Source organism: Quercus lobata, chromosome 2 (assembly GCF_001633185.2).
Source record: "Quercus lobata isolate SW786 chromosome 2, ValleyOak3.0 Primary Assembly, whole genome shotgun sequence".
NCBI classification, from domain to species: domain Eukaryota; kingdom Viridiplantae; phylum Streptophyta; class Magnoliopsida; order Fagales; family Fagaceae; genus Quercus; species Quercus lobata.
Genome location: NC_044905.1, coordinates 14,458,376 through 14,530,464, shown reverse-complemented (window position 1 = coordinate 14,530,464; position 72,089 = coordinate 14,458,376). Strand labels below are relative to the sequence as shown.

Genomic DNA, 72,089 nt, shown 5'->3' with positions numbered 1-72,089 from the left:
ATTGTGTGAGGCACATGAAGTTAAAAGTTAAAACATAAAAAAAGAAAGAAGGTAGACTTAGCACGCAACACGAGAAAGATGAAAGAAGAAGGGTGTAAAAGCCATCTCCTTCGCATTAAATACAAGACAACCACTTCCCTAGTTGCATTAATGAGGAAATGACTGTGAACAGTGATGGCACAGCTAAAATTGCAGAGTAAAAACTTACTAGTATGTTTCGGATGAGACAGAAGTCCTAGGAATGCGATCTCAGCCCTTCAAGTATAAGATTAAGATGATTTGTGTTTAGATATAAAAGGAAAAGGAAGATCCATATGTGGGAGATGACCAAAAAAAAAAAAAAAAAAGAGGAAGAGAGAGAACTTTGTAATCAAGAATTGAAACATCTGTATAAGTGAGAAAGACATACATAGATAAAAATAGGCTTTCCTCGGGCTTGATCGAGAAGTATTTTTCCTTTTAAACTTGTTGCCCTAGTTATTTCATTTGCTTCCTATCTCATTGTAATTAACTTTTAACTAATTGAGCGTTCAATATATAACTCACTTTATAACAAATCTATTGTAGTGAGCTTATTGGGCCATTATCCAAGTCATTTTTGGGCCCTGGATCAAATTGTGCCCTTACAATTCTATTTCAAAATTTAGGGGTTAATTACTTAATAAATTTTCTTTCTTTTGTATTTGTTTGTTTGTTTGTTTGTTTTGTTTTGTTTTTTTTTTTTTAAATTTGATCTCTGACCCAAATAATAATATTAATAATAATCTCCAAGTCCAAAGTCCAAACGTTTTGAGGCAAGGTGCCTGCGCCTGTCGCTGTTGCAAGGGTAAACATTGCTCCATATTTGTTTTCTTTGATTTATACACATGGGAAATTAAGATTTGGCCGGCAGAGTAATATCTGGTTGGGAATTTAGGATGTCATTTTATTTATTGTCTGAAACGTGAATTACAAGCTAAAGAAATTAATTAGGAACCATGAGCTGACTCTTTTCTGAGAATTTCTCTGCACTATTTGGTATATCTCACTATCACATATGCATGACTACTAATTAACAGTGCATAACAACCTTGGTCTATATAGATTATAGATATCTACATCGTTTACTGCTGTTTTGGTTGCTCTTAAACTTTTGTAGGTCAAATGAGATTTTCCGATTCTTCTTATAGTGTGAACTTGAGTTCGAAACTTCCCTATCCTGCTTATTGTAAGAACAAATATATATGGGTCTAGTAAATGAGTGCTCTCAAAACATTTGTTTATGGATCATTTAAAAAAATATTTGATACCACTTTTATGAAAAATAGAAAAAAACTGGTAAAAAAATCAGTTTTTTTCCCCTTTTTGCATAAAAATATTTCTAAGATGGTTCATTAATAGATATTCTTAGAACATCCATTAACAAAATCCAATATATATTACAATGCAAATGACTCTATAATTAGTTGTGCGTGCATGTAGCTTGCCTTGCAATCTTACTCTAATTAATATTTAAGTATCCTGATAGACCAATAATGTATTGACCTCTTGTGATGAATTAATCAATTAATTTAGCCCAGTTAATAAATTAATCTAATTAACATGCAATATGCGTGGTAGCATAAACAAATCACCAACTAAGTTAATATGCAGCGGAAAATAAAGTTGACACGATGATATATTTATGAATGGGGAAAACCTCCAAGGCAAAAATCCCACTGGATGATTTTAAGGTCACTACTCCCGAGAATCCACTATTATCATAACAAGCGGTTACAAGTAAAAGAATTCTAGTACCTTATACCAACCTACAGTTGAACCTTTACCCCAATACCCAATTGGACTTGTTCTGTAATGACAATCTCTCCTTTTAATGCACGGCTTCCAGTACATGACTAATCAATCGATGCACGGATCCAAGTATATGACTAACCACCAACTTGAGAAGGATGTTGATTGTAAAGTTTTTCAGTTCATTAACATGATAAAAATCACGAAACTCCTTGGTTATAAAACCCTACGGTGTACAAACGCAACAACTTCTTGAAGAGGAAGATGAACTAGGGCATATGTCTCTGGTCATAATATGCTTATGAAAAACTTTTGCATTCAGTTGCATTAGCTGTGATGACTCTTAAAATAATCCTTATATATGTTTAGGGTTATGAGAAAAAAAGGCCTAAACAAATATACACGAATTAGAGTGAAATTAAAACTGAAAATTTGATTTTTGTAAATCTCGATAAATAGCTTATCTATCAAGCAGTTATCGAGCATCGAGTTTACACGGCCTTTTAAACCTCGATAGATTCTGACGGGACTGACGAACTCCCCTTCCCGGACGACTTTACCAAATATACTCTTCTATCTTGGCACGACACGGACAAACACAAGCGAATCATTAATAAGAGCATTCAATGCCTTGGGCAATTACCAATCAAGTGGCAGATCATTGGAGCCTCATCAAAACTCATATTCATGAGCCCTGAGGCGTTTCAAAAAAGGGTACTAAAGTTACAATTAAGGCCCCAACGGCTAGAAACCATGAAGCTGTATATATACATACTGACCAGAGACAAACTAGGTAGAGAGAGAGATTCATCCAAAAATACTCTTATAATCAGAACATTCTTATTATTCTCTAAAAACTCCCATATATACTAACTTTGGCATCGGAGACATTGTGTCATGCACCACACTGGTGACCACCTTAAGAGAGCCATTGTTCTACATTTGTAGAGTTGGTGAGACAGATTCAGCTCCATTTGGACGAACCTACAAGACTGATAATTTGCACATCATCAGATTCTATCTGTCGAGCTAGCTGTTGACCTTTAAAATCTAACACTTCTTCACTTGATTCTTGGACAGATTTGCATGGTTTTAACACTTGGATTTGAAACCTTGTTCCTTGAAGTATTAAATACATCATAGATCTACCCAATTACAAGTAAAGTGCGTTTTGTCAAAGGATTACCCAATTATAAATAACATATGTTCCTAACATGATTCACATATGTTCTAACATATCCCAAGCCCAACATAATGGAGAGTTGGAGACCATTATTAATTGTAAGCAAACTAAAATTAGCAATCATCTTCTATACCTGTGAAGTTAAAAGAGAAGATTATCATTACCACACTGTATAACCTCATATAAGTGTCGATTAATTTTCGATTGAGGTCAATGGAGACATGATCATGTACTCATGTATATTACCTAGCTTTGCTACTTGCTAGCTTTAATCACGTTCAATGGCTCTTTTATCCAAGTAGTTTTTAAGGAAACTAGATGAGACCCATTAAACATATCATAAACTATCTTATTTTTACAAGGTAACTTAGGTATTTAAGAACCTACATTTAATTGTCATAAAAAATAAGGAACTATCTTCCTTATTTATTAAGAGGAATGAGTGTTGATTAAGTCCTAGTTTTTGTTTTTTAAAGAAAGAAAAGAGTACTATATATGATTAAATGACGATCTTACAGCTGTGAGCCTCAATATTCTTAAGAGTTAAGAACATCAAGCAATGACTTTGAATTCCCTATTCCCTATTCCTTGGTTATAAGATTTCATTTTCATTTCTTTAATTTCTCGAGGCCACTTGAATCTCATTTTCTTGAACTTAAACACCGTTGCATTTCTGTGTATGAAAAGGTCACAAATGACATTGACTTCCTGTCCAATTAGGTATCTCTGTGTGTATGAATGTCACATGAAAAAGTCATGTTGACTTGCCTTTCAGACTTCGTCAATAACCTACAGATGCACAGAATGGGAGAGATGAAATGAAAGGGAAGTATTATCTCAAAATAAATAAAATAAATAAGTTCTGTCTGAGTATTTGGCCTAAGAGAAATTCAGAATGTTCTTGAATAGGGTTGCACTTATTCTATTTTATTTTTCTGATAATAGTCAAAACCCCATACTTCAATTTTATTGGTGAAGGTTCTTTTTTTTTTTTTTTTTTTTTTTTCCAAAGCTCTGTTAAGGTGAAGGTTCTTAAATACGAATGCACCTACTTCGCTTATATTTTATTGACCACAGTCAAAAGCATCAAAACCATATATTTAAAGGGTTATGCTACTTAGTGCCCTAAGGGCACTCCTTAATAATTTATTTTAGGAAAATTTTGCTATCATTTTTATTAAAAATAAAAAAATTATCAAAATATTAATTACTTTTTTTTTTTTCATTTCTCATAAAAATTTTCTTTAAATAGATTATTAATGAGTGTCCTAAGAACACTCGTTAACATTCTTCATATTTAAATTATAGAAAGATCACGCTTCAAATATTGATTAATTTTTAAATTTATGCTTCTTTTTCAGCTTAGATTTTTGAGAAACGTGGCTAACGTTAGGAGCGCGTTTAGATTCCAAGGAATCCTGCGTCCACGTTTTAGTGTTGCGTTTTCCTTCTTTTTTCTTTTTTTTTTTTTTTTCTTTTGCCCGCATTTGTTGACTTTGGAAGACAAAATACACTGTTATGAACAGTATATGTACTGTTTATATACTGTACATACACTATTTATATATTAAAAATATTAAAAATAGGTCTCATGGTACTATTTACACATTTAAAAATTATTTTGTTACAGTATTTTCAGTTTTCAGTTTCAGTAATAATAAATTCAATCCAAACGAACCTTAGGAAAGATAATTTTTGTTGTTCCCTTTTCATTCTCACAAGCCACAATTACACGCTACGGATTAGAAATAATAATAATAATAATGATAATTACACAACGTATTAATCTGGTCAGTATATCCTATCAGAGGTAAAGTAATGCAACTAAAAAGGTTATTTCGTTTTCCACGCCCTGACATTGTACTAATGCTGTTTCTTAGTCTTCTATCTAATAAATACTAAGAAAGATTAGTTTCTTAGTCTTTGATTCACTTCCTTTAGCAAAAACATTTGACTGGAGTGCATCAAATATTGATTAATTTTTAAATTTATGCTTCTTTTTCAGCTTAGATTTTTGAGAAACGTCGCTAACATTAGGAAAGATAATTTTTGTTGTTTCCTTTTTCATTCTCACTAGCCACAATTACACACTACGGATTAGAAATAATAATAATGATAATTACACAACGTATTAATCTGGTCAGTATATCCTATCAGAGGTAAAGTAATGCAACTAAAAAGGTTGTTTCGTTTTCCACGCTCTGAGATTGTACTTTTTTTTTTTTTGAAAGGCCCTGACATTGTACTAATGTTGTTTCTTAGTCTTCTATCTAATAAATACTAAGAAAGAAAGATTTCTCTCAAAAAAAAAAAAAAAAAATACTAAGAAAGATTAGTTTCTTAGTCTTTGATTCACTTCATTTAGCAAAAACATTTGACTGGAGTGCATCAATTTCCAAGTCTAGGATAAGGTGTTTCATGTTTGCACAATTTAAAACCATTTTTCATCACTTTATAGATGTTTTCTTACATTGCCATAATTTTTTATTTTTTATTTTTATTTTTTAAGATCATTGTCATAAAAATAAGGCCCCATCTAGAGGGACCCACACAGGCACAGCCAGTAGAAATTCGCTTAACTTTATTTCGTAAGAATTGACTCAAAGTTTTAAGATTCAATGATTCAAAGAGTACCTAAAAATAAAAAATAAAACTCCCAAAAAAGTAAAATTTTATTAAATTTATAAATGTGCACATTTTAAATATATTTTTTTAATCTTGCAAAGACTTTTTTTTTTTTTTTTTTTTATTTTTTGATAAACGAGAGTCATAACTCTTTAAGTATTAGACTATTCTTTCAGATATATGCACTGTCTCACATACATCAAGTTATTACTTGGAGGAATTCTTTGTGAGTGGCCTTAAGAGATTATATTTATACTTAACTTTAAATAAGGTGGCACTATATATTTTTATATTCTAAGAAATCTTTAACTTCTATCATAAAATAATTTTTTTTCATTTTTTAAAATAAAAATATATATAATGACAGAATTTTAAATTTATGATGTTCTTTCCATGAACATTGTTCTTTATTAGTATTAAGACACCAATAAGTGTCAGTTAAATTATAAAACTCATGATTGAGACTAAAATCCAGTATTCAATTATCAAAAATACTTGGTGGAAGCATAGTGAAGACCTTGACTTTCCTCCTCTTCCGTCATTCGTGGTTTTAGATGTGTTCACATCTGCTTCTCAAAAAAAAAAAAAATGTGTTCACATCTTGGCAAATGAGCAGAAAGGAAAATGCAGAACTGGATGTTTTTATTTTTGGGCCACAAAAAAAAAAAAAAATGCAGAACTGGATCAATAGTTATTTGAATGGGCCCAACAGCTCAAGAAATCTACGTGCGGTGATTGGTTTTCGTGACACGCCCTTGACTATTGGGAGTTTATTACATGGACCTCTCTCACCAAACCCGAGCTTTATTTCTACGTTTATGTTCTCTCTTCTCTCCCTTAATTACTTAGCACGTATTAGGGGCAAGAAAAAAAAACAAAGTATTATTATAACTTTATCAGGATAATAATAGTAATTAGAGACAAATTCAAGAAAGAGAGAGAGAGAGAAAGAGTCCAAAAAAACTCCATAGTGAAAGTCTTTATACTTTTCTCTCTTGCTTAGCTATTTCTTGGTACTTTCATTTCTCCTTCGTGGGACTTGGGTACTCTCGCACATCACGGATAAGTACATAAATAACTAACAGCATCGAAGCTTTAGATGCCTTGAAACCCAGGGAAAAAAAATAGAGCGATTGATAGATTAAGATCATCATCATGGGAAATTGTTTCGGAGCTCGTGTAAACAACCATGGCAGCCCAAGTATAACCAAACATTCAAGCCCAGGTACCTACCTATTCCTATATATATATATATATATATATATATATATCAAACCAATCAATCCCTTTTCTCCTCTTGGTTTTCTTGTTATTTCTAGTTGGTTAAATTTCCAAGAAAAATAAGATAAAATAAAGTTTATTTTAGTCATACGTTGTAGAACTATGTTTCTATGTCCCGAAATTTGTGGTCGATAATGATTATCTCAATCAACTACTAAAGTTGGGTTATTACATGTATTTCTTTTTTTTTCTGTCAGTCTGTTTTATTTTATCTGAAACCATATTCTTTGTTACTTTGGATAATATATAACTCTGATTCATATTATTGATAGTTATTTAGCTTTATTGTTTGAATGATTGACACGTAGTTTTGCTTTCATGTGTGAATAATAAGCAGAAACATCATCAGTCACTTATAGCAAACCAAGCTTGTGGTCTTCAAAAAACAGCAGCAGCAGCAATAATGCAACCACCCAAAACAGCAGCGCCGAGATCAACAACATCAACAGGGTGGAGGAAATGCCTCTTCCTCCTCCTCCTCTGATCACCGGCAAGGTCATAACACCGAACCTGAAAATGTTCACTTTGGCAGAGCTAAAGAGTGCCACAAGAAATTTCAGACCAGACACAGTGCTAGGTGAAGGTGGCTTTGGAAGAGTTTTCAAAGGCTGGATCGACGAGACCACCTATGCACCATCAAAAGTCGGTATCGGAATCGCTGTTGCAGTCAAGAAATCCAACCCTGATAGCCCTCAAGGTTTGCAAGAATGGCAGGTAATTAAAAATTTTAATTAACATTTTTTTTTTGTTTTTTTTCTTTTGTTCATGTACAAGTTTAAATTGTTTAATATACAAACCGCACGTTGACTAGGAAATTGGAGGCACAATGCATAAAAGTACAATTGTGTTTCATTGATATTTTCTAGGAGTCTAGATTAATTAGTTAGGTGCAATTCAAAAGAACTGGCGCCGTTTCTCTTTGCTTATATGGTGAATTAACGTTTATATTACATGTGATTGGTGTTTTTACTTGTAGTTTATGGTGTTTTTAGTGGTGAGAAATGAGTTTTATTGATACCAAAAGTCCTTACAACTAATAATTGGGAAGACCCACTGCGACATGTTTTGCTGTTTATCCGTGCTACTTTTTGTAGAAATACTCGTGCTTTTTATTCAATTGAACAAGTTTTCTCTAATTGTACACAACCAAATGAGCATGGGAATCTTTCTAGGAGACATTGATAATCATCACTTTGAATTACAATTTCATTTATTTTTGAAGCCGTTTTTAAAACAGTTTTTGCGCCCTAAGTGCCTATTGGCAATGATTCTATAAATCTTAAAGATGTTGTATAAACACTTGTGGTTCTACTTTGAGAAATGAATATATAAATAACTATGCTATATCAGTACATTAATTGTACCAATTTCATTTTCACAAACATGTGACTGCTAAAAGAATAATCATAACAATATGCATATTACCTTTTAGGGAATGTTTGTTTTAGCTTTAAAATCCTTGCTTATTCTCGCCTCAAGTTTATGTATGGTTTTTTAAAGGATGCATTTTTTTTTTTAAAATATATATAATAGGTATACTATACTTTTATACACCTTGTCTTTAAAAATTTATAAAATAAAATAAAAAAATCACAAAACATACCTTTAAATATTCCTATAAAAAATTTCTATTTGTTACAATGAAATCACTTTAGACCTTGAAATTTTAGAAAGTACATATATATATATATATATATATATTTTTTTTTTCCTCCCATGCAAATTTAATTATAAACAATACATTTATGAGACGAAGAGAGGACTTGTATATACCACAGAAACACAATGAAAACACAAGATTATTATAAGATAGAAGTGAATCAATTTATTGATAGTGTTGAAGTTGATTACATGTATTAATTTGTGGGTACAGTCGGAGGTAAAATTCTTGGGGAAATTCTCTCATCCCAACCTGGTTAGGCTCCTCGGCTATTGTTGGGAAGATAAAGAATACCTCCTTGTTTACGAATACATGCAAAAGGGAAGCCTGGAAAACCACCTCTTCAGAAGTAAGAAGCATATATATATATATATATATATATATATCTACAACTACAAATATATATATATATATATATAACTACGAATGATAGTTATAAAAACAAAGGATATAGATGGATTTTTCTTTGCAATTTCATTTATACTAATAAAAATGGAGAAGATTATTTTATTTAGTTCATTTGATCTAACTCTATGATGAAATAATAGGAGGTGCAGAACCACTTGCATGGGATGTGAGGCTCAAAATAGCATTAGGAGCAGCTCGAGGCCTTAGTTTTTTGCACACATCAGAAAAATCGGTGATCTACCGTGATTTTAAGTCATCCAACATATTGCTGGATGGGGTAATTAAATTAAGCTCTTTCTAACTTTTTTTTTATTTTTTATTTTTTATATATATATAAATATTTTATAATAAAGTCTGGAACAAATTTTATAAATAAATTTATTTATTTATTTATTTGAGAAGAGAACAAATTATATATCTTGTTGTGGGTTTTTGACTTTGATTGCTTGGTTTGGCTCTAAAATAAAATGTTTGTTATTCCAGAATTTCAACGCAAAGCTGTCGGACTTTGGACTCGCAAAATTGGGCCCAGTAAACGGGAACTCGCATGTGACAACCCGGGTCATGGGTACTTATGGCTACGCCGCTCCTGAATATGTTGCAACTGGTAATTACCCCATTTTCATTTACTTTATTTTTCAAGAAAATTTTAAATAATAAAAATATTAATCCTACTCAATAATATTGTTTTAATTTTTTTGATAATGATATTAGAAATTTAGAATCATAGTTATTAATTCTAGATCGGTTCAAATAGTTGGGCTGGTGATCTAGTGCCAAATTCAACCCGAATCTTTGAATAGAGATTGTTAAGCATATAACTTTAGTATTAAAAAAAAAAATTGAAAAAGAAAAAGTCAAGCATATAACTCGGTCAGCTCCAATGCACTTTTGCATTATTAACAAAAATAAAATAAAAACAAGAGAAAATGACATTATTTTATTTTACAATTATTTTCATAACGTGTGAGACTAGTAGTCACTTTACTTTTCTTTTTTTTTTTTTTTGGTTGAGAAACCTAGTAGTAGTCATTTCATTTTCCTCTTTTGGAGATGAAGTAATCACTTTCACTATTCCACATCAACCCTAATGGCTTACATCATTTTTGTTTGGTTAAACCGTTAGTACTATTTTGATAATTATATTTTAAGGTTATTGTTAATTTGATCTCTTATTTTTTATAACAATTAATTTGGTCACTGATTATTATAAAGACCAAATTGATAATGACCTCAAAATATAGAGACTAAAATAATATTTTTGTCTTTCTATTTTATGTCACTCATATCATAATTGACTTTCCAATTTAACAATTATAATAAAAAAAATTAATTACTGAAATAATAGTTATGTCACTAAACTTTCTCTAATAAAAAAATGGCACTTTTGTTGAATCCACAGGTCACTTGTACGTAAGAAGTGACGTCTACGGATTCGGCGTCGTTTTGCTCGAAATGCTAACGGGCATACGGGCCCTCGACCCCAACCGGCCCAGCGGTGAACAAAACTTGGTGGAATGGGCCAAAACATCCCTTTCTGAAAAAAAGAAACTGAAGAAAATAATGGACCCAAGGCTAAGTGAAAATTACCCAATCAAAGGTGCATTCTGTGCGGCCCAGCTAATACAGAAATGCCTAGAATCTGACCCAAAAAATCGTCCATCCATGAATGAAGTTTTGGAAGAATTGGAGAAGATCAATGCTATTAAGGAAAAAGTAGCTGAGCCGAAGCATAATCCTAAGCCCAATCCTAAGCCCAATAAACGCAAAGAAGATAGGCACCAACATCACCATAACCATCATAAGTCTCCAATTCACCAAAAGCATGGTGTTAATCGAGCTGGAGCTAGAGCTTAAATAACTAGTTTGAAGCTAGATTTTGCTCTTTCAAATGTCTCTGGTGAAGTGCATGTGACTACCATTTTATGTATAAGTAAGTATTTTTTATTAGTATGAAGTTTAAGTTATAAGTTATAGCCGATAAGAGACCTGGTCTCATGCCAAAATCAGAGGCATAGGCATTTGTGTAAAAATAATAGAATTGTATCATGTTGGTTTAAGAACTGTGTAGGCTTTTATTTTTGGTAATTAAATTGGCCTCGTTGTTTTTCATTTGTATCAGTTCTTTTGCTTTTTTATTTTTTATTATTTGTCAACAAAAACTAACTAGACAGTAAAGTTGATACGGATTAATCTGTCACATTTTACTTTTATCTCAAAGGAATGCAACCTCAACTGCTAGCTAGCTGCTAGCCTGACTTCAAGTGTTTTAGCGTTGAAAGCAGACACTGCTGAGCCATTTTGGGCAGAAGTCTTCGAGCTTCTTCTAGTATGGTTTATAGATAAAACCACCATGCTAGGCTGCTAGCTCTACCTTCTTTTCAAGCGGCATCCACATTAAGCTTTACCCAATCAATAGAATGACTTCCCCAGTTTCTGTCTCCATACTTTGTGGCACTTCCATTGCTAATAGGATTTGCATCAACACGTGCAAAAATTTATGTATATTTTTATATAAGAATCTACTTTTTCTATTATACCTAATCATTTTTCCAAAACATCAACATTAGATTATCTATTCCACATTTTATTTTATTTAAAATTTTACGTATTGAATATATAAAATTTTATACATTCTTCGAAAAATAGTGTATTTTAAATATACATAATTTTATTCATTCTTTGAAATTGTGTACATTTTTTGGAAATTTTCTACATTGATGAATATACTGAATTGTGTCAATTCTTTGTTTCATAAACATAAACAATTAAAATTATTGTATTAATCAATTGATTGAAAATGTCTCAACACCTAAAAATGCCAAATTTTCCTTGAACCTCAAAAGTACCTTTGGATTACCCAAAATGATTGAACTACCCTAAGACCTCAAAAATACTATTGAAACCTCTAAAATGACCAAAAAAAAAAAAACCATGCATCCTATAAAATGACCAAAATAATCCTGAAACATTTAAATTGATCTAAAATACCCTCGAAACTTCTAAAATGACCAAAAATATGTCAAAACCTTTGAAATGACTGGAATACTCCCAAAACTTCTTAAATGACCAATAATACCCTAAAATGGCTACAAGCACAATATAGCATAATGATTGAAAACCTTTGACAATTCTGCTTGAGATTGTGTTCAATAGAAATTACAATATGTTCATTTTGAACCATCTTTTTATTTTCTTTATAGAAGGAATAAGCTAATTAATATATGGAAAAACTAAGCATTTTCATGTGCAGCCTATCATATGGTTTTGTGACCCCCAACCCTTTTTCTTGCTTTTTTTTTTTTGAAAAAATGGTTATGTAACTTTTGTTTCTGTAAAGCGCGTCTTCCTCCCCCTCCACGTGAAACCTCAAATTCCCTCAAAAAATTATAATTAAGCCCAAACTTAATGATTAGCTCTAAGTGCCCATGCAAATATAATTAATTAAGTCCAATCTTAATAATTAAAATTTTGGTAAACGCAATTAGAAATATGATTCCACATGCTGCACGCCCCTCCTTCACTGCCCATGCTTTTAATCGGAGTGCTGTTTCTCCATAATTATTAATTTCTACTAATTAAGTTTAAACCTTAAAAAAGGTCTCTGACATATATTCCACAATAGGCTCAGGCTTATGTGGACCCCTTTGTGCCTGAGCAAATGGGCATGAATTTCAAGCGCCAGCCTTTGCTTAACTTTAATCATGATTATATAATGATTAGGTGATGGTCTTCATGAGGTTTTAGCATGGATATCCTTTTTTGGGTCTATGAAACTAGACTAGATGTATTCATGTATTGAATATAACTTAACTTCGGCTTGGTCAGTGGCTCAATCCTAAAGTGGGAAAATTGAAAATCTTATAATAGAGATTCCCCCCACTGGGTCCAAACTTTTTGGGTGCGTGATCTAATTGTTCTCACTAGGTTTAGACTCTAGATAGTTTAATGAAAAAGAAAAAATGTTCTTGGTCTTGTTTGAACTTTTTTAGCATAGCTAGCTGGTTCTTCGTTTTAATTTTTAGATAAATTTCATTATCAAAAAATATTTGTACCACAAATAAATTCATAAATTTTGTCTCAATTCTTATATATGATTGACTATAAATGATAAATTCATGTAAAGTGACAAACAATTGATTACAGTATATTATATAAAAGAGTTGTGACTAAATTTGCGGTACTATAAAATAGCTTTTTTATATAACAAATTGAATATTTTTCAGCCAATAATAATTCTCAATATCCATCCTAGTACTGGACTGTTCGAAGTTAGAACGTTTTGTTGATTTTGTGATGATTGACATAGGCCTGTGACATTTCACTGACAGAGGGAGACTCTTCGAGGCTCAAGATATACATTTACACCCAAACCTATCTAAAATTTTTCAGAAGCACAGGATCCTAGTTCAGTGGTCCTTGGATCTCTAGCAACTGCATGGCTCAGAAATGCAGACTGCATATGCAAGGAACCACTGCCAATGCACCACCAAATAGAGAATATTAAATATAAATAAATATTTGGTCTGGACCATGCCATGCAATATACAAATATTATCAGATAAAAAAAAGGGTCATGATCTGGTCCTCTGGAATGGGGCCGACTCGAAATAGGATAATGCTAATATTGTTTTGATGAAAAAAAATTTCGCATTTTTTAGAGTTTGGTAATATTAGAAAAAATGAGTTAAAAGAAAGAAAATTATTTTTTGAAAAATAACTAATTTTATAGAAACATAAATTTTTAAGGAAAATTGATCTTCGATGGTCATTCCACACACTCATATCACTTCTTTTTTTGTAATAATTTTTAGGATTTTAATTGAATTTGACTTTTATTGGTCTAATATTTTAAAGATCTTCTTGGAGGTCCTTAATGTCTTAAGCCTAGGCTGGCTTCGATCGCCCATATTTTTCCCCCCCCTTCAAATAATTGAACTAAAACTACTTTTGCATTCTCGATACCTTGAATTGATTGATATCTAGCTGTAAATTATTATTGAAAGCAATTAAGACCAAGTTAACTATTAAACATAGGGTACGGTTATACTTATTAATTGTTGTGCAGTTTTGCTTGGTTAACAATGCTCTGACGGCTAGTGAACAGTTATATCTTGGTGAGGCCTAGAATTCAACCACAATGGACCACATCCTCTACCCAAAAAAAATAATGAAGCAGAACTGATTTGGGCCCAGGACAATAAACTAATAAAGTACCTAGGAAATAAAGGGGCACTTGTCTTCATTTAGTTGATGTTAGTTGATAAGCCCGATGGAATCGTTCATCTCGAAGCAACTAAGGACGAGGAACGAGCCATAAATGCCACCATTATTAGTAGAACCGTTACGGTTCAGACAAAACAAAGCTACAGTTTAGAGGCTCCTATATTCATGTATTAAGTGTCAAGAGATTCCATCTCCCTCACATTGAATGCTAAGAACATTACCTAGGAAGAGAATTAAACCACCATTAATGGTGGTTCCAACGGTTAGGAGAAGGAAAACCTATAAACACCACGCACCACCAAAGGTAAATGATACAAACATAGAGTTATTCTTACCAGCTAAAAACATTCCAATTCTTTCTCTCACTCTAACTTTATCATCGGAGGCTTGCCGGCAACACCACACCGATGACCCATTTTGCTACCTTCTCTTGTGTTCTTGCAGATTGCACTAGGGCTATCTAGACGACTTCAACGACTGATGATTTTAGTTTCATCATTAGTCATATTTGTCACACTAATTTGGTTTTGTTAGCGGGTATACTTAAGAAAATTTTTAATACCACTTTCATGAAAATTATAAAAAAAGTCGTAAAAAAAATTTTATAACTTTTTTTTTTCATAAAATATTTTTATTTTTAAATAAATGTCTTTAAACTGTTCGTTAATTTTTCTCTATCACAAATAAAAGGAGAAATAATAGTGGACCTTTCAAAATTATTTGTCCTACATCATAGCCGTTAAGAATCCAGCAGTAGTATGGTGCCGCGGCCTTTGCTTTTGCGTGGTAACCATCAACAATCAATGTCTCCCTGTACAAAAATTAAATGCATTTCGTGAAAAACAATCCACCATGATTGCTATTTTTCAAGCTCTTCATCATATAAACACATAATGCATGCCTACGCCCATGTCGCATTAGCAAACTCTTCCCCCCAACCACCCCCCCCCCCCCTCCCCCCTTCCTCTCTTTCTTATCTAATAATTTTCAAAAGTACTCTAGTTATTTCTTTTATGGAAAATTACCATTTACCCTATTGTTGTTTGGCCTTCTCATAGTTTTTTTTTTTTTTTTTTTTTTAATAAAGAGAAATGTTATATCTACAACATTTTCACAACAAATTTTACGTGGTGAGTTGTTATTTTTTATTACTAATAAGGTAAGAAAATAATATTAGTTATGGATTTAAATTATAAACCCGTAAAAACATGACAATTAAGATTTGTTATAAAAATGTTGTAGATGTAGAACTTCTTTTATGAAAGACCTTGACATAGTTTAGTCTATTAACTTTTTCAATTGTTACATATGATCATTTAAGGGTTGGAGAACAATGCAAATTGTTAGGGTTCCATTCAAAACTAAATAGATTACATTTGAATCCAAACTTTAGGTTTAAGGTTAAAATTTAATAATTGAAAAAGTTTGTAAGACTAAATTGTTATTGGGTCAAACCACAATAGGTAAGTTGTATGTCCCATAAATATAAAATTTGTTAATTTGGAGTATTTTAATCCAAATAGGGAATCAAATATGACAATGGAAAAAATTTGTGAAGTAAATTGTGACTGGACCAAACAACAAGAGGATATATTGTAATTTACCCTTTTAGTTTTCGTTAAGCCTTTTCTTTTCTTGAGTTTCTTATTTGTTGTTTGAACTGACTGTTAAACATGTTAAAAGTTCCTTTCTTTAACAGGTTGATAATTTACCATTGTTATTTCAAGTTGCTTTCATAGTTGCATATATTAAAACACTACTCGAAAACATTCTAGATGTGAAGTACAAATTAATTTGGAAGAGAAATAACTGGGAATTTACAAAATTTACTGTAATTACAATTACAAAGTACAATAAAATTACAATAATTTTTAAAATGAAAAATATCTGGGATACAATTACAAAGTACAAACTACTTTAATACGTGCCTACCAATAATATTATTATTTTTAGTTACTAATCACAACTTGCTAGTTGAACATGTTGTGATAAGTGTAAGGGAAAATCTGTGTGCATAGTTTTACTGTCCATTTTCTTGAAGGAAAGGGAGTTTCGATAATAATCAAATAACTATAGATACCACTTAATTAATACAATTCGTTGAAGTGATAAGTCATAAGTGGTGGATAATGACTTTTAGACTAAAATACCAGAACTATTTATGAGGTTTGGATTAATATTAGTTGCTACTAAAACCTTTTAGAATATTCAAATTACTCTCTCAATACAAACATTACTTAACATTATTTGAAAATTTGAAGGAGTAAGGGAATTTCGATTTGTGTTAAGTGCCACTTGTACTTAAGGAGTAAATTATGTATTATCAAAAAAAATATATTGGTAGTACCTTTTTGGTATTAGCCCAAACTAAGGGTAATTTTTATATTTTACCTAAAATATTTACATGGATAGTTTATTTATTTATTATATTAATTATTACCCTTCACTCATATTGTGTTGCCTTAATATACGAATTGTTAAGAAAAAAAGAAAAAGAAAAAGAGGACTAAATTGCAATTCGTACCCTTAAGGGTAATTTTGATTTTGTCCTCAAGAGTTTTAAATTTGGATCCGTATCCATGACATTATATATCATTTGAAATTTAAGCCATGTTAGTTGCATATATTATTTTGACTAAACTACAATTTAGTTTGAGGTGATTTTGGTTGTCTCATAAAGTTTCAAATTTTAGATTCACAACATTATGTTGTTTTGAATCAAGATGATATTTTTCTACCAAAAAAAAAAAATCAAGGTAATATTTAACGTCATGATGCATGGACGAAAGAGCTTAAATTCATACGATTTGTAATGTTAGGAGTACAGATCTAAAATTTGAAAATTTAAGAAGATAAAATCAATATTATCCCAAATTTGAAGGGTATAAATTATAATTTAATAAAAAAATTGTTTAATTTCCTGTTGGCTTTTGTGTAAACTGTTTACATGTGGACTTTTTGAGTTCACATAATAGCTGTTCATGGCACATAGATCCGTCTTGAAGGGAAAAAGATAAATTAAGAGTACGTACAAAAACAAACAAAAATAAAAAAAACCCATCTGGCATTTACACTTTTGACTTCACATTGTGAAACCTTTGAGAGAGAGAGAGAGAGAGAGAGAGAGAGAGAGAGAGAATCTGCTTTCTAAAGGGCCATGTGTGTAATTGGCGTGTGGCAAATTTTGCATGATCGAGGCGTGGCGCCAAGGGTGATGATAACATCAGATGAGTGATAATGATGACAATGAATGGGTCTCTTCTTTTAGTCTTACAAACTCAAACCCCCAAACCAACGGAACCAAAAAGGCTTAACCCTGTGGCTGTGAAAATGTGTTGCTCTTCCATAACTGGTTTAGTACATATATGGATGAGTGTCTCTTTGGTCTTTGGCCCCCACATCTAGAATCTCTTCCCCAATGACTCCTAGCCCCCACTATCACACCTACCATCATTGCTCCCACTTCCTAATCTTCCCAACTCCTCTTTACCCTCATTTAATATGTCCCTTTAAATTCTCAATTTGCATCCAACTTTATCTATAAATATTATAATGCCCATCCTTTCAAATCATACTATAAGCTCCAAAATGATTGGTTTCTAGACTACTACTGTATTTGACCAAATTCTCCTTATTATTCAACCCCCAACTGGTTGATACTAGTACCTATCGATTTTAAAACATGGAGCGTGACTCAATAGTAGAGGTCCTTATTCCAGCACTCTCAAATGAGCGATTCGAGTGATAATCTCAATAAGGTCCATGTGGTACACGTTGTATTCCTCGTTACTATCACGCAGTGTGGGGTTGATGAGCCCACATTCAAAACCCCCCCATTTTTTTTTTATTAAAAAAAAAAAAAAAAAAAAAGATACTTATCATTTTCGTCCTTTACTCAAGTCATTTTTCAACTTCAAAAAAATAGAAAAAAGAAAGGATAAGATCTTTCCATTTTTTTTTTCCTCTCTTTCATACCTTGAATATAAGGCAAAAGACACGTGAAAGAGGAATAAAATGCTAAAATCCAATAACTGATTGCACTAATACCTACTTATCTTTACCAAATAACTATAAGGAAGCTTTATTAATATGAAAGTTTTGACATCTAGTGCTTGTTTAGAGGAAAAATTGTAGTGTTGGACTTGGGGAAAAGTTGGTTGACCCTTTCTACACACTCCTTGGTAACTAATGATCTATTAGGGAAAGATAGCAATGAGATTGCTCTTTGGATAAAAGACAACACAAACAATGATATATTTTCTCTTTGGAAAAAAGTGCAAACAAATAATAATCTGCCAGATATGGTCCATATGAAGTTAACTATGATGAATTTTTAGTTGCCGTGAGATAACGCTTATGATTTCAGTATCCAAGTTTGACTTTGCGTCATAAATATTTGAAATTGTGAAGAGTTTTTTTTTTTTTTTTTCAACGTGTATCATGAACCCAATTCGTGACCGTTTTGCCGATAAAAGCAAGGAGATATCTTTTTCTCATTGTATATCTCATTGTTTTCTGTTTTATTTTTCTTGTTTTGGTATAAGGGTGTGGAGTTACTAAATTAATACGTATTGTATGCTACTACTTGCCAAAAGTCACCTGGCTCAATGGCATGTTAGGCTCCCTCTTACGTCCAAAGTCTTCCTCGAACAAAATCCATTTCTAAATCTGGCTCCATTAAATAAGAGGAAAAAAAGAGAGAGAGGTAAATGACAAGAAATAGAATAAGATGTGTCATTTGTGAATGTGATAGCTAGGATGAGGCGGGATGGATGAGTTATATATGTATGGGCAAATAAGTTATGTGTGACAGAGTGTGTGGAGAAAATAGGCAAATACCCTTTTCAAAAAAAAAATCTAGCATTTTGCTTCATTTTCCAAACTAATTAGGGAAATACCCCTCTTTTGAAACTCGATTTTCTCAAAATCGAGTTATTAAAAAAAAAAAAAAAAATTCTGGAGCCCTATAGTGGCGTTTTAAGGAGCCTATAGTGACGTTTTAAGGACCTATAGTGGCGTTTTGTAATCCGATCTCCATGAAGTCGAGTTACATGCAATTTTTTTTTTCTTTTTTTTTTACCTATAACTCGACTTCATGGAAATCAGATTACAAAACGCCACTATAGGTCCTTAAAACTTCACTATAGGATCCTTAAAAATGTTACTATAAGGCTTAACTCGATTTTGAGAAAATCGAGTTTCAAAAGATAGATATTTCCCTAATTAATTTGGGAAAGAGGACAAAATGTTGGATTGTTTTTTTGAAAGGGCAAAAGCCAATTTTTTCCCAGAGTGTGTATAACAAACACTACACTACAAATAAAAAGGTCTATACCCGTGTTTAGCTCCTAAAAGCGTTGGCATAGGTTTATTTGAATTATAACCGCACTTTATATACCGGCGCTTTTAGGAGTTGTGGTTGCATTTTTTGATAACTCCGGAGTAGCTCACTTAAAGCGCCACAAAAACGCCGGCTTAGACCGGTTTTTTAGTAGTGCTACCTATATGTATACGAATACTACCAAAGTATTAGCACGGCATATGATTGTTACTTTGGAGTGAATGGTGCGTAAAACAAAGAGTGTAAAAGAGATTGCATCGAAGTTTATGTGGAAAAATTCTCATGCCTGAGTTATCTATTTTGCAGGATGGGCACCAGACTTGAATTATCTATTTTGTGGACCCAAGTCTCATATTCGACGATAAACATCGGTTGAGCTACTTAAAACAACTCATATTTTCATACACAAAAACTACTAACTGTTAAATTACTAGTTCTCCAAAAAAATTTAAGATGTTGAGAAACAATAAATATAATTATTTAATCAATAATTCTAGCACTAGCATAGATGAACCAAAAATCGGTCCCACACAAGATGTGTCTCATGTATGATTACAAATGCCTTCATTCACACAGCCAAAATAAAGCGCCTTGAAATTTTTTTTTTTTTTTTTTAAGTAGCTAACAAATTTACATGACTTAAATAAATTGTGCCTGATAATTTACCTAGGTAAATTTGGAACTCAATTGTAACCTATACAGTATATATACACCCCTACAACGTGATGTGTTTAATCTATAATCTAATATATATAAAACTGAAGATGTTTAACTTTTTGTTGATCTCTTAAATATTGTCACACAAACTTTTTCTGTCTTTTAATTTTACAAGTCAAAATTCTCTTTTATTTTAAATTGAATTTAAATTTTATTCTATATTTAAACTTTCATTAAAGTCTTAGCATATCATATTTTCTATCAATGTTAAGAGATAAAGTTCAACTTCAGACACAATCCTAATATATGTCTAATATTAAAATATATATATATGTCAATATACAAATATAGGCATAATAAATACTGTTATAATAATTATCAAATTTCATTTTAGATTATAAATAAATATATATATATATATATATGTACGGACTCAATTTGATCCACAGCCCAAAAGATTCGGACAATGGCCCAATAGGCCCACAACAATAGATTTGTTAGAGAGTAGGTTTGTTACTGAACATTCAATGAGTTAGATATAAGCCACAGTAGGTTAATTAGTGCTGGAAGGGCTAGAATGAACAAGTTGAAAAGAAAAAGACTCCTCGATCATGCCCGAGGATGGTATGTTCTTATAGATATTTCTCAAACTTATACAAATATTCAAGTTTTTGGTTACACAGTGGTTTTTTTTTTTTTTTTGGTTTCTGATGATCCCTTCTGTAATGGAATCCTTCCCCTGTTATACTCCTTTCCCTTCTTTCATCTTAGCCTTCCACATGTAGATCAGATTGCTAATCTCCTTGATACTTGTCCCATCAGCACATTCTTGAAGTCTTTGTGGGTAGTTGTAAGGCTAGAAGTCACTGTTTAGGTATCACTTCCACGTTAATGTGGCCAGTTAGTTAGGTGCAGAGCATTCAATGCGGTGGTAGCAGCTTTCTTCCCAGATATTTATCAATTTCTTGTTGATTCACCTCTCTCTGAATCTTATCCTCCCAAGCATGGTTGCCCACTGCCCAGTCCTTGATGGTGGTCAGACTTCAGGCTTCCACCTTGTTGGCCGAGGAAGGGTGGCTCCTCGGACAACGTCACCTGTTTATCATGTCCAGACCTCTTCCTTGGCTCAATAATCTACTTGCCTTCACTAGTACTTATCTATCCTCGGGCTCTTTGATGTCATCGGGTGCGGCCCACGGCCCAATATCCTTACCCAAGCCTTTCATCCCTACAATAGCCCCTCAAAATTCTATTATTTCTTTCCTCGGGGAAAAGTAGAGTTTCGATTTTAGGTTACTGTACCTCCCACGCTTATGACATTTTCTTACATGTAGGCGTCTTTTCACCTACAATAAGCATGCTTCAAATGCTTGGCATCTGGGACGCTACAGCATTTACTCCGCACTGCGCCTTGTCTTCCACATTCTATGGTGTGATGAAAATCTTACTGTGGAGATTTTCGATAGGGATTCGAGTGAGAACTTTCTCGCTTATTTTCCCCTCCTATATAAATTGCTCGAAGAATCCAGATGCCCTACTTTTTGAATCTTCAACTCTCAAGAACCAGTCCGAGGTGCTTTCTCCTATATTTTTGTAAGTAATCTTTAGCCCACCTACTTATCTTTAGGACATTTTCTTCCTCGGCCTCTTAATTTTCACCTTATTCTTCTAACATCCTCCACTCACGTCCGAAATGGGTAGATTTGCTAGCTTGGTTGACACCCCAGAGGGCATAAAGAGCTTTAAGGCCTGTTATAACATACCAGTTGGGGTTTCGATCTGGCATTGCCTTCAAGGAGAATGGCATGCCTTGAGATCAGAAGGAGAGGTGGTAATCCCTATGATTGCCTTTATAGAGGGAGGGATGAGGATCCCTATGGGGTGAGTGACTAGGGATTTTTTAATTGCTCATAGACTCTGCCCGACCTAATGTTCCCCAAACCTATTTAGGATACTAGGTAGTGTGGATGCCCTTAATGACAAGATGGGAGTAAATCTTACCCATCACGATGTCAATTGGGTGTATAATTGCCAACACCTAAAAAGTATGGGATATTACCTTAAAACTAGGGTTCCTGAAGTCAGGCTCATCTCGTGTCTCCCCGAATTTAATAAGGGTATGGACCAAGATTTTTTGATTATCTCGGGTGAGTGGCATGATGGTCTTCATTGTCCAACACAAAAAGGGAAGCCAAGTGTGATATTTTAGGCTTAGGCTCCCTACTTTAACATTGAGCATTCTAATTTCATAGTTTCTTATTTGTTTTGTTTGTTTGTTTTTGTGTGTATGTGTGTGTGTGTGTTTCTTTTTTTTTTAAGTTCAAAAATTTATTTCTCTTTGTTTATTGAACCCTTTCTCCAATTAGACTTTTGTTTCTTGGATTTTTGTAGACAAAAATTTCACAGCCCCTAATTTTATCTTTGTCAACGAGCCCGATCTTACCAGGATACTCCAGTCCAAGATTTTCCTCCACTCAGATGGACAGTTGCGAGCCGCCTACGTCATCCTTGGTACAAGCCAATATCAACGAGCTTTCAGTCCCCAAAGTACGTGATTAAGGCGAAAGACCCCCGATTACAACAGATTAACATTACAGTGCCCGGGTTCCTCGTCAGTCCTCCACCTGAAGGTACTCAAAAAATTGAGTTGCCCACTCAGCGTGTAACTAGGGAAGAAGCAACTTCTTCACATCACACTTTGGAAGAAGAGACATTCAGATTGATTGAGGTCATAGATTTTGAAGAAGACTTTGAGGTTCTTGATTAGTCTCCCCCTGCCAAGTCTCCATACGCTTCCTTTTCCCACCTACCCCCTACTCAAGTAAGCAGCAACCAAGAGCTATCCAACGTTCCTGAAGCCATGGTACTCTAAAGGAAGAAGAACACTAGCCTCCGCGAATTATTAGAGTCATACACTGAAGGGTCTGCTCATGAGGTGGCTATCTAAACCCATCCCCCTACCCATGCCTCCATTTCCTAACTAACAGACAAAAAGAGGAAGAGGGATAAACAAAGGAAGGATGTGCTCGAGGAAGGTGAGGTTGCTCCTTCCAAAGAGCTCGAACCTCAAAAAGGGGCAAAAATCGCCAAAGGGGCACAAAGGAAGACCTCGACTAAGGGTACAGGCATGGAGAGAATGCCCGAGCGTTGCCCTAGGGTTCCGTCTTGGAACCCACCACTTGTACTAAATGGAGCCCCACTCCCCTTGGACTCCTACATTAGGGACTTCCAGAAGGGCAAGGCTGGTTATGTGGCCAACGTACTGGAACAACCCCTACTTCTGCCTCAGGACATGGTTGACCTGAGAACTCTCAAGAAGCACGAGGTGTTCCTGACCTTAAAGAGAGACTTAGCCATTGATGCCCTTCATTTCACCTTTTATATTAAATATATACGCACCTTTCTTTCACTATCATCATTACATAAATAGATACTTTGTTTTATTTAAAGGATTCACTGTGTTGCTTTCTTCCAAGCCATCCAAGCAACAAACATCACTGAGGAATGGATGGATGATGCCCACGCTCAGTTAAAGGATGAGGAGGCAAGGCGTGTTATTGCTGTCCAAACTTTAGCTATAGTGGAGAAAAGAATAAAAGACCTTGTTACCAAGCTGGCTAGGGCAGATAAGGAGAGGAAATGTGTAGAAGTTGCACTAGCTGGTGTTGAGAAGCAGGCTGAGAACCAACGCCTGCAATTACGTAAAGTCGAGGAGCAGTTTGCGGTTGCTAAAGATCAAATAGAAGCTCAGAAAAAAGAAATGAAGAAGGTAGAGGAAGCTACAACTTGGGCCAAGCAAAATGGTTATGACATTGGGGTAAAAGAGACTAAAGACATCCTGAGGGCCCAGGTCACAAGAGTTTGCCGAGGTTACTGCCTTCAAGTATGGACCGAGGCATTGAACTTGGCCGAGGTGGGTACTTCTTCAGAGTTAAAGAGAACAGAGAATATCTTCTATCCCCCAGCCTTATGCGTAGCAGTTCAACCTAGCTCCCAGGTGGTCACTGCTCCTAAAGCACCTAAACCTGCCCAGCCTGCTTATGCTAGTACCTTTCCAGCTACTTCAGAGACCTCTAAGGAGTCTAAAAGGGTAAGCTCAAAAGGCAAGGAGAAAGAGGCAACCAAAGATACAATGCCTGAAAAAACTAATCTTCCACCAATGCCCAAAAAGGCTTCTCAGGAGAAAGAGGTAGCCCCGGGCAAAGCGCTTGAGCAAACTAAACCTCTATCAACAACCCAAGAGGCTTCCGAGGAGAAGGAGGCAGCTCAGAGCAAAGTGCCTGAACCCTCCTCCTAGTCAGGGGCTAAAGGAGACCCCCCCCCCCCAAAAATCCACTGTTAACTAGGGCACTACCATTCTGTCCTGTACCTATTCAGTTGCTTTTTTTTTTTAAAACATGTTGTTTCCAGAAAGGAAGTAATACCAAGTGTATTGTACCCTCCTTGTTTTTTCCCAAGGGAAGATTCTGTGATCCAATGAAAAGTCTCAGCTTTACTTAATGAAAAATTTTAATTACTTCAAGGCATATGCTACTATTCTAATCCCTTTTTTTTTAAAAAAAAATAAATAAATAATCATAATACACATTGTTATCAACCTTATCTCAATCATGGCTACATCTGAATGTACAAAAGTAACTTGTAAATTCCCAAAGATTATCAGTTGGCCCCAAATTATTCCAGTACATTCATCAATACCTAAGCAACAAAGCAAAAGACATATTTAAGAGAGCATTTATGTACCTGAAATTGGATCAAGCGAGCGATGTCAATGCATTCGAAGTAAGAAATTCGAGGAGCAATGCATAATGAAATTATGCTTATTACCAAAGAATATTTCATGGATATACTTTCAAATGTTTTAAGTGATGCTCAAGGAGATTTCTTCAATTAGGGTGCTGCATTTAGAGTCTTTATTATCCATTAATGGTCAAAAGTATTAATTTACTCAAGGTATGTGGTTCGAGGAACTAGGCATGATCGAGGTTCTGTTTAACACTTAGGAAAGTAAAAAACATTAATTTACCCAAGGTATGTGGTCCAAGGAACCAAGCATGACCGAAGTTCTGTTTAACACTTAGATAAATAAGATTAAAGCACATAATAGTCAAAACAAAAGATGGTGAGATTGTCTTTCATTAATAATAATACCTTTGAAGATTGTTTAGGTTCCACGAACGTGGTACAACATTTTCATCTAAATCTCCTAGAAAATAAGCTCCTATACCAACCACCGAGGTAATGTGATATGACCCCTCCCAATTGGGACCTAGTTTTCCCCAAGATGGGTTCTTTTCAATCTCCACTACTTTTCTTAACACCAAGTCACTTGGTGCCAATAGTCTAGCCCTCACACCTATATCATATCCCTACTTAAGTTTCTGTTGATAATGTGCCAGTTGTACCATGGTTGCTTCTCTTTGTTCATCGACCAAATCCAAAATCCTTTCTAGTAATTGATCATTATTGTCTGGGGTGAACAAGCTTGTCCTTAGCTTCAGAAACCCAGTCTCTAGAGGGATCACAGCCTCAGACCCATATGTCATTGAAAAGGGTGTTTCCCTAGTTGACCGACGAGGAGTTGTTCGATATGTCCAAAGAACATGTGGCAGTTTTTCAACCCATCTAACATTTGCTTCATCCAACCTCTTCTTAAGTCCATTAACTGTGACCTTATTGACTGCTTCAGCCTGTCCATTCCCTTGTAGATAGGTCGGGGTTGAATATCTGTTCCTAATGCCCAATTCACAACGATATCGCCTGAAGACTTTACTATCAAACTGAAGCCCGTTATCCGAGATGAGGGTATGAGGAATTCCAAATCGGGTTACAATATTCTTCCAAACAAACTTCGTTGCATTAATATCTCTAATGTTGGACAATGGCTTAGCTTCGACCCACTTTGCGAAGTAATCAGTTCCAACCAAAAGCCATCTTCGATTTCCCACAGCCTTAGGGAATGGTCCCACAATATCCAGGCCTCATTAAGCAATGGTCATGGGCTAGACAGAGGATTAAGTACTCCCCCAGGCTAGTGAATGTTCGAAGCAAATTTCTGGCATTGACCACACTTCTTAACATATTCTTACGCCTTTTTTTGCATGCTGGGCCACCAATACCCCTGGGTGAAAGCTCTGTGCAATAACAATATGTCCCCTGTATGACTTCCACATATCCCCTTATGTAACTCCTTCAAAAGTGGTTCCACTACCTCAGGATGGACACAAAGCAAGTATGGCCTTGAGAAAGAGCGTTTGTATAACTTTTGCTCCTCGGACAACTAGAAACGAGGAGCCCTTCTCTGTATCTTTTCTGCTTCCCCACTCTCGGGAGGTAATATGCTATCCTTCAAAAATAGAACTATGGGATCCATCCAACTAGATCCGACCCTGATCTGGTGTACCTGGACTTTCTCCATCTCCTCCTCGGCAAGCCTATTTAAATCCTCAACAAGAATAACTTGAGGAAGATCTTGTCTAGAAGAGGTTGCCAAAGTTGCCAAAGAATCAGCATGTGCATTTCTACTCCTCGGGATTTGTTGTATGGAGAAAAACTCAAAACGTGATTGTAACCTCTGAGCCTAATTCAAATATTCCTGCATTCTCAGATCCCTAGCTTCTAACTCTCCTTTTACTTGCCCGACGATTAGCCTTGAATCTGAAAAAACCTCTACAGCTTTTCCTCCTAACTTCTTAATTGTAGTTACCCCGACCAACAAAGTGTCATACTCTGCCTCATTATTTGTAACTGAGAAACCCAACCTCAAGGATTTCTCAATGGTGATTCCATTAGAGACAATATCACCATTCCAACCCCAGATCCCTTTTGATTTGCTGCACCATCAACATATAGCTTCCAGATTAAAGGCCTATGAAGAGAAACTATTGAAACTTGTTTGACCCCACACCTATGCTTCTCAGCCTCAACCTTTATTGGAGACTCAGTAAATTCTGCCACCAAATTTGCAAGAACTTGCTCTTTAACTGCGGTACGAGGCATATACTTTACATCAAATGCTCCTAAGATTGTCCCCCATTTGGCAATCCTTCTCGTATAATCAGAGTTTCGAATCAACGACTGCAAAGGGAGTTGAGTTAGAACTACAACTGTATGTACTTGGAAATAATGGGGGAGCTTCCGTGTAACGTGCACTATGGCCAAAATAGCTTTCTCCAAGGGCAAGTAACGAATCTCAGCCTCTTGCAGTGACTTGCTCACATAATAGACTGGCCTCTGTACCCCATTTTCTACCCTCACTAAAACCAAACTGACTGCATGAGAGGCTAAGGCTATGTAGGTGAAAAGGGCTTTTTCCTTTTTGGGTCTAGATAAGATGGGTGGTCGAGAAAGGTAATCCTTCAATTGCTAGAAGGCAAGGGCACACTCTTCATTCCATTAGAACCCTTTCCACTTATGCAAGAACTGGAAAAATGGTCTACATCTGTTTGCTGATCAAGAGATAAACCTATTCAAGGCTGCAGTCATTCTAGTAAACTTCTGCACCTCCTTGGGATTTTGAGGAGGTTGTAAATCATTGATCGCTTTAATCTGATCAAGATTAACTTCAATTCCACGATGGGTGACCATGTAGCCCAAAAACTTGCCCGAGCTAACACCGAAAGAGCACTTAGAAGCATTGAGACGTAACTTATGCCTCCTCATCACCTTAAATACGCTTTCAAGGTCACTCAAATGCTCGACCTCCACCTTGCTCTTTATGACCATATCATCAATATAGACTTCAATATTTTTGCCAAGTTGGGGTTTAAATATTCTAGTCATTATCCGCTGATAGATAGACCTAACATTCTTCAACTCAAAAGGCATTACTCGGTAATTCCCAGTGGGAGTCACAAAAGCAGTTTTCTCCTGGTCGGCCAAAGCCATTGGCATTTAATGGTACCCTTGAAAGGCATCCAAAAGCTTATCCAAGGATGACCAACTATTGTGTCCACCAATTGATCTATTCGAGGTATCGGGAAAGGATCCTTGAGGCAAGTTTTGTTTAAATCTGTGAAATCTAGACACACTTGCCACTTCCCATTTTTCTTTTTAACCACAACCGTGTTGGCCAACCACTTAGGATAAAAAAATTCCTTAATCACCCCTGCATGCTTAAGCTTCATCACCTCTTCCTTAACGGCCTCGACATGTTCCCTAGAAGAGCGCTGAGGTGGTTGTTTCTTTGGGATAATGGTGGGGTTGACATTCAAATAATGATAGATGAAATTCAGATCCACCCCAGGGGCTTCATAGGCACTCCAAGCAAAAACATCCACATTTTTTTCGAAGGAAAGCTAACAATTCCTCTTTCTCCTGAGGTGGCAATTGGACTCCAATTTGGAAGTATTTTTCTTGATCACTGTCTATTGTGACCTTCTCTAACTCCTCACATTTCACTCCTTCATTCTTGGTATCCTCCGAGGACATTTCCACTTCCGTTGACTGCTACAAAGCCTCTTCAATGATTCCCAAGGATTTATCCTCGGACTGGTGTCTAATAGCAGCAACCAAGTACTGCCTTGCCATGGCCTGGCTTTCGACCAGCTCTTTAACATGGTCCCTAGAGGGATACTTCACTTTTAAGTGCAAAGTCGAGGAAACAGCTCCCATAGTATGAAGCCATGGCCTTGCTAAGATGGCAGTATATGGTGAGTAAGCATCCGCCACAATAAAGTTCACATTCACCACCTCTAACCCCGCATGAACGAGCAGCTTGATCAATCCCTTTGGTATAACAGTCTTCCCATCAAATCCCACTAGAGGGGAGTCATAGCTAACTAAATCCTTAGGTTTCAAATTAAGTCCCTTGTATAGGTCAGGATACATAATCTTTGTGCACCACTACCCTGATCCACCAAGATCCTCCTTGCATCATACCCTCTTATACAAAGAGTAACTACTAAGGCATCATCATGTGGCTGAACCGTTCCCACCTTATCGTCTTTGGAAAAACTCAAGGCTGGTCAGGCTTCACTCTTCACACGCTTAAATTCAAGGACTGCGTCCTTGGCACATGGTCAGGCTATGGACATTACTCCATGTGAACATGCTTGGATCTGACCCGAGATTGCTAGAATAACACTAATGGTTCCCAGTGGCGGTCTCGAGAAAGATTCCTTTCTATATACTATCCTAGTCTGATTCCCCTGTCTTAGAGGTTGGTGCAAAAATTGTCCCAATTTCCCAACCTTAACCAGCTGCTCAAGATAGTCACGCAAAGTCTGGCAATCCTCTGTAGTGTGTCCTCGGTCCTGGTGATATTGACAATAAAGACCTTGATTCTGCCTCATGGGGTCACCCCCCATTTTGTTTGGCCACTTGAAGTATGGCTCGACCTTTATCTTCTCAAGAATTTGGTGCACAAGTTTTTTGAATATTGTGTTAACCACTTGAGCAGCAGGAAGGCCAACATGTCCAGAAAAGTTTCTCCGAGGTCGGTTGTTATTGTACCTCTCAGACCTAAAGTCTCTTCAGGCAAGGGAGATCACTTTTGCCTTCCCCTTCTTCTACTGCTAATCATCCTCGACCCGTTTGTGTTTATCAATCTGATCCATGAGCTGATGCATACTTTGCGCTGGTTTCTTTGTTAAGGACTTCCTTAATTCATGCTCAGTAGGAAGGCCGACCTTAAAGGTTCTTATATCCACATCCTCAAAGTCTCCATCTATCTCATTAAACATTTCCCAATATTTATCAGAGTAAGTCTTTAAAGTCTCACCCTCTCTCATTGTCATTGACAGCAAGGAGTCCAAAGGATGAGAAACTCTACTGCATGTAACAAATCGAGCCCCAAAGGCCTTAGTAAGCTCTCAAAAGGAGTTGATGGAGCCCTCCTCCAGTCTATCAAACCATCTCATTGCCACAGGCCCTAAACTAGAAGGGAATACTTTGCACATCAGGGCCTTATTCCTCAAATGAATAGTCATCCTCTAATTAAAATGGCTAACATGCTCTACCGGGTCTAACCTTCCATTGTATATGGTAAAAGCAGGTTGTGCGAACCGATGAGGAAGTTTGGCTCCTTCAATCCGTCGTGTAAATGGTGACTTTGAAATTTGGCGCAGAGCCTTGTTCATCGCATCATTTCTAAAGCCTCCATAGATTGGACTTCTACTCCTTTGTCTATGATATCATTCCTTCCTATAGGAAAAGGATTCACTAGGATGAGTTCTTGATTCTGGTCTATAACTATCATCATCACTAGACTCAAACCATGAGCTTGAAGGAGACTTCTTTCTTTGCTTACGACGTAACTTTCTATGTAGATGATCAATCTCCAATTGCAAGTTTCTAGTCTCTTCTCTATGTGAAACATGGCTCCTAGTTATAGAGTGACTCCTGCTAGTGTGAGTTGTGTGCACACTAACTTCATGATCCCTCCTTCATTCCAGATTAAGAAAATGGTCCTGGTGTTAAGACCCCACAGATTCTTCTTGATTTGGTCCTGAACCCACCATGACTGAACAAGCTCAAAAGTGTTCAACTTCTCATAGACGGTGTCAATTGTACGAACTCAATTTGATCCATAGCCCAAAAGATTCGGACAATGGCCCAATAGGCCCACAACAATAGATTTGTTAGAGAGTGGGTCTGTTACTGAACATTCAATGAGTTAGATATAAGCCACAGTAGGTTAATTAGTGATGGAAAGGCTAGAATGAACAAGTTGAAAAGAAAAAGACTCCTCGTTCATACTCGAGGATGGTATGTTCTTATAGATATTTCTTAGACTTATACAAATATTCAAGTTCTTGGTTACATAGTGGTTTTTCTTTTTGGTTTTTGATGATCTCTTCTGTAATGGAATCCTTCCCCTGTTATACTCCTTTCCCTTCTTTCCTCTTAGCCTTCCACGTGTAGATCAGATTGCTAATCTCCTTGATGCTTGTCTCATCAGCACCTTCCTGAAGTCTTTGTGGGTAGCTGTAAGGCTAGAAGTCACTGTTCAGGTATCACTTCCACATTAATGCGACTAGTTGATTAGGTGCAGAGCATTCAATGCGGTGGTAACAACTTTCTTCCCATATATTTATTAATTTCCTGTTGATTCACCTCTCTCTGAAGTTTATCCTCCCAAGCACAGTTGCCCACCACCCAGTACTTGATGGGTGGTTGGACTTCAAGCTTCCACCCTATTGGCCGAGGAAGGGTGGCTCCTCGAACAACATCACCTGTTTATCATGACCAGACCTCTTTCTTGACTCAATAATCTACTTGCCTTCACTAGTACTTATTTGTCTTCGGGTGTGGCCCACAACCCAATATCCTTACCCGGGCCTTTCATCCCTACAATATATATATATATATATATATATATTACTTTTTCATGAATTGCACGATTTATTGACTACTTTAATAGAAAATATGAAGAAGTTGAAACGGAAAGGAGAATTAGTGTATCTATTGAGTTGGTATGGTTTAATTTTAATTATTATTTTTTTAAAAGAAGAAGAAAGGAACAGGCTGATCTACATTGAACGGAGACGGCAGTGCTAACATGTTCTTCATGATACATTCTGCTGGTTGCAGTATAAAAGCTTTATATTTAAAAGTGATAATTGTTAGCTATCTTATCTATTGGTTGTTAGCTTAATTAGCTGGTGAAGAAAGTTGATAAGCTGGAGAAGCATCATCAAGGTCCATTTTTTTTCCTTGTTGGGTGAAATTATCTCGGGATACCTTGAGCTGGACATATATTATTGTTTATATTTTTTTTTTAGAGAAAAAGACATTATTGTTTCTTGCGTGAAGTAAATGACTTGTTAGCTTATATGAATGGATCATATATGTCAAAATCTAATTGAGAAAATTGTAATGAGTAATGTTACGTTCACAACAAATCTTAGTGGTAATTTGTTATTAGTTTTAATTTGGATTTATCATTAACAATCATTGTTTTACCTATAATAACAATTATCACCTAAGACTTGTTGTAAAATTGTTATGGACATAGCATTACTCGAAAGTCTGAATGGAATAAAAGATAATTATACTTTCCATTAAGTTTGTAAAATCAGTGGAATGGGTTAGGTGATTGATCCACATCTTAATTGGTGCCATGAAATCTCCTTGCAACAAGGAATCTCTATCTATACAGGTGTGTGAATTGTGATCTATAATTCAATATTGTGACCTTCTAGACTTGACAACTATCCTAGTCTTTTCTTGTGCACAATCATGACCATGTGAAGTGGCTTGCATATTGAAGCAACACCATTGTAGTGCTTCTTTTAAACGGCTAGAAAGGCCCCGCTTTGACGAGTAATTATAATTTCCAAATACCTAAATCTTTTGCCCACCAAGTCACCAACACTAGTCATTTTCAATATGATTTATTAGAGCTGATTTAAAAAGCACATTGCACATCTTATTTTCTTCTGAATTTTGGTTTTTGGTATTGAAGAGTGGAAGATAGAATCGCCTTTGGTGAACCGAAACATTGGACTGATGAGTCACCTTAAATGCGTAATTTTTATTATTTTTTCTAAACTAGAAAGTAACATACTAACTATTAAAATAGTGAAACCCTTATAGGAGGAGCAAAGGTTTAGTACTTAGTATTCATTTTTTTGATCAACAGAACACTCCATCTTACAAAACTGCTAGTAGCAGTTGGAAGTACTTAGTATTCATGAAGCAAGCAAAAGGTCAAAAAAAGTCAAAACAGTCCCTGCCACAAACCCACCGTTTTGTTTTGTTTTGTTTGTTTTGTTTTTGTTTTTATTTTTTATTTTTTTATGAACCAAACCCACCGTATTGTGTGAAGCTAGTTACTGCGTATTCACAATGTGTTGATTGTAAACTCATACATAAGCATGAATATACTTTAAAGATACACAGTATAATAATCTTACATATATAATTTAAATATTATTGATAGTCATTTTTTTTTTTTTTAACTCTTTAAAAAGTCTTGTAAGAATGTTATTAGGTAGAAAATATAAATTGTCCATTTTTTAAATATTTTTTTGTTCATTAATTCTAGACTCTTTGGTTTTTATACACAATAACTTACTTGAATGGATATTTATGATATGGTCCCACATTTGATTCCAAAATTAAGAAATAAAACTCTCTCTAAAAATAAATAATTTAGGACACATGGCACAAAATTGAATTTCAATTGTAAAATCTAATTGGATTTAGAAATAAGTATGGAATGTATTAAATAAAAGATAATAAATGAAATCAATTAGAATATTAGTATTAATGAGGGCCTTTTTCTAATCGTTGTAACTTAAACCCATCTCATATATATATATATATATATAATTTTTGTGCCAAATGAATTGTTATTAGTTATAAAAAAAAGGCTCATAAATATAAAATTATTCAAACTCTCTCTTCCTCTAATTTTATATATAATGTTATATATATGATTATGTTTTTTATGATTTATTTATATTTGACTCGTTGTTTTCTACTCTAAATTAACTCATTTGATACAAAAATTTAAAAATTTCGATTAGATGGCCTTAAAATTAAACTCTAATTAAATTTTAATTTTTACACTGAACTAACTAACTTGGTTCAAAATTTTAAAAACTTTGATTAGATGGGACACATGGCGTAAAATTAGACTCTAATTGAATTTCAATTTAAAATCTAATTAGATTTTCTCTTAATTTTACTTATTAATATATATATATATATATATATATATATATATAGATTACTTATAAACTTGAATTGTTTTTAGGTCTACAAAGAAAAAGACTCATAAATATAAAATCATTCAAAATTTTTTTTTTTTTTTTATGGTTTACTTATATTGGACTCCTCATTTTTTACACTAAATTAACTCATTTGATACAAAAACTAAAAAAATTAGATTAGATAGGACACATGTCGCAAAGTTACACTCTAATTGAAATCTAATTTTTACATTGAATTAACTCACTTGGCATGAATTAACTCACTTGGCACAAAAATTTAAAAACTTAGATTAGATGGGACACATGGCGCAAAATTAGACTCTAATTGAATTCCAATTTGAAATCTAATTGGATTTTCTCTAAGTTTTACCTATTATTATATATATAAATGGGAATAAATGGGACACATGTCGTAAAGTTGAACTCTAATTGAAATCCAATTTTTACATTGAATTAACTCCCTTGGTACAAAAATTTAAAAACTTAGATTAGATGAGACACGTGGCGCAAAATTAGACTCTAATTGAATTCCAATTTGAAATCTAATTAGATTTTCTCTCAGTTTATCTATTATTATATATATAGATTACAAGTTTGAACTTTGAACCCAATATTAAATGTTAAGAATTGTTTATATATTTTTCTATAAAAAAAGAAAAAGAAAAAGGAATTGTTTGTATAATGTTATTTCGAGCGAGAGATGAATTCAATTTCATCTCAATTATATATTACATATTTAAGTTTGTAATTTCTTTAACAAACTCAAAAATATTTACGAAATACTTTATTAACGTATTCCTTTTTCATATATAATATCATGACTAAATGTGTGCTAATAACTAAATTATAATTTAAATCATAACATTTTAGTAAAATAGATAGAATAATTTTCATTTATGAACTTATTAAAAAAATAGATTTATCAATCTTGCATTGTTAAAAATAGATTACACTTAAGGTATTGTTTGATCGTGAGAGTGAACCGAAATTCTTTTGATAGATGATTTTAAATATTGAATACCACATTATTATTATTATTTGAGGTAGAAATCATATTTTAACATAATTTAAGTATATATGTGTGTGAAACTCTTTTTAGAGAGTAGAGACTTGAATTCTAACCCCTGCTCCCCATTCCACAATAACTTGTACTTGTGGAGTGACCATCATACAAATGGTGCGTGTTGAAATAAACTAATTGATGAGCTCTTATATGTATATTACTAGTGTAGGGGGATGCTAATCCGAGCCCAACCCACTTAGAATGGGCTAAGACGGAAACCCAATACAATTAATTAGGAGAGATGGGAATGCAATCCGACACTTAGATTCCTTAAAAATGCGGCTTAATGATTAAAGAAGCAAGATAAATTTCAAGGATGGTTTAATACTGACAGAAATCGGACAAGTAAAAATGAAATCTTATTTATTTCTCTCATTGGGCTAGCCAAGGATCAAGTATACTTAAAGATAATTACAATTTGTAGTACGATTTTTCTTTCTTTCTCTCTCCTTCTCTCTCCCTCCTCTCAAGTAGGATCTTTTTTACTTTTATAGCCATTCGAATCGCATCCCAGCCTTCCACTTGGAGAGCTGCTAATTTTTCTTTGGATACTTGTCCCATCACTGCTTTGTTGGTGGTGGTAGAGTAAGATACAGGCTGTGAGAGCACTGTTCAGGGGTCATTTTGTCATTAATGTGGCATGTTGAGTTGTTGCAGAGCATTTAATGGGGAGGTGATGGATGCTTTATCTGGAAGTGTCCTCCCTCTTTTATCCGTACGTCACCATGGTCCTCCTTGGCTTCCAACCTCATAGCTCTTGCAACCAACTTCTTGTCTCCCGAGGGGTGAATGTTCCTTGGCTTCCTTGGGCAGGTCACAACCCTTGGTTTTTCTAATCCACCAAGTATGTAGATTGTCTTAATTGGGTTGGGCCTACTTACAATAAATTTTTTTTTTTTAGAATACTAAATATTTTAAGACACACACGGGGAAAGGGGAGAAGGTCTTAAAGAAACTTACAGTGGTATATATCCAAAAGGGCCTAACTCTTTAATATATAGCACAGGCTTTAAATCTCTTTAACTCACACTCATTTTCCAATGTGAGATTAACCCACTGTTTTTTCTTTTGAAAATACTAAATATTTTAACACACACATAGGGAGTGGGGAGAAGATCTTAAAGAAACTTACAGTGGTGTATATCCAAAAGGGTCTAACTCTTGAATATACAGCACATGCTTTAAACCTCTTTAACTCATACTCATTTTTCAATGTGGGATTAACTTACAGTTTTTTCTTTTGAGAATACTAAATATTTTAATACACACACATGAGGAGAGGGGAGAAGGTTTTAAAGAAACTTACAGTGATGTATAATCAAAAGGGTCTAACTCTTGAATATACAGCATAGACTTTAAATTTCTTTAACTCACACTTATTTTCCAATGTGGGATTAACCCATTGTTTTTTCTTTTAAGAATACTGAATATTTTAACACACACACGGGGAGAGGGTAGAAGTTTTAAAGAAACTTACAGTGGTATATATCCAAAAGGGCTTAACTTTTGAATATACAACAAAAGTTTTAAAACTGGGTCCCACAAGTTTTAAAACTCTTGTTAGTGAGTGTTTGGATTGCACTGAAATTTCAGCATGTTTGCGTTTGGCATTTTACCCAGTGGGTCATGTGCACTATTTACACATTTAAAAATTATTTTGCTACAGTGTTTTCAGTAATAAGTTTTTAATTTTCAGCAATAAATAGTATCCAAACAGACCTTTAGTTTACTAAAACTAAAAATTTCATAAATTACGTGTATCATCTCAAGAAAGTGATTTAGTCTGTGTTATAATATTCATGTAAATAGTATAGTTGTTTAAGTAGTGAAGTCCCAAATTTATTATTAATGAGGAGAAAAAGTGGTTAATACAATCTAATTGAACCTAAACTTTTTGGATGAAGTGATTCTCTACGCGTTATATATTAACCATTTATTTCTCATGTACGAGATAAGTTAAAATGAGTTAATAAATATCTCTCTCAATTTTAAGGTACAACATTAGTTTGGCGTGTAGCAGGTTTGGTGGCAAATCTATTTTATGAAATAACATCTTTTTGTTTCGGAACAGATGTGATGTTTAATTTGGATTCTAATTACTTTGGCGTGTAGTAGGTTTGCTTGTAGAGATTGCATGTAGGTTTCTCTTTTTGGGTGTAATTTGCTAGTAATGGGGAGGTGGGGTCTATTTAGTTTTTTTACAGCGTTTTTTCCCTGCTAGTTCTGGTGTTTTGGACTCGTGTACAGTAGATTTTTGTTATTATTATTATTATTATTATCATTAATGAAAAAGAAGAAAAAAAAGAGGGAAATAAAATTATATTTTGTTAAACTTTCATGTGCATTGTATTGATTAGTGACTAGTTTATCAAAGTATTTATGGACCAACACAATTGGCCACTAATTTCTTTAATTCATTGGAATATCTTATGTGGAAAGCTTAGAGTATTTATAGTAGTGGAGTTAAAAATTTAGCTTTTTAACTCCACCAAAAGTTACTTTATCTATTTTACCTCCACACATACCGCAACAGTGGATCTATTTTAGCTTTCAACACAATAAAATAATATAAAAATCATAATAAAATAATATAACCACTACAATAAAATAATATATCACACTACCTAAAAAAAACATCACAGCACCGACCACAACCACTCTATCATCAGCCACACCCACAACCACCACCACCACCACCACCACCACCACCACCATAGGAAAAAAATAAAATAAAAAATAAAAAACCCACAGCACCACAAAACACGGCACAACCATCGCCAACACGGCACTACAAAACAAACCCGCAGCACACCACAAAACAAACCCACAGCCATAAATCACAAATCGGACCCACAAATCACAAATCGAACCCACCAAACCCAAATCTAGCTACCCAAACGTCGAGGGACTAGAGTTGAGCTTCGGTGACGTTGGGATTTGGCGGCGTGGGTTTGAGGGACCGGAGTTGAGCTTCGGTGATGTTGGGCTTCGGTGGGAGTTGAGAGATCGGAGTTGAGCTTCGGTGACGTTGGGTTCGGCGGTGTGGGTTTGAGGGACCGAAGTTGAGAGAGTGAATGGAGAGACCGGACCGGAGTTGAGAGAGTGAATTGAGAGAGATGAGCTTCAGAGTCTCAGAGATGAGATGAGAGTGAATGAGAGAGAGAGAGAGAGAGAGGCACAGATAAAAGAATGAAAAAGAAATGAGCAAGTGGAAGCCCGTGGAATAAAATAATAGAAGCCAGGTGATAAAATAATATATATATATATATATATATTTTTTATAGCTCTAATGAATAGTGCACATCTATCTATAGATGTGCACTGTAGCAGTGGAGCTAAAAAAAATGGATTTAGCTCCACTGCTGGAGCATCATTTGAGCAGCAGTGTAGCTAAAATTTAGCAATATAGCAATAGAGCTACACTGCTACAAATGCTCTTAGGTGCGATTTTTTTTTCCTATTACGTTAAGTGAAAGAGAAGGGATTCAAACCCAAGTTCTTTAAAAGGAAAATTGGGCAATGCCATTGAGTTATAAGGCTCTTGACAAAAACAATTTATTAGATGCAGTGTTTTTTTTTTTTTTTAATAATTAAACTTAACCAAGTGATTTATTACTCAATGCAATTCAAGTACACAACCATGTAATTAATTGATTTTTTTTTAATAATTCGATAATTACAGTAGGAGAGAAAAGATTTGAACCTTGGTTGTCACAGAAACATTAGAAAGTGCCCTAACGACATAGCCAAGACTATTGCTTTGAGGGAGGCGGGGTGCGGAAAAAATTGTATTCAATGAACAAAATTCTTATTTTTGTGGGGTTTAGGAGAGGTGATGATTTTTAGCCTTACCTTTAATTTTTTAGAGGCTGATTCTTGGGCTAAAACCTATCGCATATTGCTTTGGATGGAAGTTACTTGCCATGCATTGTAGTTTGACCTCTAAAATGAAAGGTATGAAAACAAATTTTAACTATTCAATAATAAGAAATATAGTAAAATTAAAAACAAATTAATACATGAAAATTAAAACTTTCACATATAAAATAGTATTAGCCACAAAAGTTGAAAAATCATATTTATTATTGTTATATGTCCAATATTCTTCTTACTAAAAATACTAATTTGTGTTGTTAAGTTGAAAATTAAGACAAACAAACACATGGTCAAAAAAAATAACAAGCACTTTCGTGGAAATGTAGCACAAAAATTTAAAATCTTAAACTTTTAACCTTGGGCGTATAAAGAACATGTATAAATCAACATGATTATTTAATATTTAAATTTTTGGGTCAGTTTACAATTTGAAATGACTAATTTTCAATTTGGGGGGCCAAATATAAATTTTTGTATCTAATATTTTATATTTAAGAGAAATGCTGCGTGACTATGTCCACAACATTTTTATAACAAAATTTATGTGGCAGGTTGTTACGAATTGTTACTGGTCAGTAAAAAAGTAATTCCAGTGGTAGATTCAAATTAAAAACTTGTTACTTAGTATTTGTTGCAAAAATGCTGTGAAAATGTTGTTGACGTAACACTTCTTATCAATTAAATTAATAATAGAACCTACCATTCATGCGAGAAATGAAAATTACTAGTGGAAAATTGAATAATTATCCTTCTTTAAATATAATTTAAGCTTTTAATGTTAACTGGTTAAATTTAGTTGAAATTACTCAATTATAACATTTAACTATACTTTCTAAAAAAAAAAAAAAATTTAACTGTATTTATCTTAATTAATATAAGTGTTTTTAATGGAGGCACTTATAGCTAATGTTTAATAAAGTTATAGTAACTTTACTGTAGTGTAGTGTGTACATGATCTGAATCAGACTTTTAAGTCCTTATGGCATTGCGCCTGACTTTTCACATTACTACCTGGCGTAAAGTAGCAAGTCCTTTGATCTTAATAAGCCAAATTACTGAAACATCCTCACTCCCATAAACATACCCACTCCAATGACCAATGTTCGACCAAGGCAATCGAATTTATCGATTAAAAAGAAACAAAAAATGACCATATCTAGATTCCAGACAAATCGACCGAAAGCAAGGGTAATTTCGTAAAATTAAAGTCATACGTAGATTTTGAGAGGAAAAAAAAAAAAAAAAAAAAAAATCTCTTTTCGAAAACAGTAAAGTTGGCAACATCAGTAGCCAGTAGGACAGTACTGAAGTAAGTTCCATCTCACTATGTCAGTAAGTTACTATAAATACGGGATTTTGACTCTCTTCACTTCATAAAACTCAACACGTTTCTAACACCCTTCAACCGTTCAACGGCTCGCTTTTATTTTTTCCACTCGGAGCTTCGCTCTGTGAGAAAGAAACAGAGAGACAAAGCGCATGACTCGTTTTCAAACGGAAATCTGGAGCAGAAGAAGAACGATGGAGATTTTTCTAGGGTTTTTCTTCTCGGTTTCCTTGTTTCAGGCAAGAAGAAGAGATTTGATGCTTCTCTTCCTCCTCCTCCTCCTGTTCTTGCTCGATTCTTTGATTTTCTCTCTCTCTCTCTCTCTCTCTCAACTTTTCCCTGATTTCTCGGTTCCTTCTTTTTCCGTTTCCTTTTCAGGAAAATTACAGAAAAGAAAGTTAATGAATGATTATAAGAAATTCTCGATTTACATCGTTTAAATATTTTCAAATAAATTAAAAAAAAAAGAAAAATCGAAGTGGAAACAGAGCAATTTCTTTCTTACTTTATTTTCTACTAGTGTTTTCTTAGTAACCAAACCGAGTTTTAAAATTAAATAGTAATAATAATTTGGAAAGTGAATTTTGGCGAGTTATCTTATACATGCATATTATGTGTGCTCTTCTTTTATATGTGTGTGTGTGTGTGTGTGTGAGTGTGTGTGTAGCTTCATGGAGAATTTGTGTGTCTGATCTTGCTGAGTTTGAAAATATATGTATGTGCAGGTCTTATTTACACAATCTATAGTCACTGCAGAGAGGTCTGATACACGGCTTCTTTTGACTCCTTCTGTCACATCAGGGTGATTCTTCTTCTTCTTCATTTTTTATTATTTTTAATTTTAATTAAAAAAAATTTATATCTATTTTTTTAAATGCTAAACTACAAATCATAGTAAGTATTGCAATTGGTGTATTAAATTAGTATATAAAATTGCTCAGTTTCTAAATGATGTGGTTGCTAATGCTGTTTTGTTTTCACTCTGAGTGTTGAATATACTGAAGAATAAGCTTGATTTTGTTTTTTGTTTTTTTTTAATGATTGCAAAATTTATAACATTTAATTTACTTTGAGTCCTGATTGTTGAAATTCGCAAGATTCGAACGTCTTGTTCGTAGCAGTAGCTTTACTATATATGGCGAAAGAATTCGATTTTTGTTTCGTAAAATTGAGATATTTTAGTTGTTGATGTTGTTTAGGGAAAGGCATTCTGAAGAGTATTGTGCAATGTATGACATCTGTGGACAACGAGAGGATGGCAAATTATTGAACTGTCCATACGGTTCCCCTACCGTGAAGGTATTTGTTACAATTGTCTCTTTCTTTTTGGTAGAATTGTAAATTTCTATTTTAGATTTTAGCTCTTCAGCACCACAGAAGTTAACATCACTATTACAACTATTATTATTATTATTGTCGTTATTTTAGCCTTGTATCTATGTGTGCGTCGGGGGTATGGGCATGGCTTCTTTTTTTAAATCTACATCTAGTGTATTTTTTTTCCCCTCTGAACTTACGGCATGTTACACACAAAGTTGTGTGTAAATTTTTTTAAAAAAAATGAAATCATGACTTAAAAAAAATGTTACACACAACTTTGTGTGCAATAGCTTGTGCGCACTAGTCATTTCCTTTGAACGTTTCTATCCAAGATATGGGGTTCTTTGGTTGCTGGTTAACCCCTGTTTCAGTAGCAGGGTGGGTAGCAGTCTATCTTACTTCTGGGTCTGTTAGTTTTAAGCTTTTTGCTGTTATTACCTGACGGTTTCATATTGTTATGCTTCCCAGCCAGATGAGTTGCTTTCATCAAAGATCCAAAGTTTATGTCCTACAATTACTGGAAATGTTTGTTGTACGGAAGCTCAGTTTAATACATTACGGGAACAAGTCCAGCAAGTAAGATTCTTCTTTTGTCTTGTTTGTTTGTTTGTTTGTATTGTTTGCTGAGATTGGCCACACCTGAATTAGACCAGGCATTATATGATATTGGATGTGATAATTCATATTTTTTACTTGTTTGGGAAAGCCTAACAGTAATTTGTCTTCATAACAATGGCAGTCTTGGTTTTCTGTTTTCTTTGTCCAAAGTCTATAGTTTGCCTGATTTTTGTTATAGTTTGAATAAAAAATATTAATTTCTCTAGATTTGTTTTTAAATTTGAAACCACCAGGCTTATGTTTCACAGAAATGGAATTAGAATTGGAAAATGTTCTGTTTTTCTTAGATACATATGAACTGAGTTGATGAATATTTTTCACGTATACTGCACTGATGATTTTTTTTTTCCTAGTCTACTAATGTTGTTGGTACATGTGCCAACAGTCCACATATTTACTGGTTTCATTAATTGTTTAGGACTTGAGTGTGCCTTGCTGAGCTCTTCATATATTATTCTTCTTCTTGCACTTTCTTTACAAGATGTCCAGCATCCCTTTAATAATATCCATTATATATGTGTTTTACGTTTATCCTTTCTTGCAGGCGATCCCTTTTCTTGTAGGTTGTCCAGCGTGCTTGAGAAACTTCTTAAATCTATTCTGTGAGCTTACCTGCTCTCCAAATCAGAGTTTATTTATCAATGTGACTGCTATTTCCAAGGTCAGGATCCCACTTATCATTCCCTGCAAAAATTGAAGATAGCTTTTGATTTTATCATTCTGTTATGCCCCCGATGCAGAACAGGTTCAAAGGGATAGGAAAGGGGAGATAAAGGAATGTAGAATAAGAAAAGAGAAAGTCCTAGGAATCAGCACCAAGCAGGAAAACCTAGGCATCAGCAACTAGGTTGTTAGGAGTAGTCACCAGTAATTGGGAATAAGGAATAAATCAATAAGGAAAATAAATAAATAAACCATTTAAAACATAATTTCACATGATCCCCTATAAAATAAGTTTTTACATCATTGGAAATTTAAAGTAGCGCTAATTTTGGTGTCTGCACCAGCGCCTCATTGTGCTTCAACTGTATAATGAAATTCAAAACTATTTGCAACAAGTACATCTTATAAATTCATTTGGAATCTTGTTATTTATAAATGGTTTTTGGTTCTTAAATTGAGTAGTCAGAGCACATATTTTAACAGCATTGTGTAGCCCATATCTAATGATATTCTCCTAAGATACAAGCAGCAACATCAACTAGATATCTGGTCTTACTGTGTCCTCATAGGTTTCCTGTATATTCTATTGTTGTTCACTTCAATATCTTTTGTTGGATACAAGTTTGGAATTGCTTCAGCAAATAAGTCTTTAAAGTATTTGTTCTCATTTGATGAGGTGATTGTGACATACATACATGTGTGTATGTCTTATTGGAGATAGATACATAATGGTGCACGTAAACATTTAACTTTATTTATGAAACTCATTCCTTTTTCAGGTTAATAACAATATGACTGTGGATGGGATTGATTTTTACGTAACTGACAGTTTTGGTGAAGGGTTATATGATTCTTGCAAGGATGTAAAGTTTGGTACCATGAATTCTCGGGCTATACAATTTATTGGTGCTGGTGCTCAAAATTTTAAAGGTAATCTGATCCTTCTAAAATTGCATCCTTAGGATATGTGTGCAATATTTTTATGCTAAAGTGGGGGATGGTTATTGAGACTTCTACTGTATGAATCATGTTTTTGAGTGTAAACTTTGTGATAAGTAAAAAATATTCATTAGAAGAGCAAAGGGCCACAATCCAAGTACATGGGAAGTATACAAGAGATGTAAAAGGTTTCCCATGTCCTTGCCTATGCGAGAATGGCTTAGCCATCATCTATAGACCCATCTGTGTTTGGAACAAACTAATTTGCTGAAAATTTTCTAATTGATTAGAAATTTGTGCAACTTATGGACTATTTTAGACCTTTTGAATTTGGAAGCAGATGGTCAATTAGTCATGATTACCTGTACTCTTATTCCATCATATGTTCAGAGACATTAATAAAAGCATGTATTTTGAAATTTTCACTTTCCTAGATTATAGTGTAGTATTGTGCTTGACTGCTTTCCAATCAGTTTTGCCATGAGTAAAAAAGGCATTACTCAATGATTGGGATAGATGAAAGACCTAGTTGATAGCTCCACTGAATACATGGTCCCTAGCTGTTAGTCAACTTTAAAGAATATATGGTCTTATTAGTATTCCTTTTAGAATCATAACTGATTTTGGATGGCAGTGTTGCAGAATGAGATATTCTTTGGTTAGAGAGTTGCATCTAAATGAGCCCAATAATTGGTTGGTACAGATGACGTAAATGAAATTAGTTATTCTGGCCATATTATTGATCCAAATTGGGAGTACATGACTTTGGGAAAATAGTGGAATCAGAGTCTTATTTGAGCAATGAGTTTTGAGGTTTTTTACGATTGCTTAAATATAAAGAGGCACTTTTGATGGGTTATGGGGTTTTTTTTGGGTGTTGTGTGGAGGTTGATGGGTGATGCCCAACTTTATGCACTTGATTCTTCAAGGTTGGAGATGGAAACCAATCTCCTTTAGACATAGAGCATGGAATTTAGTACCGTTATGTTTGATATGGATTTTGTGGAGGGAGAGGAATAGAAGAACTTTTAAGGGGCAGAGGAGTCGTCAACTGTGAGGTTCAAATCAATTGTTGTGAGCTCTTTATTTAATTGGTTATCAGTAAAGATGGATATACCAAATACTTTGTAGAAATTATAGATCTTTGCATTTTTTTGAGAGTTCTTTGGGTATATAGCTGGGTACACACCTAGCACCTCACTGTCCTAAACAACATTTGTAATCTTGCATTTTGATTTTTAATACAAATTATTATTATTATTATTATTGTTGTTGTTGTTATTGTTATTATTATTTTTAAAAAGGAAATTATAATCATTAAGGACTTGAAGTGAGAAAGGAAGAGATGCATGAGTCCTAGGTCTATTAGGTGTCCATGACTAGAAAAAATTGTTGCTGATGGTTCTTTTTGTTTTTCTGTTTCCCCTGCTTAAAGTGATAACTCAAAAATAATTTGATAGAAAAAGCCACTTCTTTTTCTTATATAAAACGTCTGGGATTATAAAAAGAAACTGGAACATGTTTTAATTTCTTTCTTTATTACTCATTATTCAGGTTGTGTTCTAGTTTTAGTGCTTATATTGTGATTTTTGTTTTGCAGAATGGTTTGCCTTTATTGGTAGACAGGCTGAACTGCGCGCGCCTGGTTCACCATATGCCATTAAATTCCTTTCAAATGCTACTGAGTCATCTGGAATGAAACCTATGAATGTTTCTATTTACTCATGTGGTGATATTTCATTGGGCTGCTCCTGTGGTGATTGCCCCTCATCTCCAGTCTGCTCTAATACAGCTCCTCCTGCTCACCACAAAGCAGGTTCCTGTTCACTGAGAGTTGGGTCTCTAAAGGTGAGAGAACATATGTACTTAGTTCCAAACCTGAGCGGTTGCTTTCATTTACTTGTTTATTCTAGATGCATAATTTTGTAGGGCATTCTTTCTTTTTGGATTTTTGTGAATTTCTATAACATAGATGACTTTGCTAATGTGGTTTCCATGTTTGCCAACTGCAGGCCAAATGTATTGACTTTGCTTTAGCAATCCTGTATATCACATTGGTTTCTACGTTTTTAGGATGGGGTTTGTTTCATCGGACAAGAGAAAGGAACCCACGTTCTAGAACAAAACCATTTTTGAATGTCAACGATGGTGGTCAACTACATTCTGTTAACAGGCAAAAGGATGAAAACCTCCCTATGCAGGTGCATGCTGATTTACCACCCACTTCTAATGATTTAACTGACATCCTCGTTATAGTAATGAAAATTTATAATTTGACTTGAGTTTGAGGCTCTCACTCATTAGCTTTGGCTAAAAATTATTCACTGTCCATTGTCCAAAATTTGTGGGCATCTCCTGGAGGAGTTTGTGTAGAGACCCAGTAATTTAGAGTTATGGTAGCTCCTGCACGTCCTCTGACCCTTTGGGAGTTTTTACTATGGTTTCCATATTTTAGATAATGTTATTTATATGTGTACTAGATGTCCTAATCACTGGATCAGAAATAAGAGTAATATATATATAGTTGGAGCATGGGCTAGCTGACTCATTGTTGCCTTGTATTTGTTCAATCAATTCTTTCTTCCCTATTTTGCTGTTTTTTTATTGTCTCAAACTCTACCTGTTGACTCTTTAATGTCCCTTTTGCTGTGTCCTGTTTGCGAAATATGTGTTTTCTGCCACTGTGAAATGGTATTAATGTTCTTAATTGGGTTTCTAACTCTAATGCTTCTAGTATCCTTCATATTTTCAGTTGTGAATCTTGTGGATTATTTATGCTGTAGCTTAGTAAAAAAGAGAGAAGGTGGGAACCTGAAGTCACCTGCCACATTCATGCACATGCATCTTCTTTTTGCTTGAATCTTGTTTGTCTGAATATGAAGAATTAGTGTCAGCAACCAACATAAATTCTTGTATATTACCTATAAAAAAGAATTTATGCCCCCCCCCCCCCCCCCCCCCCCCCCCCCCCCCCACCCCGCTTTTTTGTATTACTATCTGTTTCTTCCATTTTTAGGCTTATATAATTACAAGTTTCTTTGATTGTCAGATGCTCGAAGATCATCCTCAAATTAGGAATGGGGTCCAACTTTCAGTAGTGCAAGGATACATGTCAAACTTCTATAGGTCATTGAAATGCCATTGATGCTCACATTGGTACAGTCAGAATGATCTTTGACATTGTGTATATGTTTTCGTGTTCAGGAGATATGGAACATGGGTTGCTAGAAATCCAACCTTAGTTTTGTGTTCATCATTGGCAATGGTTCTTGTGCTTTGTTTGGGTCTAGTCCGTTTCAAGGTGGAAACACGGCCTGAGAAGGTATGATTTGGCGCATAAAGATCTTTCTTTTTAATTCCCAGTGCCTTGTTTAAGGCCTTATTGTTGGTTTCCATTGTTTTCAAATCTGCTTGAGTTTTCCTCTTGGAATTAAGTCTTTGTGTTTTCTCATCACAGCACTTCTGCTGTAGTCAGAATCCAACTTTGCGGTTTGCATATATTCATGATAGGAAGATAATTTGTGTAATACCAAGAGCAATTATCTCACTCACACTTAGAGACATAGATTCTCTTGTACATGTTAAGCTCCTTGGACTGATGAATGCATGAAATGGTTTTTTGCCAATTGAAAGTTCCTATGGTCATTTTCATTGACACAATTATAGCATGCTTATATTTCTAGTTCCTCAGTTGGGAGTGGTTGTTTTGACTTTAAATGCAATATTTTTGTCTGTTTTTATGATTTTAGCTTTAAGAAACATGGGAATCTCGGATTTTCAAACCTTTAGTGGTCTTTTTATACTGAAATATTTCCTTGGCTACAAGGTTTTTATGCAACTGTTAATGAGATTCATTTTAAAAGAATTTTAGACTCTTAAAAATAAAAGAATTTGGAAACTTTGATGAATTACTGGGAGAATGTTTATGGAGATGCTAATAGAAATTTGGGATTCAAGACAGCAAAAATTACAAAAGCATCATAAGAAACAGATAAAAAAAAAGTTTGGGGGCGTTACTGTCATAGGGGAGAGTAGATTATATTTTATCAGAGCCACTATCAATGTGCAATATTACAGGTTTTGTTTAGTTGTTTCACAAGTCTTCTCAATTTCAATGCAATCATTCTTAGTGTGTTATTTTCACTAACATATATGTGTTGCCTATAAGCCTCTTAACTGTGATTTGTACACTGTTTCAGCTGTGGGTAGGGCCTGGGAGTAAAGCTGCAGAAGAGAAGCAATTTTTTGACAGCCACCTTGCACCTTTTTACAGAATCGAACAGGTTCTACATAATATGTCTGTGTGTGTATAGTTATTTATTTGTCAACTTAGCATGCTTTCATTAGGTTTAGAAGGTAAATAATTTCTTTAAGGCCTTATGGAGACCAAGATCCAGTCTTTGCTTGTGCTTTTAACAGATGTTGCCCGTCTTATCGTGTTTGAGTGCATAAATATATATGCCTCTATTATTATTATTACTAGTCTATATGCCCCTATTCTTTCCTTTCATGCATTGTCAGAGAATAATACCTGTATAACAATTTTTTCACCCTAATTTTGACTTCTTTTTCATTTGTGGGGGTGGGGGAGTGTTGTTGTCTTTCAAAGAATAATATGCATAGGTTTTATGTGCCTTAATCAGCATCATTGTAATTTACTGTATTTGTAAATTTTTATTTGTCTCAGTTTTTATCCAATACCGAGTCCATTGGTAAAATAGTACTTGTGATTTGATACAACATCAGGGAGTAGATAAGTTGAGACTAAATATTATGTGATTTGATACAACATCAGGGATTTGATAAGTTGAGACTAAATATTATAGCAGGAGGATTTGTAGTATTTATTTAATTTTGATGTAGCTAACCATGCCTTTTTATTTTTTAACTTTATCCAGCTTATATTAGCAACAACTCCAGATGCTGTGGATGGCAAATTACCAAGTATAGTGACAGAGGACAACATCAAGTTACTTTTTGAAATACAAAAGAAGGTATCCATTCTGGTATAGCTTTTTAGTTGTAACTAGATTATGTGACTTGTGGTGGACTATGATTTAATTTGTAATTATACTTTTCCTTCGTTTTTTTTTTTTTTGGGTAATCATGGTTAAAAATTTGTATGTAATTATATTTTGCCTTCGATTTTTATTTTTGGGCAAGTGTGGTTAACAATTTGTCTTTTTTTGTTTTTTTCCGTATTTTCTAAAAAAAACTTCAGGTTGATGGAATTCGTGCAAATTATTTAGGATCAATGATAAGTCTCAATGATATTTGTATGAAGCCGCTAGACCAGGATTGTGCCACTCAAAGTGTTCTGCAGGTAAACTTGTTTTGGGTAATGCATACTATGAACTGTAGGGATGACTGATGAAGCTTTCAAAATCTTATTTTCTTATTTTCATGTGCAATTAATATTCCTGATTTAATTTTAATTGTGCTGTGCACAATTTTATGCACTTCAAAGGAAGTCTAATCCAAGTATTTTAAAGACATGCTATTTTCATACATACACTTCTTCTGTACTTGTGTTAAAGTCACTGAGACTAGTCTATTAGCCTTTTTTTTTCCTTTATTTATTTGTTTATTACCTTTATGAAACATCAGCAATTTTTTTATTAAACATAAATTGACATTGCCAAGCTAATATTTCCTTTTCTTGTTTAATTTAAAATATAAAGTAGCTATTTTAATCTTTCATTGATGGGCAGCATCTGCCATTGACATTCTGTTTCTTTTTTTGTGGTGCAATAATACCATATCTCTAATTTACAACTTGTCATTGCATCTTGTTAACATCTTAAACTGTTTACAATCTCTTTTTATTGAAGTGATGCATGATATTAATTATTCATTATGGCTAGGGAACCTTGATATTTGATAGCATGAGATATATATATATATATATATTTTAACAAGTTAGAGTCATGTAATTAACATGCAGTTTCCTGTTTGTTTTTTCTTCTTGGTGACAGTATTTTAAGATGGATCCAGAAAATTACGATAATTATGGGGGAGTTGAACACCTTAAGTATTGTTTTGAGGTATGTTGTGGTAATTTCCATCTTCATGTTGTTGAAAGCCGGAGAGCTTGTTTCTGCTGATTTGTCTGTTCACATGCCTGGAATTTTGATAAAGTTTTCCTTCCCATTTCTTTAGGATTTTCATTTTCAAGATAAGTTGCCAGAGACAATACAATCTTAATCAATTTAATAATATGATTCTATATTTGTTTGTATGGATATATAGGATTGGGATTGGTATACTCAAAGTGATAGTAGGCTTAAATGGTATAGGTACTTGTACATATGTTTCCAATCCAACTGCTTGATACTTACTTAATATCAGGTGGATAGGTGATGAATTTAGGTATCTGAAATTTATCTTCCCACAAAAGAAATTGTCTTTTGAACCAGGGCGGAGGATCGGGGAGGGGGCAGATTTTGAAAATCCCCCACTCCCTCTATTTTTTATATAAAAAAATAGAATTTATATATAAAATTTAACTAATGGCCCCCTAGATTTAAAAAATTGTACTACATCTATGCAAATGATTAGTGCAATATTTTTCCCGTTATTAATCTTATACCATATGTAGCTCATTAAGTTAAAGTGTATGCAAGGTTTTTTTTTTTTTTTTTTTTTTTTGAGAGAATTTCAACCTATAGCATCCGCTCCTAATGATATATTTTGCTTGCCCCCCTGAATATTTTTTTTGGCTCTGGCATTGTAATTTGAGCACTTGTTTTTATGCCAAAGTAAATAATATATATCTGAGCAGAAATGATGAATGTGATGTTGGGTAGTCTTATAATGTGAAATTGATCTGCCATTTTAAGAGTTATCAAATTTTAGATGCTTATCAAAATAAAATAAAAGAATTGCAGCAATGTTTTCATTCCTGAATTGGATGACCAGCCTCACATATTAGTGTGCCTAGTTTTGTCCATTCATATATTTGTATGCTTTCTTGGTCTATATCTTTCAAATTTATCCAATGGCTTTGAAGAGACTCTTTTGCCATAGCTATGAATAGATTTTTTAACCTCATGTCATGGCTTTATAGCCTCCTCTGCCCCTCTTAATTACTGACACTTTATTTCTATCCTTTTAGCATTATTCTTCTGCAGATAAATGTATGAGTGCATTTAAAGGTCCTCTAGATCCAAGCACTGCATTAGGAGGTTTCCCTGGGAACAATTATTCTGAGGTAATCTTTTCATCCCTTTGAAGTTGCAAACTTGATTGGATTTTAGATCACTGCATAGGAGGTTCCCCTGGGAACAATTATTTTTAGGTAACCTTACAGTGATATTTCCATGACAGGCTTCTGCATTCATAATAACTTACCCTGTAAACAATGCTATTGATAAAGAAGGGAACGAAACGCAAAAGGCAGTGGCTTGGGAGAAAGCTTTTATTCAGTTAGTGAAGGTTTGTTCACTGTACTAGTGTCATTCCAGTAGTTTTTTTCTTGCAATTGTTCTTTTCTATGCCCTACTCTCAAGTATTAGACACATCTACAAAAGTGTCATTATAAGAAAAATGCATTTTATGTGGAATTTACATAATAATATATCCGTGCAAGTCCTATTATACCATTTCGCATAGTCTGAGAATTTTGTTATGATTGTATTATTGAATATCTGGTTTTTGGAAGTGTTTCGGCAATTCTTGGTTTGGACACTAGATTTGACTTATTAATTTTGATTGATTTTTCTTAGAACTGATTGATCGTGATTGACGCTAATTGACACTGATTAATGCTATCAGAGGAGTTTGATTCTATTTGATATTTGTTTCCATATCTTATGTAGTCTCATTACTAGTTTATTTTCTTTCAATGTATGATATATTTGAGTCCTATTTAAAAGGATCAAAAATGTCTATTTTAGATGTTTTGTTCATTGATTAATGGAATTTGGGTTGGGAGTTTTCTTCCAGTTCTTGGTGCGGATTCCAAGTAAGCTAGGTGTTGATTCTTGGGTAAATATCATGATCTCTTGGTTGGTGCTGATTCCACGAAACCCTAGGTGCTATAATATTCCTAGGTTCTGTCCATTTTGTTTTATTCTTTTTTTTGGTTTCCCAAACAAGTCTCCCTTTTTGGAGTTCATTGTCCTGCATCAATTTTACCGTATGCAATTTTTTCCTCATGACTTGGTAAATCATCCATCAATATAAAATTGTCCATTCCTGTTCGTTACAAAGCATAGCACATTTTTATAAGTCGTTATTCATTTATTATGATTTATGAAGTTCAAGTAAGTGCATTGAAGTCATCTACAAATTGAAGCTAGAATCTAGTTTAAAATTCATGTTTATTTGATTTAAATCATTCTAAATTATATGCAAGACAATTTAAATATGACATTTAGTGATCATAGCAACAAAATTTAGATCACCCAAGTCATGCTATTCTATGATTAGACTAAAGTTTTTGGGGCTGTATGGGATAAGCCTCTAGAAGACATTAAAAAGGGTTGGAAGGGCTTTAAGCAGTTTATCACTTTCAAGGTAGGGGATGCCTCTTCAATTAGGTTTTGGCAAGACTCATGGTGCAGGGGGCTTTCTCTAAGGGACAATTTCCCAGAACTATTTTATAATGCAGTGATAAGGATGCTTTTGTGGAGGGCTTTGTCTTTTTTAGGGGATAGTTATCACTGGGATGTCAGGTTTGTTTGCCCTGTCCAGGATCGGGACCTGGAATCAATTGCCAATTTTATGGATCTGATTTATACTGGGCAGATAAGAAGAGGCAGAATAAATACACTTGCTGCACTCCATCTTCACGGAATGTTTTTGAAATCAAACCATGTTATAAAGTGTTGCACTTGACCTCTCATCAGTCCTTTCCTTGGAAGAATTTATGTTGGCCTAAAGATATGACAAAGATCAGTTTTTTCCTCTGGACAGCAGCTTTGGGGAAGATCCTTACTACCAATGACCTCCAAAAGTGAAGATTAATTGTGATAGACTAGTGCTGCATGTGTAAGAGGGATGAGGAAACCGTAAATCATCTCCATTGCATGCTTGCTAGATAACTTTGGACCATGGTATTTTCTTGTGTTGGGGATTACTGGGTTATGACAAAAGGTGTTAATGGATCTTTTAGCTAGTTGGAAGGGCAACCTCAACAGGTATGCTAATGCTGCAATTTGGAGTATGATTCCACATTGCCTCATGTGGGGTATTTGGTGGGAGCGGAATTCTAGGACATTTGAGGGTTGTGAGAGATCAGTACATGAATAGAAGCTTTTATTCCTCAAGACTTTGTTTGAGTGGATTAATGCTTTGGGTCTGTTTTCTTTTGCTGCTTTTCCTGACTTACTTGATTGATGTACTCTTAGTGTTTAATTTTCGTGTACCCTTTTTACACATCCAGTGATCTTACGTTGTGTTTTTTGAGCTTATTTAATGAAATTTTACTTATAAAACATACCAACTTATTCCTTCTAACAAGGGAAGGAATGAGGGTTTTGAGGAAAGGCATGGCAGCCTATGATAAAAACATATGTTCCTAACCCAAATTGTTGGATTTTAGCATTTCTGTCTTTAATACCATGCTTTAGGAACCAAGATAGCTGATCCTGAACTGTTGATATGATTTGATTATATGCATTTTCTCATCTGCATTCTAAATGAAAACATACCAACTCTTTCCTTGAAGCAAAGGAATAAATGAAGGATATGAGGAAAGACATGGCAGCCTATGATTAAAACATATGTCCCTATGTGTTGAAAAATGGTGGGAAAGGATTTATCTAGCTCACCCAAGTTGTTGGGATAGAGTATTTCTGCCTTTGATTCTGTGCTTTAGGAAGTAGGGTTTTTGATAATGAACTATTGATATGATTTGATTATATGCATTTTCACACATTAGCATTACTAGTTTGTTGGTTTTTAATGGTTTAGAGCTGCTTTTTATCCATTTTTCACAATCCCCTCTACGTGTTTCCTTCTGTGTGATAGGATGAGTTGTTGCCGATGGTGCAATCTAAAAATGTAACAGTTTCTTTTTCATCGGAAAGCTCCATTGAGGAAGAATTAAAAAGAGAAAGTACTGCAGACGCTATTACTATTGTGGTAGGTTTTTCTTTCCCCATTTTTTTTTTAGTGTAAGAAAGTTTTGTTTTAGCTATACCTTTTGAAATATTTCCGAACTCATTTATAATGAAACTCTTGATTGTCCACAGTGGATGTGCTTCTTCTTTTTTCTTTTTCCCTTATATTATATTTAAATGCACTTTTACATGAAGATTTTAATTTCTTGTCTATATTTGCTCCCATTTTTGGTTGCAGATAAGCTACCTTGTGATGTTTGCTTACATTTCTCTTACTTTGGGTGATACACCTCGTTTATCTTCTTTCTATATTTCATCTAAGGTATGCTCTCATCCAAGGTTTCGATGTTTTTCTATATCATGATGGACCTTTATTCTCCTATGGAGCTATGCTCTATTGCTATTTAGTTTTAGAAATGTTAAATTTTCTGCTAAGGAAATCTTATCTTATTTTTTGTATAATTGATATTATAAGATGACTGGATTCCAGGTATTGCTTGGTCTCTGTGGAGTTATGCTTGTCATGTTGTCCGTTCTCGCTTCTGTTGGATTTTTTAGCGCCATTGGAGTTAAATCTACACTAATCATTATGGAAGTTATTCCATTTCTCGTTCTAGCTGTAAGTTCTTACCCTTCCTGTATCTTCTAGATTTATGTGTTTGTCATACTTGTGATTACAATGTTCTTGACTGGAAGGAGACACACCAATCTTATTTTGTTGTGCTTAGTACTCTATATATCAAATGTCATATCTTAGTTGTGAAGATTTTTCTTCATTAATTTTTCACCCATATGCAGTTAACTGATTGCCCTTTTGTATGTATACAAGCGATTTTGGGTGCATCCTTGTTGTAGTTGTATGAAGATCAGTTAATGATTTGTCTATTGTTAGTGATGAATTCCACCATTTCTCCCCATTGTACTGTTTTACATTGTATCTTAATATTTATGGTCTTTTGCCATATCAGGTTGGGGTGGATAATATGTGTATTCTGGTGCATGCTGTTAAGCGGCAACCTTTAGAGTTGCCTTTAGAAGGACGGATAAGCAATGCACTTGTGGAAGTTGGACCATCCATAACACTAGCCAGTCTTTCAGAGGTTTTAGCCTTTGCAGTTGGGAGTTTTATTCCCATGCCAGCTTGCCGTGTGTTCTCCATGTTTGCAGGTTAAAAATGTTCATGCATTCCAAATTTTGCATGGGAAATAGTTTTTTATATTTCTATTATTGTGATGTTTTATTTCTGGTCAATTGTTTAAATTCCATTTGCACATTCTTTTGCAGCATTGGCTGTTCTCCTGGACTTCCTTCTGCAAGTTACTGCTTTTGTTGCTTTGATTGTTTTTGACTTTCTCCGAGCTGAGGATAAGAGAGTTGATTGCTTTCCTTGTGTAAGAGTTTCTTCATCTTATGCTGACTCTGATAAAGGTATATTTGGTTATTTTATAATTTACAATTAATTGATCCATACCTCTGATATAGTTTTTTTGATGCATGAATTCCTTGCATGATATATATATATGTTTTCTTTTCATTTTTAAGCTGTTCATCTCTTCTTGTACACTGTACTTAAATCTAATTTAAGACTAACTACTGAAATTACAGGCATTGATCACAGAAAACCTGGAATCCTGGTTCGATATATGAAGGTAATTATTTTCTTTCTTTCTTTTTGTTTGTCGAAATTTTCATGTTAGTCTTATCTTTTAAAGGTTAGACCAATGATCCGATTTTATACTCAATGGATTCAATGGAAAGTACCCTCAATGTCCTCTATAATTGAGAATTCACATGTATGGTTATGTGATCATTGTAACTCTTTGTGACATTACACCACTGACATGGGACAATTTGGAGGAGGGTTTAGGATAATTTTTGGATTTTGGGTTTAGAACCTTTAGAAGGAGGGTTAGGGTTTAAGAATGACTTTGGGTTAGAAAAGGGGAAAGATTTGATTTAGGGTTGATAAAAGGGGAAAAAAAGAAATGGAAATAGAATTTCTTCCCAATTTGTGTTTTTCCTCAATATGCAAAACATTCAATTTTTATTGATCAACTCTAACTTGTTGGAGTACAATATCACACTTACATAGGCCCTAAATCTTAACTTCTCATACTAGAACTAGAACTCCTTTGACTAGTAAATCAAATCCTGATGGAATTGAACCAAAGCCCACACTTAAATACTACACTAAATAAGACTTACTAGTTAATAAAAGAAAATCCAAGGTCCACAACTATGGCCCATACCCAACAATAGTAAAATTACAAAAGTAACCTTGACTTTAGAATAACCAAATAAAGCATTAAAAAAAAAATCAAATGGTAATTAACTCCATCAACCACTCCATAACCACACTATGGTTGCGCCATCAACCTATCAAAACTTTTTATTAGATTAATATTTTGAGAATTGAATAGTTTGATCACATATTCTCCTTGTTCATAACATCCATGCCAAATACCATATTAATTGGATGTTATTTACCATTTGATTAATAAACTCATGTTTTGCATATAATTTTTAAGTTGAAAATAAATTAAATTTAAACTCGTTGTGATGAGATAGTATTTGATATCTGATTAGCTTGATATTTTGCAGGCATGTAAATTAGAACAAGACAATGTAATCCAACGGTTAATTTGTCAATATACTCATTCAATACAAAATTATGGAGCAGTGTAACATTGTCAGTCTTAGGGAGCCGATTAGGCCATATGAGGCCGCTTAGCTATGTTTCACTCGGTCATCAGGTGTCTTGTTGGTCTGAGTTTTCCAACAAAATCTGCAGTTGGGGGTGGTGATTGGGTTCATTATTGGTGCAGATCAGGAGAAAGTACTGGGTTTATGGGTATGATTTTGGTTATTGGGATTAGATAGTGTGTTTAAGGTGGCCGTTGGAAGTGATTCATGTAGGAGTTGATGGCGAACCACCTGCAATGGCGGGGAAGGTGACTTTTCCCCATATGGTTCTTATACCATGTTCTCAGGAAGTGTGTTTAGGTTTTATTAATTTATCTTAACACATGTATATTTTTTATAAGTGGGTAATTACATTGATATCACAATTTTACCTGTCTCATACATACTCATAATAATATAAATATGTTCACAGAGTGTGGAGATTGGTTACTTTTCTTTAGTTTGGAAGGCCTGTTATACTCCCTGACCTTCAGCAAAATTTTATGCATGCCTGGGTTATCATTCAGCGTGCACGTCATGCATATGATATGTTTCTGACATATTTCAATGTGTCAATATTATGCATTTCAAAGCAATTTATTTGTATCTTAAAGATAAAGTAACTTTACGAAAGTTAAACCTCCACCATTGTTTGTGGAGGTTGTTGCTCACATGCCTCACTAAGACATGTAATTGTTAAGGGTGCATCATTTGATTTTGTAAAACACCTTAACTGAATATGTACGATTTTTGAACATTACTTTTAGGCATGTTTATATTAGTACTGCTGTCTTAGTATTGATAGCAGTGATGTTGAACCAACCTGCACTCCGAAGGATTACAACTTTTCCATGTTGTACTGATAACAGTTTTGTTGAGACTAGAGGTTTTGTGAAACTTTACTGTAAAATGCATGATGATATCTACCTTTAGTATTTGGGCCATGGCATGATGCTTTGTTGAGCATAGTATGCATGTTATTGTAGTTGTAATCATTAATGATAAACATTGTTTTTGTCCATTCTCGAGGAGTCATTCATGCTAAATATTTATTTTTCAAAAAATAGGGTCATTTTAGTGTGGTGATTTGAATTTCTTTTTTCTTGTAATTTTTTTTTTCTTTATATGGTTGTCTTTCCATAATGTCTAATCCAGTTGAGCTTTGATTTGCATTTCAGGAAGTCCACGCACCTATTCTCAGTCTTTGGGGAGTGAAAATAATTGTCATTTCTCTCTTTCTTGGATGTGCATTGGCTAGCATTGTGAGTTTTTGTGGATATTTGAAAAAAAAAAATCATTATCTTTTGACATTCTGTGAGATTCTCCTTTTATCCGTTTGTGCCTCCTATGCATCTTAATTAATTTTTCATTTCTTTACATCTCATAGGCATTATGCACTAGGATTGAACCTGGTTTGGAACAAAAAATTGTTCTTCCCCGAGACTCCTATCTTCAGGTTTAACTACTTTACACCTCATTATCTATATATTATGAAAAGAACTATTTGTTTTGTGTATGCTAAGACTAAAATTCTGTTTTCTACAGGGGTATTTTAATAATGTTTCAGAGTATCTCAGAATTGGACCGCCACTCTATTTTGTTGTGAAGAACTATAATTATAGGTATCATAGTGTCATTATATTACCTTTTTGCTCCAATTTGATCACCTTTGTAGCTATGTTGTTATTCTTCTTATCATACTTGTGGTTCTCTACCTTTATAAAAAGAGAGAAAGGACCAAGTGCCAGCTGCCATGGCGCATGCCTCCTGTGTATTTTATACAATTTAATCTTCAGAAATTTAATTACTGGTGTTTGATGAAGCCTTTTTTGTTACTGTTGATTTTTCAACCTGAATTTTTACCACCATGTGTCTGTGAAAGAAGAGGAAGAGGAGGGTTGAAGGGTGAACCTTGATTTATTTCCATGTATGTCACTTTGTTAAGACTACAATACTGATATTGATCTATTCCTCAGCTCAGAATCAAGACATACAAACCAGTTATGCTCCATTAGCCAATGTGAGTCAGACTCCCTTTTAAATGAGGTAAAACCTTTTTCCTTTGACATAAAAAGTCTGATGTGTTGTTCAATGTTTTTCTTATAACACACATTTGGTAAATCACTTTCATATAAATGTGAATCTTTTGTAAAGGGTGACATAATGACTGGTTTGGTTTGTTGTCTTTTGTTGTGATTTTTATATCTTTGGTTGTCCCCTTAGTTTGTTCTATTTGATATGAATTATGTCTCTTTTGTTTCTGTAGATTGCAAGAGCGTCCTTAACACCAGAATCAAGTTACATAGCTATGCCAGCTGCATCATGGCTTGATGATTTTCTTGTGTGGATGTCACCAGAAGCATTTGGGTGCTGTCGGAAGTTCACAAATGGGAGTTACTGCCCCCCTGATGATCAGGTCATGACCCAATAAGTCCATTGGCATAATAATAATGTTTTTTTTCCCTATAATGGCCTATCTTTTCTGTCACATTTTCTGTTTCTGGTTGCATGATTTTTGGGCTTAATGACTGCTGTAAATTAGGTTAGCATTAGAATTTCATTTGCAGTATTGGAATTTGTAATAATACTAAAAAGGTTTGAAATTATATAAAGGCTAGGTCAAAATGAGCTCTCAAAATGGAACTGGAATTGCTCTTTTCCAACTTTAAGGGTAGTGAGACTCAAAGTAATAAGTTGTCTTTTTTAGGGGATATCATGATTAAATATGCATGACTTTCTCATAGTAAGAATATAACAATGATCGTGCTATAAACAATCATGCTTCCCTGTCAGTTTTGGGGGAAATGACTCAGCTATTAATACTGATCTTGTTCAGTACCAAGCACATCCCATTGAATTTACTGAAGTTTGTTCTCTTCCAGCCTCCTTGCTGTTCTTCAAATGATGTTGCTTGTGGCATGAATGGAGTATGCAAAGACTGTACCACGGTAATTTTCGCACAGTAGATTGGGGAAAAAAAAATTTTGGATGAATCTTCTGTCTAATTGTTTTGTAGTATAATTCAATTTTTGTTTGTCTATTTAACATATTTAAATTGAGAAGTCTTAATTACTAACAATTGTGGAGATTGTCAGTGCTTCCGTCACTCAGATTTGCAGAATGATCGTCCATCTACGGTGCAATTTAAGGAGAAGCTTCCATGGTTCCTGGATGCTCTACCCTCTGCTGATTGTGCTAAAGGTGGCCATGGGGCTTACACTACTAGTGTGGAACTAGAAGGTTGGTAGGATTTAATATTTGTCCTTCCATTATTTACTCTCAGGAAATTAACGTATAATGATTTATTGATTGAACCTATAGTATCTGTTTCAAAATTAAATTTGGTATTAGCTAATTAATCACACTTCATCAGGATATGACAATGGTATTATTCAAGCATCATCATTCCGTACGTATCATACCCCCCTAAACAAGCAGGTATGAAAGTTCCTTTCATCATGAGTTAGAATGCTGTTTGTTTTCTTTCTTATCTTGTGTTAAAAAGAGCTCCGCTTTCTTTTATTTTAGGTTGACTATGTTAATTCAATGAGGGCTGCTCGAGAGTTCAGTTCAAAGGTTTCTGATTCTTTGAAGGTAATATTTCAGTGCTTCTCAATTCTTTACAAATATTTCTTGCCCCAGTTTTGGGTAGAAGATCTTACTATATTATTGATGGTAGAACAGTAAGAATAGTGAATCTTCTATCCATTCAATGAATAAGAATTATCTCCCTTTCTCTTAAAATAGGTGCAACATTTTGCAGAATGGGCTTTGTGCTAATCATGCTACATTTGTTGAAGTGAAATTACTTTTTTGGTGCAGATTGAGATCTTCCCATATTCAGTGTTTTATATGTTTTTTGAGCAATACCTTGATATATGGAGGACAGCATTGATGAACCTTGCCATAGCAATTGGTTAGTGAATTTGAGAACTCCTATCATTTGAATAACTGGAGTGTTTATTTTTTCAGTACAGCATTGATTTTAGAAACTTAAATGGGATCTATGTCCTGTGCTAATAAATTTAGCATTTAAGTGGTCTTCATTTTTATTGCACAAAATACTTGGTTGCACAGCCTGAAGCGTATATGATTTTGCCTGCTACTTGTATATTGAAATAATAACCTCTTGCAATATATATGTATGTCTGTGCGTGTGAACAACAGTATTGATATTACGCTTAACTGGGACCTATGTTGTAACGACCCAAATCCATAAAACACAAAATTATGTACATGACTAACTAATTGGTCTAGCAAATGTCAGTTAAAGTTACTAAACTGTGAAATAAATCTCTTACAAAACATAAAAATCCATCACTAAAAAAGAACCTCAAATTTCTTATAATCTGAAACAAAATAGAAATAATTAATATCCTGTAGATAAAGCCAATCACAATCGAATTTGTCTAAGTTCTATGAAGCTCTATCTGCATACTTTATTGAGTGTTCCAAAGCTACAGCTCTCAGTTAAACTTTAATATAAAAGTTATCAATGAAGGAATGAACTACATAGCCCGGTAAGCAATTATATACATGACACATAGCAGAACAGATTCATACTACAATAAGCAATTATACATGACACATGGTGGAATAGAGTCATGCCACACATGAATATTTTGAATAACCATATCATGATATCAACTTAAAAGTATTAAATTTAGTTCAAAATTAAATCACTTAAAATATATACATTTAAATTCTTAAAATCATTCAACAACACAAAAAATTGACCAGTATACTCCTCCTACACACGTATCACACGTTCTCACATACTGCCTTGTGAGTGGACACCACCATCTAACCCCTGATGGAGAGAGATGTTGGTTACAAGATATAGACCTCCAATTATACATACTTACAGGCATAAAAGTAAAAAGAAGACGGCTCAACCTGTGGCCTGATGGATGGAGCCTGCTAATAATGGGCTTGAAGACCTACCAAGCTCAGTCATTTAATAATTAAGGATTCTTTATGCATTTTATTATTCTCTATTTAAGCACATTTTTTCAGCTTTGTAAGACAGTTTTGAGATTGATAATAAACATTTGTTTAGTTTTACAACTGGTGCCTACTCCAGTCATGCTTGGTGTTGACTCCAAGCAACCCTAAGTGCTCCCCACCTTGTGAGGGAGCTTACACATATATCCAATCAACTTTCAAGACACTTTATGGTTCAGATATCATATTTCATAACATAAGTGAAGTTTATGCAGATTACAAATATTTACTAAGTAATAAGAGTCTTTGACATATGCAAGAGCACAATATTGAATTGAATATAAAAAATAGGATGATTTGCTCTCCTATGAAGCACATAAGGATTGGAGAGCTTATAAAAATATTTTATAATTCTTAAGAAAGTATAAAAACACAATTTAATAAAAGACGAAGTGACAAACATTCTAAATACTATTTGGAACCAAGGAATACAAATTTAAAATCACTTAGATTTAAAAAGTTCAAAGAACAAATTTTTGGAAAACTTAGTTTAAAATGCAATTAGTTTCTAAAAATAACTTAGCTTAGAAAACATCTTTAATATAAGAGCTAGAGGATCAACTTAGAAATCATAAACTTTAAAACATTGACTTTTAAGAACTTGGTGAACAAAAATTATGTATGTGATGCCCAATTAGTTACAATTCACAAAACCTCCACAAAAGAACTCTGATCACTCTTGAATGTAGCCTCACTTTGGAATTTAAGACTATTCCTTATAGAGTTTAAGGCATTCAACTTCAACTCCTACATTGAAACATCAAACAACTAAGGATATGATTGTGCCTGCTACTTCTGTATTTCAATAATATCCTCCTCTGTCGGTGTGTGTTGTGCTATTTGATTATTATTTGTCTAAATAATTTTATTTTATCAATTTAAATTTTAAATTTTATAGTGACTTGTGTAATAATCTATTACATTTTAGAAGCATTAATTGTATTTCTTTGATGATGTAACAGGTGCAGTGTTTATTGTTTGTTTAATTATCACAAGCAGGTCAGTATCAATATATTTATCTATTGGTTTAGATAATAGCCCTTTGTATTTTTGCACCTTGACAGTGAGTTTTAATCTTTCTGGAATGACTGATCTCATTTCTTATTCTTTGCTTATTAATTGTAGTTTTTGGAGTTCGGCAATTATTTTACTGGTGTTAGCAATGATTGTCGTGGATCTCATGGTAATTTTCTTCCTTGATAATTATTGAACTTTTCATTTGCAATGGTGATGTTAATTTTGCTTTAATTAATTTAGAATTGACCATATGTTGTTTTCCTGTTACATTGCTTACAAGATGACGTTGTACAGGGTGTGATGGCAATTCTGGAGATCCAATTGAATGCAGTCTCTGTTGTTAACCTTGTTATGTCAGTGGGCATTGCTGTTGAATTTTGTGTGCATGTGACACATGCTTTCTCGGTTAGTACCCTTGGCTTCTTGATGGACTCTTGCAAACTTAGTTTGTTTCCTCCGTCTTACATTATGTTTTTGTTTCAATTATGAAAATATTCTTCTAAAAAAGGTATGAAATATAAAATATATTTTGTTGCAAGCTATTCAATTTCCCACATTTGATTAAAGTTATTTTCAATATTTTTACGCAAACCTCTAAAAAGAAAACAATATCAAATATCATATTTGATATGATTACAATATTCTTTGAACAGTGAAATGGAAGTGTTATGCAAAGAAGTATACTAATAGAACTTTCAACCTTTGAATGCTTTTCTTCATTGTGAAAACTTAATTTATTTTGAAAGTCATGACTGGTGAGATGAGATGCTGATAGCTCCTCTTCCAAATATTGGGATATTTTATTTTCTTGGCTTTACTGTTTTTGTTAGTGCCATAATAGAGGAATTTCTTGTACAGGTAAGCAGTGGAGATAAAGACCAACGCACAAAGGAGGCTCTGGGTACAATGGGGGCATCTGTCTTCAGGTAAAATATTCTTTTCAGTCAACAGAGCTAATGTCCAGATTCCTAAGAAATTTGCATTAATTTTGACATAAACAGACTATCGTGCTATATTGACATAGCTGTAGTTGGAGTCATGAATTCAGCGTCTAATTGCATGGTCTAAATTCCCTCCTATTTTGTGGATAACCATTAAACCATGATTTCCTCCTGACCCTGTTGCAAAATATTTGGCCCTAGCTGTCAAAATTCCAATGGAAGCTTGATTTCAGTTTAAAGTGATCTCAATAACAAATATACAAATCTTTAACATAATTTTGCAGTGGAATCACATTGACAAAGCTAGTTGGAGTGATTGTTCTTTGTTTCTCAAGGACAGAAGTTTTTGTGGTAATAATTGCTCCCTCTGAATTTTGAATAAGCCAATATTTTCCATTGTCATTAATATCTTCCCTGCTTGTGTTTTGCAGGTTTATTACTTTAAAATGTACCTGGCACTGGTGCTTCTTGGTTTCTTGCATGGACTTGTATTCTTACCCGTAAGTCCAAGATACTTTGTCACTACTTTCTTGTAGAATATCTTTGTCTTTGTGGTATCCATGTAGGTAATGGAATCATGAACAATCTTGGTGATTTGTGGTATCCATGGAGGATACTGGAATCATAAAAAATCTTGACATCAATAAGCTCTCTTTAGCAACAGAAGGACCAAAAAATTATGTTAAAATAAAGTATGCAACAAAAAAGTTCACCATTTTGGCCAGTATGTCAACATACCAAATTATGATAACTGGATGTTTTGACTTGCTGTTGCCTGGCACGTGAAAGTCAGTAAATACCTCTAGTTTTGCTTCTATGCATGATCTTAGTTGTTCCATGTATCAGTTATTAAAAAAAACATGTTTATTCTGAATTTTCGTGATACCCGCTGGTGTTAGCACCTATTGAGAGGCTCATGGTTATGACCCAATCCCCCCCCACCCCCACTCTCTCTCCCCCCCCCCCCCCCCAAAAAAAAAAAAGAGGAAAGAAAAGGAATAATTCTAGACAGTTGAAGTAAAATTGATTTCCATTGATACTCCTACAACAATAACAACCAAGCTTTATTTCCAAAATTTTGGGGTCAGCTATGGATCTTCAATAGAAAAATCAATGTCAGCCAAATGTAGTCCATTGATACTCCTATGAGAGAAATTAATAATATAAGGAGAAGTCATTTTTTGTAGCTTTTATGTTTGCAGGTATTTTTGAGCATGTTTGGTCCTCCTTCTAGATGCGTGCTTGTCGAGCAGGGTGAAGATCATCCATCTGCTTCATAACAGTTGTAGGAAACCATTTTTTGTTAATGTCCTCTTTTATACTGAGATTGCATGTATCATCAGTGCTAGAAGATATTTGAATAGCTTCCAAAATGTAGTATATAATTTTCTAGTGATGAGGAAAAAGAAAAGGGAAAAAAAGGTAAGCAAAATTTACCTTCCTTTACGTCTCACTTTAGTAATTTGACACATAGAATGAGAATGTCAATAACTTTGGTTTGGCTTCTGGTCCATCAAGGCTGATAGTATCTCCTCTGATGTACAATTAAGATGAAAGGAAGAAATTTTATTAGTAATATTGATGAAAGAATGAGTTAAAGTTGTTCGAATTGGTTTCCTTTTTTCTTGTTTCATTTGCAAATATCCCTTGTGAGTTGTGCAATGGACTTATAGTAACAGGTTATTATTGTTTTCTTAATTATCGCATTATTTCCTAATGTCCTGTTAAGTGGATCACAACATCTGATTTAGATCGACATTTGTTTCTAACTTAGTATTATGATTAGGCAATACTGCAATTGCAAATAAATGGTTTTAATCAATAATGCCCTTTCAATTAGTTTAAATAAGTAGGATTCCAAATTCTGGACCATTTAATTGTCTTTGGAGATGGTAAAATTCACTAGTTTTAAGTTCCTTTGGGTACATCAGATTAACTCAGTAGTTGAAATGAAACAGCAAATTGGCATGTACTACCGTCTCCAAAGATTCACTTGAATGATCTATTTAAGCATGAGAGAAGATGAAATCATAGAAGGTTATAAGTTCCACCCCTGCAAAAGAGAAATTATTCACTCTTACGAAAGGAGCCCTGCCTCCTCTCACTGGATGTGTGGACAGCCGGAGTCCTCCCTCCCTCCTCTCTCGTAGATAGGGTTGTCCATCAACCTATCAGACCCAACCCACCCACCCGTCCAACCCGATCTAACCTAAGGACCCATGGGCGGATCCGAATGCCCAGATGGGTCGAGTGCAGGTCTGTTACTTTTAAAAATCGGTTTTGCAAGTTAGTTTCGGGTCCTTTGAATTCTAACCCATATAAACCGACCCGACCGCCCAAAATTTTAAAAAGGAAAATCTTTGACTTGGGTTTCTTCTCATTTACGCTGAAGTCTAAACACAAATCACACACCTCCTCATCCCCATGCTCAAAAACAAAAACAAGCCTCAAGGCCCTCAATCCTTCAATCCTTATTAGTTTCAGAAAAATTTCTCTCTCTCTCTCTCTCTCTCTCTAACCCTAACCTTATTACTACCGTTGTCGTTTGTCACCGAGTTAGGGTCTACTGTCGCCCCTAACCCTAGCCTCCTCATTGCCGTTGTCCCCGAGTCTGGTCTATTGCTGCCATCGCTAACTCAAAGTTCAACTAGAAACTCCACATATTGATGAATCCCTCCTCTGATGTACTTGAAATCCCCTCTACTCTTGTGCAGCCTGTGGGTTAGTAAAAACAATGTTTTGTTTTGTCTTGTTTTTTTAATTATACTAATCTTGTGGATGTGGTGCTGGTGGGGGAAGAAATGGTGGTGGTGATGTGGGTTTAATCTTTATCTCCCTCTTTGTCATTTCAGTCTATGGATTTGGTGTTTTTGTTATTTGGGTTTTGATTTCTTTGTTGTTTGGGTTTTGATTTCTATCTTGTTGGGATTTAGACCCAAAATCATCCGTCGGTTTTCGACCCACTCAACCAATGACTTATGCCATCGGGTTCGACCTGAACATTTGGTCGGTTGCGGGTCTCTTTTCCGTTCACCCGATTCGATTGGGTTGGTTGCATGTCAACCACAAACCCGATCCGACTTGACCCATGGATAGCCCTACCCATAGAAGTGAATAATATATATATATATATATAAGTTGAAGCATAACATTTATTATTGCTAGACTTCTGTTGAGTGGCCATATCATCCATCTATTTTCAACGTTCTTTTTTTTTAATTCTTTTTTTATTAATTTCTAAACTTATTATTATACTTTCTCTAACTTTTCTTATCCCTTTTACCTTTTCATCTCCCCATTATTATCTACAAAATTAAAGCGTAGCATTTATTATTACTAGGCTACTGTTGAGTGGCCACATCATCCATCCATTTTCAACATTTTTTTTTAAAATTCTTTTTTTTTCTTATTAATTTCCCAACTTATTGTTATACTTTCTCTAACTTTTCTTATCCCTTTTACCTTTTCATCTCCCCATTACTATCTACCTTAATATCATTTTTCCTCTATCCCTTTATCTTCCTTTATTTTTTACTTTTCTTATTCCCCTCCTCTTATTATAAATCTACAATTCTCTTTTCCATTCTATTCATAGTTTTTTCACACACAAAAGGTTATTTCTCTCTCTCAATTTTTTTTTTCATTTTTGGTGGATTTTTTTAAATATTTTTCTTGCATCTCTACTTTACATTGATGAATTTTTGTATTATTAGGAACTCTACTTTGAGTTGATGTAATTAAGTTTTTTATTTTGAAGTTGTTATTTTTTTTTTTATTCTCGTTGATTTCATATATGTTATCATATTGTATTATAAAGATAGTATATTAGAATATAATGTTATTTTATTACATAGCATTACTTGGATAATTTGTGTTTGTTACTATTTTTTTATATACTTTTTTTTCTTCTTATATTGTTTTCTATAAATTTTTTATTATTCTCTCTCACATTCTCTCTTGGAAAGTGGTTATTTTATTTCTTTTATATTTTTTATTCTTTCTTGCAACTCTACTTTATATTGATGAATCATTGTGATTTTTAAAACTCTATTTTGAGTTCATATGGTTTGGTGTTATATTTTTTAGTTCCCAATCACAAGTAGTTTCTCTCTCTCTACAACAAAATTTAGAGAATAAATTATACATATTCAGTATAAGTTTGATATGAGTTTTGATTATCATGATAATCTGTGTATATTAATAGGATTCAGAAAGTTAGTTATTACTTTCTTTACTGTAAAAAATACTCCTAATTTAATTAATCTAAACCAATCAAAATGGGGTTAAAATAGTAAATTCACTCCTAAATAAATTCCTACCCACATTGAAACACTAATTCTGCTTCTTTGTTGAAAAACCTTCCCACCCGAAAAATACTCAATAGCTTAAAAAACTCTCCACATATATTTACCTTCCCACCCACAACTATAAACAAAAAATACTCAAAAGCTTAAATAACTTCCCACGTTTTTTGAATAGAACTTCTTGCAAACAAAAACACTTCTCATTACTCTGTCATCTCTGTTATCATTACGTGTACAATAAAAGTTATCATTAATCTATTACGTGTACAATAAAAGTTCTCAATAGAACTTCTCACAAATAAAAAAAATTACTATCCCACGTTCTTTTTGTTCCTTATTGAAATTAAAAAAGGTATGTAACTTTTCTTCTTATTCCTAATTGAAATTCAATTAAAAAAAAACCTACTCCGGCCACCCATTATTTTGTTTCAAATTCAAAGTATAAAAACTGTAGAAATTTGTGGAACACAGCACGTTTAAAAATTCAAGTAAAACACGCTCTATCAATTATTTACTCACGTTCCTATTGAAAAAAAAAGTTCTATCCAAAAAAAAAAAGCACTCCCAGTACAAACACGTTGAAATAACACTTTCCACCCACTACAAACAAAAACTTCTCAGTAGCTGAACTTCTCACAAACACAAACTCTTCCCAGTAGTTTATAAAAAAAAAAAAAAAAGAACTCTTCCCTGCATATAGAAGAACTATTATTTCTATTTCTAATTGAAATAAAATTTTTGTCAGCACTCTTAATTGTTTGTTACATCTATTTCTATTCCTAATTGATAACAAAATTTTGTCAAGTGGCTACTTCTTTGTTTAAAAGCAACGTGCGTGTGGTTTAATTGAATAGAAGAGAGAAACACGCCAAAAACTAGAAGAAAAAAACATGTTATTTGAGTGCTACATCTGTTGAAGTGTGCTACAGTTGAAGTGAAAAAAAATTGTTCTACAAACCTTGCTTTATTTCATTAAAAGGTATGTAGCTTTTCTTCAAGGTATTGCTATTTTTTTTTTTTTTTTGAAGAATTTGTTTGTGATTGCTTTTTTTTTTTTTCTTTTTTTTTTGAACCATTTGTTTGTGATTGCTAAATCCACTGATCACTACAAATTTACACATGCTATAATTAAGAATGGGTGCATCATTTTTACTTTTAATATTTTTATATATTGTGTTATTTTGGTGTTTGAACTATTTTTTTCCTCACATCTCTCTACATTGTATTTTTTCCCTTTTAATTATAGACTTTTCTCTGCACTAATTTCTAACGGGGTCAAAAAATAAAAATATAAATAAAAAAACATAACAACAATGTATTTGTTTCAATGTCCAAAAACATAAAACAAATTTAACTCATAATTTTTTTTAATGCAAGACGACTTTTTTAGTGGATTGCATAAAGGCCAAAGCATCACAATTTGGTGTTAGTTGAGTTTATTAGGGGAGAGAAGTTAAAACTTGCATGCAATCATGCACAACTCCTTAATAATTCTTTGTTTTGTAAAATAAATAATTACTTTATCTCATTAAAATTAGTATTTGCTATTTATTTAAAGTCCATCTATTGCTTTTTTCTTTTCTTTTTTAATTATTATTATTGTAAATCCGTATAATATTTTGTTATTGTCTACCATCAGATTTTTATAAACTACTACAAAATATGTCACTTTTGTTGTCTCTTAATTCACTAATAGGAAGTATTGATTTAAATTTTTAATCAAATTTGTATTACCTAGATATGTGTTCTGGAAATACACATACCTAGGATTAAATATTTCATTTGGAAAGTAACATTATGTAAGGATATCTGCTTATAATATTTTTCATTCATACAAACCTCAACCAAAAAAGTGACATTTCATTCATGATTAAGAAGTCAAATTTAGCCAAACCTCAAGTGGGTTTGACTTGTTTTATATAAAGTACCTTAAAATATTAGGAAAAAAAAAAAAAACAAAAACACCTTAAAATAAATAAAACCAACTCAAGTGAACTTGGCTGTGATTTTGATAAACATTCACTAAAGTTTTTTTTTTTTTTTTTTTTTTTTTTTTTTGGTGTGGATAAAAATGAAACTATGTTAATGAATCTTAATATATATATACTAGCCTCTGAGCACGCGCGTGAGCGCTGCTCAGAGGCTCTTCTATTTTTTGGGTAAGGGTTAATTTAGAGCATTTATTATAATTTGGGATTACTATATTTTTCAATCACAAAAAAAACCTAGGAGTGTGATGAGTGTCATGTGTGGAGAAATAATTTTCCAATCACAATAATTTTTCATCACAAAAAAATCTAGGGGTGTGATTGGAAAATTATTTCTCCACACATGACACTCATCACACCCCTAGGTTTTTTTTTGTGATTGGAAAATGTAGTAATCCCAAATTATAATAAATGCTCTAAATTAACCCTTACCCAAAAAATAGAAGAGCCTCTGCGCGCGTGCTCAGAGGCTAGTCTCTTTTAAGAGAATGAATAATTTATTTAAATAAAAATTATACATACATACATATATGTATATACTATTATTTAAGAGGCTGCCCCTATTTGGAATGGATTTTTTTTTTGTTCTAAAATACCCCTACATCCCTATGTTTAAGTAGAGACAAAATCAAAGGACTATTCGGTAAAAATACAACGCTAACTCCCACTAAAACATTGCCTAAAAAATAGGGTCACTTTCCTATTAATTTTCAAATTTCTTTATCCACTTATAAATTAGATTCTAAAAATAAAAATTATATATATAAAATAAAAAAACACAGATTTCTTTTTTTTGCTCCGACCACTAAAAAAAGAAGAAAGAAAGCTTCATCTCACGCGCAAAGCACGTGTGATGAGACTAGTTGTATTATAAAGATAGTATATTAGAATATAATATTATTTTATTATATAACATTACTTGGATAATTTGTGTTTATTACTATTTTTTTTATATACCTTTTTTCTTCTTATATTGTTTTCTATAAATTTTTTATTATTCTCTCTCACATTCTCTCTTGGAAAGTGGTTATTTTATTTCTTTTATATTTTTTATTTTTTCTTGCAACTCTACTTTTTTTTTTTTTTTTTTTTGAGAATCAACTCTACTTTATATTGATGAATCATTGTGATTTTTAAAACTCTATTTTGAGTTCATATGGTTTGGTGTTGTATTTTTTAGTTCCCAACCACAAGTAGTTTCTCTCTCTCTACAACAAAATTTAGAGAATAAATTATACATATTTAGTATCAGTTTGATATGAGTTTTGATTATTATGATAATCTCTTTTAAGAAAATGAATAATTTATTTAAATAAAAATTATACATACATACATATATGTATATATTTATTTATTTTGCTTAAATGTATAATTAACCTTGTGGGGCCAGAGAATTCACGGCCCAGGCCCACTCTACATTAGGGCCCGAGGCCCAAGCCGAGGAGAGCCATTTGCCGAGGACGCATAACGAAATCCCATAAGGAGCATAAGGATATTGCCGAGGACAACCTCATGCTCAGCACCTCACAAAATGCCTGAAGAAAGGGGCAAACTCAATGTAGGGGTAGGACAAGGGAAAAAGCTGCCAATATCATAATACAAAACCCTGTATCTGACAAGCCCATACTCTAAACCATGCCCTTTAACTTTCCCAACGACCCCTAACCACTCTAGGCATGAGTTGACAGGACAGGTCTGCACCCCAGAAAGTAGAACTTACACGTGGACCCTAAAAGGAGAAACGAAGACTAGTATAAAAGGGGATCCCCACCCCCCTGCAGTGGGGGGGAAGGAGGAAAGAAGGCTCCTTGGACGCTATCCGAGGACATAAGTCCTACAACCTGTACTAATGGAGGGCTTAGCTAGTCAAGCCAAGTCCGTCTAAACATAAGCTCCCATAGAAACTATGACTAAACCGCTCACCTGTGCCCAAGGTCAGGCCTTTCAAGCCCACTCTCTATAAATCATATTGTTAGGGCCCTTTACATACGAGTCCAACGTCATTCTTGGGCCGTTAAAAATCGAGTCCCTACAAACCTCATAAAATTTATTTAAATGTAATGACGTTAAAACAAAAAAAACAAAAAAATTGCCCTAAAGATTACAATTGTATATCTATAGCCTTTATATTTAAAAAGACTTTCACTTAAATTTAGTCGTACCAAAGTAGACTAAAATACTAAATTAATGTGGTTTAACAAATACGTAGTAATAATAAATGTTATGCTTAATATGCTCAGGTGCTTTCAACCCAAACATGTCTCTTCCCATTATATAAGTGCTAGATCAAAGTGGACCAAAATGAACTGAAGTGATTTGAATGGACTGAATTGGACCAAATAGAGAGAATATGACCAAAATGGGCAGACTGGACTGAATAGGACCATAGTGGACATACTGGACCGAACTGGACTGAATGGGACCAATGTGGACTGAATAGGACTGAAGTGGACAGAATGGACTGAATAGAACCA

At 33.9% G+C, this 72,089-nt stretch overlaps 3 protein-coding genes across 4 annotated transcripts; 2 read left to right on the top strand and 1 right to left on the bottom strand.

Moving 5' to 3' along the window:
- Nucleotides 1–6,537: 6,537 nt before the first annotated feature.
- Nucleotides 6,538–11,045, top strand: LOC115974643 (probable serine/threonine-protein kinase PIX13). 2 transcript variants are annotated; one of them, XM_031095083.1, is made up of 6 exons: nt 6,538–6,803; nt 7,194–7,573; nt 8,733–8,868; nt 9,068–9,204; nt 9,411–9,534; nt 10,330–11,045. In XM_031095083.1, the coding sequence occupies exons 1-6, from the start codon at nt 6,734–6,736 to the stop codon at nt 10,782–10,784; spliced, it is 1,302 nt and encodes a 433-aa protein (XP_030950943.1). In that variant the 5' UTR covers nt 6,538–6,733; the 3' UTR covers nt 10,785–11,045. The 2 variants fall into 2 exon arrangements, with proteins under 2 accessions (XP_030950943.1, XP_030950944.1); XM_031095084.1 differs by having other exon boundaries at nt 6,539–6,803; nt 7,197–7,573.
- A 14,475-nt stretch (nt 11,046–25,520) lies between these two features.
- Nucleotides 25,521–28,038, bottom strand: LOC115959851. Its single transcript, XM_031078481.1, has 5 exons — nt 27,655–28,038; nt 27,059–27,516; nt 26,819–26,984; nt 26,555–26,731; nt 25,521–26,102 (listed from the first exon to the last, which is right to left on the bottom strand). The coding sequence occupies exons 1-5, from the start codon at nt 28,036–28,038 to the stop codon at nt 25,521–25,523; spliced, it is 1,767 nt and encodes a 588-aa protein (XP_030934341.1).
- Nucleotides 28,039–40,114: 12,076 nt separating this feature from the next.
- On the top strand, nt 40,115–64,940 carry LOC115974642 (NPC intracellular cholesterol transporter 1-like). Its single transcript, XM_031095082.1, has 39 exons — nt 40,115–40,314; nt 40,801–40,877; nt 41,275–41,374; nt 41,864–41,971; nt 42,558–42,674; nt 43,456–43,606; nt 45,216–45,463; nt 45,628–45,816; nt 46,665–46,741; nt 46,820–46,937; nt 47,815–47,898; nt 48,514–48,609; nt 48,837–48,938; nt 49,591–49,659; nt 50,730–50,825; nt 50,942–51,049; nt 53,588–53,701; nt 53,918–54,001; nt 54,170–54,298; nt 54,648–54,846; nt 54,964–55,107; nt 55,285–55,328; nt 57,540–57,623; nt 57,749–57,817; nt 57,907–57,983; nt 58,338–58,407; nt 58,628–58,777; nt 59,244–59,309; nt 59,457–59,601; nt 59,735–59,799; nt 59,890–59,955; nt 60,184–60,277; nt 62,328–62,364; nt 62,491–62,548; nt 62,677–62,787; nt 63,241–63,308; nt 63,608–63,674; nt 63,755–63,823; nt 64,526–64,940. Exons 1-39 carry the CDS (start codon nt 40,228–40,230, stop codon nt 64,601–64,603), a joined length of 3,915 nt encoding a protein of 1,304 aa, XP_030950942.1. The 5' UTR covers nt 40,115–40,227; the 3' UTR covers nt 64,604–64,940.
- Nucleotides 64,941–72,089: the final 7,149 nt, after the last annotated feature.

Bases quoted from the DNA above. Each gene is read 5' to 3' on its own strand.
- LOC115974643 (XM_031095083.1), top strand. From the start codon at position 6,734: ATGGGAAATTGTTTCGGAGCTCGTGTAAACAACCATGGCAGCCCAAGT. The intron at 6,804-7,193 runs GTACCTACCTAT...GTGAATAATAAG, and splicing joins AACCAAACATTCAAGCCCAG to CAGAAACATCATCAGTCACT. The intron at 9,535-10,329 runs GTAATTACCCCA...TTGAATCCACAG, and splicing joins TCCTGAATATGTTGCAACTG to GTCACTTGTACGTAAGAAGT.
- LOC115959851 (XM_031078481.1), bottom strand. From the start codon at position 28,038: ATGGCTTTGGCCGACCAGGAGAAAACTGCTTTTGTGACTCCCACTGGG. The intron at 26,732-26,818 runs GTTTTTTCAGAT...TATTTGAATTAG, and splicing joins TAGGAGGAAAAGCTGTAGAG to GCTCAGAGGTTACAATCACG. The intron at 26,103-26,554 runs GTACACCAGATC...CCATTCCCTAAG, and splicing joins AGGAGATGGAGAAAGTCCAG to GCTGTGGGAAATCGAAGATG.
- LOC115974642 (XM_031095082.1), top strand. From the start codon at position 40,228: ATGACTCGTTTTCAAACGGAAATCTGGAGCAGAAGAAGAACGATGGAG. The intron at 41,972-42,557 runs GTAAGATTCTTC...CCTTTCTTGCAG, and splicing joins TACGGGAACAAGTCCAGCAA to GCGATCCCTTTTCTTGTAGG. The intron at 48,610-48,836 runs GTATCCATTCTG...AAAAAACTTCAG, and splicing joins TTTTTGAAATACAAAAGAAG to GTTGATGGAATTCGTGCAAA.